This window comes from Impatiens glandulifera, chromosome 1 (assembly GCF_907164915.1).
Source record: "Impatiens glandulifera chromosome 1, dImpGla2.1, whole genome shotgun sequence".
Classification (NCBI taxonomy): Eukaryota; Viridiplantae; Streptophyta; class Magnoliopsida; order Ericales; family Balsaminaceae; genus Impatiens; species Impatiens glandulifera.
The window spans coordinates 73,159,232-73,231,320 of record NC_061862.1 but is presented as its reverse complement, the minus strand read 5'-3'; the positions used below and the strand labels follow the sequence as shown (position 1 = coordinate 73,231,320).

The 72,089-nt window shown below is 28.9% G+C and overlaps 3 protein-coding genes and 1 pseudogene across 3 annotated transcripts; 2 read left to right on the top strand and 2 right to left on the bottom strand.

Moving 5' to 3' along the window:
• Nucleotides 1-21,948: 21,948 nt before the first annotated feature.
• LOC124918893 (transmembrane 9 superfamily member 3-like) lies at nucleotides 21,949-26,563 on the bottom strand. Its single transcript, XM_047458968.1, has 8 exons — nucleotides 26,274-26,563; nucleotides 25,955-25,995; nucleotides 25,291-25,876; nucleotides 25,085-25,222; nucleotides 24,807-24,963; nucleotides 23,369-23,853; nucleotides 22,269-22,535; nucleotides 21,949-22,189 (listed from the first exon to the last, which is right to left on the bottom strand). The coding sequence occupies exons 1-7, from the start codon at nucleotides 26,546-26,548 to the stop codon at nucleotides 22,316-22,318; spliced, it is 1,902 nt and encodes a 633-aa protein (XP_047314924.1). The 5' UTR covers nucleotides 26,549-26,563; the 3' UTR covers nucleotides 21,949-22,189; nucleotides 22,269-22,315.
• Nucleotides 26,564-28,912: 2,349 nt separating this feature from the next.
• LOC124918895 (isocitrate dehydrogenase [NADP]-like) lies at nucleotides 28,913-32,712 on the bottom strand. The gene is made up of 14 exons (XM_047458969.1): nucleotides 32,624-32,712; nucleotides 32,416-32,525; nucleotides 32,251-32,288; nucleotides 32,062-32,139; nucleotides 31,931-31,984; nucleotides 31,763-31,864; nucleotides 31,597-31,688; nucleotides 31,181-31,284; nucleotides 30,919-30,987; nucleotides 30,723-30,838; nucleotides 30,405-30,439; nucleotides 30,167-30,309; nucleotides 29,076-29,198; nucleotides 28,913-29,005 (listed from the first exon to the last, which is right to left on the bottom strand). Exons 1-14 carry the CDS (start codon nucleotides 32,657-32,659, stop codon nucleotides 28,915-28,917), a joined length of 1,191 nt encoding a protein of 396 aa, XP_047314925.1. The 5' UTR covers nucleotides 32,660-32,712; the 3' UTR covers nucleotides 28,913-28,914.
• Nucleotides 32,713-33,178: 466 nt separating this feature from the next.
• Nucleotides 33,179-35,754, top strand: LOC124932253 (annotated as a pseudogene).
• A 29,476-nt stretch (nucleotides 35,755-65,230) lies between these two features.
• LOC124921576 (homeobox-leucine zipper protein ROC8-like) lies at nucleotides 65,231-69,702 on the top strand. The gene is made up of 8 exons (XM_047462251.1): nucleotides 65,231-65,391; nucleotides 65,890-66,007; nucleotides 66,106-66,297; nucleotides 66,427-66,879; nucleotides 66,954-67,055; nucleotides 67,663-67,878; nucleotides 68,633-68,801; nucleotides 68,895-69,702. The coding sequence occupies exons 1-8, from the start codon at nucleotides 65,270-65,272 to the stop codon at nucleotides 69,680-69,682; spliced, it is 2,160 nt and encodes a 719-aa protein (XP_047318207.1). The 5' UTR covers nucleotides 65,231-65,269; the 3' UTR covers nucleotides 69,683-69,702.
• Nucleotides 69,703-72,089: the final 2,387 nt, after the last annotated feature.

Here is a 72,089-nt window from a genome sequence, read left to right as displayed (position 1 = left end):
ATGGAATACGGACTCTCGTTCTTTTGTTATTGGGGAAATGCACATATGCCCGACGATAGAGGACTTTGCTTCAATCCTTAGGTGTGGTAGTCTTGCACTCATGATTTTGCCTGTCAATCAAGATCCTCATATGGTCGTCCACATTTGCGACAGCTTCTATGGATGTACAATGTTTGATGCTCTTTTGTTTACCCTCCAACATGGATTTCTCAATATGACAAACATGGACGAGTACATTTGGCGTGTCCAGGGAGCTGAGAGGACCATCAACCACACACAAAGCAAACTGATCATACTTATGGTTTTGGCTCATTTTTTTATGTCCGGCTGTAGGACGACGGCCTTCGGAAAGGATCCTGCAGGTAGTTCCTGCACTGATGGGAAACGCCCCAAACCTGGCTAGCCTGGTACTTGCTGAGACATTACTTGGTCTTAACGAATTTGTTCCAGAGGAAAACAACTATTCTCGCCGTGGATCACCTTTGGTTCTCTACCTCTGGTTGTTAGACAAGTTGCATTGATTGCCCCGTCCTTCAATTCCCTACACTTCCTTTGCCAATCTACAAGTGCAAAGGGTCAATGGACTCGTGCATCCGAATTTTATTTCGGATATTCACCCAATTAGGTTCATTGTTCCGTGGTATCTCTTTACTGTAATGATGTACGAGATGAGGGGTTCTCCATTCATCATTTTGTTGGGCCTTTAGGGAACTACCTCCTACTGCACAACTGTCATATACAGACAATTTGGCCTACGGAATCCCCTACCTTCGAATGGACTCAATCCACCGGAGGACTTCATGCTTACTCCTCACCATCTTTACCTAGAGTACGCATCAATAATTGAAAATTCTTTGACGGTTTTAATCCCCAACCGATGGATCAATGCTGTGAACGAAGCCATTCAGCTATACATTCCACCCGTCATTGAACATGAGGTCGTGTCGCTGACAGGACCGATTGACGAGTCATCCTCTCATGAATCAGACTAGAGCTTCATTTGTATTTTTGAACAGCTATTTTGTTGGTTAATCTGTGCAGTACTTATGTAAACGGATTATGGAATGTTTTTCTGTATTCAACAATATTATGAAGTTATGTTTGATTATAGTCTGAAGTTATATTTTACATTATGTAGTTAGTTTATTCTGGAGTGATATAAATCGAATCATTGTCGTTATGTTTGATTGTTTGATTGCAATTTGGATTTCATGATCAATTCAAAGTATAATGTAAAACAACTGATGTGTTCATGTAAAACCCTTAAATTTATCCATCGATTGGTTGTTCGCTTCATTACACAGTATCTAATCAGTAAATCGAACGGACATTTCTTCGTTTGTTTGTTAGTGTATTACTTTTTACCATGTGATTGAAAACGAAGATGAAGTCGCATCCAATCTTTGAAGTTACATATTATTGTATTTGTGCCACTTTCATGTCATACTCTAATGAATTTGAAAATGAAGAATCATTCGCCTGTAAGTTTCTATATTAAACACAACATTGTTACGAAACGAAATACTATTCGCTTGATATTCATATTTGAGGTCGCCAAAATTGAACGAAAATGTATTCGCTTGTATATTAAATCCAATGAATGGTTGAATGATTGAAGAAGCGCCAAAACATTTTACATTACATGTCACGTCAGATTACAATTATGGCAATGATTTCACTTATGGGAAACGTATAATTAGCCAGAAGAGTTGATATTATAATACTTTATTATTTATAATAAATTCGTTATTTTATAAATGTTTAATGACATGTGCATGAAAATATAAATAACAAATAATTATTCTAATTCGACGTACAAAATTTCATTACAAGTTTCATAAACATTTCTGCGTTTCATAAACATTTGTGCATTTTAACAATATTCATCTGCATCTCCAGCTTCAAGGCATCTCCATTGAAGCGACCACAGCGGATCTCTCACGCATAACTGGGGTCATACACCTGTTGAGTTATCTTTTGAGATGTTTTCCATCCCAGGGAATCTCCCAAAGCTGGCGCTTCCCACCAGCAGTGGACACGAATGATCTTCATTTGATCGGTAGTTTCTACTTGAGGTATCAAGCATTCGTGGTAACTGAATATGTTTTCCACCAGTTGATCTTCATTGTACAAGTTTTCCATCACAGAGAATCTCCCAAATGATACATCCCAACAAACTATCTGAAAAAAACACACACTCTCAACAACAACGCTCACGAAATATTTCATGCTGCCGACGAAGATTGTTTATGTAATCCCTACATTTATAGCAAACAGAAAATCTGTTTATCTTCATAAAATATTTAGATCTATTGATTTAGAAAAAATAAATTTCCCGTGATCAAATATCAAATCGGAACAGTTTGCAGTCCTTTGGTCACATCATGAAAAAGTAATTTCATTAACAAAAAAGTAATAACACTTATATTAAATGAAACAAATAATTCAATATTGTCATTAACATTATATTAAATAATAAATTATTTCTACATTAATAAAAATATTTTCATAAATAATTATAAAATTATATTCAATATAATATTATTGCTATATGAAGGAAATTATGTTCAATATAAATAAGAATTAAAATATATTTTATTGAAAATATTAAGCGTGAAAACATTTTAATATCCCACAAATTACCAAAATTAACATGAATTTTGAAGTTCCGTGTATCATATAAAAAAAAATTCGAACAGCGAAGAGATTATAGCTAAAATAACTCCATAGGCGAAGAAATCTTCGCCACAATTGTTTTCCACCTGTCCCCCGTGTACACCCCCCAACACAACCATGAGAAGCCCGCTTCTCTATCATGGAAAGACACGAACCCGTGTATGTGAAGACCAAAATTAAATGAGATTTAAATTTCCGTTTAGTAAATATTATATTAAATTATTAAAAATGACATGAAGCGAACAAATATTCGCTCAAATGACTTGGTGGAACAGTAGGCAGTCCTTTGTTTTGTCACATCATTATTAAATTATATTTCATCATTGAAAAAGTAGTGTGTTTTTGTATAAAACCCTATAAAGAAATCATTTCATATCTATGGATTCAGGAAAAGTATTAAGCCCGTCATCATAGGTCAAATCGGAACAGTGTGCATTCTTTTTGTCACATCACATAAATTAATAAATATTATATTTTAATAAAGTATTTATATTATATTAAATATTTCATTATTGATAAGGTATTGTTACAATAGTGTAATTAACATTATATTTTATTAAATATTATTTCTATATATATAAAATTATGTTAGGAAATAAGTATAAATTTTTATTATACATACTATTATTTCTATATGAGCAAAATCATATCGAATATAATTTAGATTTAAAATAATATTAATTAAAGAAATTCATATAATTCAATTATAGCGTCAGAACAATTTAATCAAAGACTTGGAAATGACATGCAGCGAATAAATCTTCGTGAACATATTAACATTTTGATTTTTTGAAACTTGCTTTATGTACGGGGTGTGGGTCGTAAGCGAATAAATGTTCGCTTCATTAATTTCATGGAAACACACTAACCCTTGTATGTAAATGCAAAAATTAACAATAATTTTTTGTTCACTTTTTTAACACATGAATTCATCTAATTAAAGATGAAAAACAGCGAACATATATCCGTGTTCAGTGAAAATTGTAATTTATGAAAAATGTATATGAAGCGAATAAATCTTCGCTTCAATGAATTCTAAACTGACGTACATGTGAAATACTCAACCCTTACATGAGAAGACCCTTTACCCCTGATGTAAGTACACCAACGCTTGTATGTGAAGACGAAAATTATTAAGGAGTGTGGGAGGAAAATACACGCAGCGAAGATTTCTTCGCTAAAAACAATTTTTCAATTTGTATCCCGTAAATCACATTTCATTTTTATTTATAATTCATTACTGAAATTTTTTCGTACGGTATATCATATCTTAAAGTAATCATTACATATCGAATCGGACCAGTCTTCAGTATTTTAGACAGGAAACATCATTCATAATTTATATATTGTTAATTAAAAAGTAGAAACAAAAATTAGGTGCTGTTTGATCTTGGTACACTTATTATCGAAACCAAAAAGTTATAGAAATAAAGGCTCAATCCTCCGGTCATAAATCAAAAAATTACATTTAATATAATTAACAATATATGAAATATTAAATTATTCATACATAACAAACATTATATTTATTACATCAGTGTAAAAGTAAAATATATATATTGTTATTTATATTTGAGGAAAAAGAAATTAAATTTAATTCACAGCTCAATTAAAAATGAAATAAATAAAATGAAGCGCCAAAAAATTTTTGACATGTCAATTCAACTGTCACAAAGTCTCAGGTTTTGTGACCACGGCAAGTCATTTCCACCGCTACCATCCAATCAAATGTCAATCCTTTAGATTGGATTCGATCTGTTAGATTTGCTGATCGAAGATTTGTTCGCTTCTTCCGCATTGAGAAGCAAATAGTTGTTCACATTGTGGGATTTTTTTTCAAATAATGTGAAACGATAAATACATGTCCTAAGCGAAGATATATTCGTACAATGCGAAATTCTCCACGAATACATCCTCGCCTATTCTAGTATGTTTCTTTTCATAATGCAGGATTACATGTCACATTCCATGAGCGAATATCGCTTCTACTCATACGAAGTTCATGAGAAACTCCTGATTCATGTTTGTGAAAACCGATACGGCCTCATGAAAATACATTCACACTAACAGAGCACTTTACAAAGTAAAACATCTCAAGCCCGACTCCGGCCGTCATACACACAGGTTATTCTACAATCTGACCTAGCGCTATCGTCTCCGGCCTTTCGACTACGAATCCATTTCTCTTCCGGTTAGTATCTTCTACTCCTGCGAAAATGGTAAGAAGTGTTTACGGTTGCATGCTTGGGTCTATTTCGTTTTCTTAGTTTAGTTCGTTCGAATCTAAATGTGACTCTATCATCTCAGAATCAGGATTCCGATATGCAAATAGTTCCATATACTGAATCCACGACGGAAGTTAACACACTAAGGTAATTACGCTAATGTTAGAAAATGTACAAATTTGCCTATATTTGGATTAGGGATGTAATCCAATTTGCTAATGATAATGTAGTGTTCAACAAAGGAAAAGAAAACCCGAGGCATCAGGCACGCCCACGACACCACTGGATATTCTGGCCAACGCGGCTAATGAAGCACTTAGTGAGAACCAGGTTAAGAAGAAAAGAAGAAGGACTCGTGACCCTGATGTTGATTTCAAGAGCAGAACCTCTCCATCGTCACTTCATCACCTGATTAATAGGTTATCGGAAGAACAGAAGCAGGCTGTGAGGGACATAGGATTTGGTTCCCTTCTGTCACTTGGCATATCAAAATGTCCACTTCAATTCTCACGGTGCATTGTGAGTCTATTCAATCCCAGAAGGAGGAGCATCGTCCTACACAGTGGAGAGGAGATGCAGATTGATGAAGAGGATGTTCAATGTGTATTGAACATACCCAGAGGGGAATTAGTAGTGGCAGAGTGTTTAGGAAATCACACGGACGACAAGGTGTACAAGGACCATCTCACGGCGTGGAGAAGGAGATGGGGATACGAGAACAGTGGAGGTCCTTCAACCTACCAAATGTCTGAGAAAATTCTACAGAACACAGAAGGAGACAGTAACTTCAAGATGGACTTCGTGGTGTTTGTTGTATCCAGTTTTTTGTGGACATCCCAAAATCCACAGTGCAGGTATACCCAAAGAACCTAGTATTAATTCTGTGATTTCATTTAGAACTTCAATATCATTTTAAATGGCTTGAGTCACTCTTGTTTTATGTACAGATTCAAAGTACTAAAATCCCTCCAGGATGTATCTAAAATCAAAGACTACAACTGGTGCAAGTTCACGTTAGACGGGCTAGACGACAGTGTTTATAAGTGGAAAGAAAAGAAGACATCCTATTTCCATGGACCGTTAACGTTTCTTTTGGTGAGTGTAGAAATCTATTTGCTGTAGGTTGTACCTTCATAATTTTTCATGAGTTTGAACGTAACATGTATTTGTTTATGCTAATGTATCAGTTGTGCTACTTGGACCGTGTGGTTGAGTTCAAGGTAAACAGTAAGATCTCAAGGAGTTTTCCTATTTTAGGATGTTGGGACGAGAAGAAGATGTACGAAAGGGTTGAGTATGAGGCTGCACAGGGGGGGTTTGGACATGGTAGGGTAGTTGCTCGCATAGCCATTCCGAATGAACAACCACCGATTCAACAAAATGTGGAGCCAACACAACCACAATCTGGAGATGACAATCAAACTGAGCAGGCTCCAATTCCACAGAACCTGGCATCATGTTTGAGGAAGGTTGCGGCCGCTGCAGACGAATTGGCACAAGGGGCTAAATATCTGAATGAGATGCACCAGATAAACGCAATGGAACTTGTACAGTCTGCATTTGAGCCATTGGCCACTATATTAAACTCCCATTCAATCCTGAGGGAAGGGTTACAACGGAGCTTGGACAAAACTAAACATCAGCAGCCTAGAGGAAGTGGCACTAACCCCAACATAGAAACCACCACCCACGCGAAAGCAGACATCCTTCCTCCCAAAATCCATGCCAACACCACTCCAACGGCCCCAGCAAACAAGAACACATTAACCCCCACCACCGAAACAAAGACAAAAGCCATCCCCCCACCAACGGCCCCATCCAACAAGAGCACCATGTCTCCCAACATCCAAAAAAATATCAATGCCAACAACCAAGCCAAATCCAACACCCTTCCTCTAAACACCCAAGACAACACACAAACCACCCTCACAGCAACGGCCCAATCCCACAAGAACCCCATTCCACTCAAAACAGAAACCAAAACCACAGCCCTAACCCCTCCAATGGCAAAAGCCTTAGCCAACCCAATTCCTCCACTCAAAACCCCAACCCCTCCAATGGAAAAAGCCTTAGCCAACCCCATTCCTCCACTCAAAACCCCAACCCCTCCAATGGCACTAGCCAAAGCCAACCCAATTCCTCCACTCAAAACCCCAACCCCTCCAATGGCACTAGCCAAAGCCAACCCAATTCCTCCACTCAAAACCCCAACCCCTCCAATGGCACAAGACAAAGCCAACCCCATTCCTCCACTCAAAACCCCAACCCCTCCAATGGAACAAGCCAAAGCCAACCCCATTCCTCCACTCAAAACCCCAGCCCCTCCAATGGCACAAGCCAAAGCCAACCCCATTCCTCCACTCAAAACCCTAGCCCCTCCAATGGCACAAGCCAAACCCAAAGCCAACCCCATTACTCCCAAAACAGAAACCAACACGAACACCAGCACTCCAACCACCCCAGCCTTGCCTCCTACCCAAATTATCCCAAAAAAAGAGGAAGCATGACCGTCAAAGGCCTTAAATGTCTGCAGAAAAGCCCCCCGAAATTTGAAAACGGATTGGTTAACCGATGTCATCAAAACCGAAACCAACAACAACTCCCCTTCTTTGGTGATAGTAAAAAATGAACCGGAAGAATGCATCTCCAGTCTACCACCGCCACTTCAAACTGTCTCTTCTTTGGAGATAGTAAAGAATGAACCGGAAGTAGGCATCTCCAGTCTACTACCGCCACTTCAAACTGCCTCTTCTCGTCCAAACATGCAAATGAAAGAATGGCTTAAAGCATTGGAATTGCCTCCAGCTTTGAAAACCCCATATTTCAATAAAATGTTTAGGGATGTAAAATAAATGACAAATATTCAGAAGATTTTTGTGGGTTTCATATTTGCTACAGGACTTGATCCAAGGTAATGTTTCCTGCAAATGCTTAATTATTCATAAAAAATATGATTTGTACACCATTCTGAAACATGTTTTGCTGTTTTCATGCAGTGAAATGTTATTTATTGCGGAGAACCTATGTCTACACTGACTCGGGGGGACATGCTTACAATGGCTGATCAAACCTGGGTAGACAGTATGATTATTGACGTTTGGTCATACATGTTGCACGACCTTTCTAGGAAAAATATAAAACGTCGTTACAATAAGATTTTCTACACAACCGTGCTCACCGTAAGTTGTACTAGCACTGTTATTTATCAATTATGTTATTCTTGTGAGACTAAAGACTGCTGTAAACAGATTTTTCGTGAAGGTGGGATAACTACCCGAGACAAATTCAATGAAAGGTTCTGTCGAGAAGGTTGGGCTTTCCAAATTTCGAAAAGGGACCTCTTCGAAGTGGACCTCGTAAGTACATCTCTGGCTGTGGTACCTTATAATACCATTTACAACTCAGTTCAAATCTAATTTTTTTTAATTCTATCCACAGTTGTTTTTCCCAATCATTGATGACAGACATTTCTACTTGGTTTGCTATAACTTCATACAAAAGCAATTTCAAGTAATTGACAACCGGCAGTCACCTATGCAATCGCCCTTCGAAAGAAGATATAAGAATGCACAAATCTTGGTATGACACTACAATTAAAATTTAAAATAGTTCAATTTTGGAATTCTAGTAGCATTAAAATACAGTACATCATGTTGTTTGTAATGATGTATCAGGATGACTACATTCAACAATATATGAACGACGTAGACCCCGTTTTGCTGAAAAGTATGGCGGTTTGGAAAAGATATGTTTGAAATTGCCATGGCAGGATTCCAAGAATTACACTAACTACGGCATTTTTTGCATGAGACACATGGAGACGTATGAAGGTGAAGTGAAGGGTTGGAAAACTGGCTTTGGCGTTAAAAGAAATATAAGGAACCAAATAAAGACATTGAGGATGGAATATTGTTGGCGTGTCATTGGCTCGGAGCTCAACAATGCCAGGAGCAAGGTCTACAATTCCTGCCGTAAATGGATAAGTCCATGAATTATGAACTGTATACATATTGTGTAATTAAATTTTACAAAGAATTTTAGTTGACATGAGTACAATAATATAGATGCAGACAGATTGGGTAATTAAACTATTCATATAATTTTAATGATTTATTGTTACAATAAAGAATATGTTGTGTAATTTCAAATCTCAAAAAATGTTACTTCACATCTTGACAATAATGAACATGTATACATGCAGATTGTTTTTTATGAAATTTGATTTTCAAATACTTGTTCATTTATGTGTTAAATGAATAAATTAAGTGAAAGAAACATGAGGCGCATAAATACTCGCTTCAAATTCTTTTTCTTCATTTAATAAACCCTTATAAAATTTATATGTGAAGACTCGAATTTCATGAAAGAAATATGAAGAGAATAAATATTCGCCTCAAATACTTATTTTCTATGAAGCGAATACATATTCGCTTCAAATGATTGTTCATGTAAAACCCCACCCCATCCATGAGAAGCGGGATGACTTGTCATGTCATTACACTTACCCTGACATGTAAATACCAAATTCCACATAAATATCAATTTCATCAAAAAAATATGAGGAGAATAAATATTCGCCCCAGATACTTGGTGAGGTTGAAGCGAATACATATTCGCCTCAGTTTTATGTTTCATATTCTCAATTTGTAACTAAAAGGATACTTAATATTAGTTGACTGGGGGCGAATAAATATTCGATTGATTTAGGTGTTTTTATTTTTTTAGAAATGAATTAGTGTGGTCATTCATTTGGTATTGCATAAAACTTCGCATGCATACATTCGACCTTCTTCTTGGTTTTAAATCCAACATACATACAATACTATATACATATCAGATTTCACATGAAACTGGAATTCGATAGTTTAGATGACAAAAGAACAGTGAACGGAGTATTGGCGTCCATGCTGAAACTTTCGTCCCATTGTTGAGGAGTTGAGAACTGTGGAGTGGTCGTTGGCATTGCATTTGATGGCTGGAAAGGTATATGAAATTATTTAAAAGTATGTTAATAAATTAATAATAATAACCCAATTATTAGTAAAGAAGTTAAGTCAGCAAATTCATACCGGAATCTGTGATTGGCTAGTTATTCTTGTTGTTTTTCTTTTTTTGGAGTTCTTCTCTAGTCCACCTTTCCTTCTCTTACCAGACCTTGCTGGCTTCTTAGTTTTCATTCCTTTCTCTTGAACAGGGGCACCCTCGGCAGAACGTGATACACCGGTTGGTGGAGTTTGCATATTTATACTCTCCTGTAATTTTTTATCCACAAACGTGCACTGGCTCAGCATGATTTCTTTGACATGCTTGTAAGTGTCATCTCTTTCGGCTGCCTTGGTAAATAAATGCATGGACAAGCCACACAAATCTCTGTATCTTATGTTATGAAGCTCACTCGGATCAACATTACTACTGTCCACGATTGGATCAGTTCCAAATATTCCATCTTTGGCTGTTCTTGTCCACCTCTTCAATATCAACGCCGGAGAAATCTTCAACACGTCAATCGTTGTGAAAATCTTTAGGATGTGAGCACACAAAATCCCTCCAAATTCAAATTTACAGCAGCTACACTCGATATTCTTATCATCATTCTTATGAACTGTAACTGTATGAGAGCATCTCCTAGTGTGGGGTGTTACCTTGTATTTTCTGTGTGTGTCGACATCCTCTAACATTTCTACACCACAATCATGCGACATAAACCATTGTTGTTCAAAGCACTTAAAGACCTATGGGGTGTAAACTTTGCAGGCATCCTTTAAGATCAAAACTGGATAGTTAAGACTTGGTTGGCTGGTAATTGATTTGAAATCAGCCTTCAACACATCATATCTTCTTTCATCGATTAGTCTTTCAAAGTGTTTGAAAAATTCTAAAAACTTGTGTTTGTAGGAGCAGTACTTTTTCAACAAACTGTTCATACTCTCACTTCTCTGTGTTGTCGTCATATCAGCACAAAACATTTGTCGTCCATAGACTAATGCCCACTTTCGCCTGATGCTAAACATGCGTTTCAACCAGTCGTTGTTTTCAAGCCCGTAGTTTGTCATCATTTGATTCCAAGCTTCAACAAACTCTATCTCTTCTTCAAAATCATATATACACGAAGAAAAATCCTTAGAAAAATCTCTGAAATTATGGAAAACCGAGCTAAGATGTATTGCTGCATTTTGAAATATGTGCCAAATATAGAGACGATGATTTGTTTCGGGCCATGTAGACGCCAAGGCCTTAGCCATGGCCGCATCTTGATCTGTAAGAATGGTTTTTGGTTTTTTCCCACGCATAGCTTTGGTGAAAGTCTCAAACAACCAATCAAAAGTCATCGCAGTTTCATCGTATAATAGAGCTGCTCCAAAAATAATTGATTGTTTGTGATGATTGACACCTACAAAAAGCGCAACTGGACGACCTTCATTATTCTTTTTGTATGTGGTGTCAAAACTGACCACGTCTCCGAAGTATGAATAATCGGACCGCATGTTGGAATCACACCAAAAAATATTCGTTATCAAATCGTCCGCATCAAGTTGAAAAGCATTATAAAAACCAGGATCATTGGATTGTTTTTTCTGCAAATACTCTAATACACCCCCTGTTTCCCCAAAATTACACTCTCTGGTTCTTTTCGTGCGCAGGTCATTTTTGTAATCCTCAGGAAGAAAACCTAGATTCTTCCTTCCACCGATTTGTTTAGACATTAGAGCATGTGATGACTTAGGAGGAATTCCCACGTTAGTGGCCATCTCGATATTTAAGCCTGCAACTGTAGAAATATTCCTATGGCATTTATACAGGTGAGTTTTCTTTGGACTTGCAAGAGGATGACTATGATCACTAATAAAATTTACCACTTGGAACTTTCCATTGTCTGCCCTCTTTATCCTCAATTTCGCTTCACAACAGAACCTCGTCACAGAACGTCTACGTTTCACATAGACATCACGTTTGTCCTTTCCCCGTTCACCCTGTGCACTACAACAAAAAACTCTATCCAGTATTTTACCCTCGTTGTCTACATGTTTTGAACTGTGCCTTATACCAAATCCTATTAGTTTAGCGTATGCTAAGTAGAATACGTAGCCTTCTTCTTCACTCTCAAATTCCCTACCTAAAAGTGGAATTAAGTTGGCTTCGATGTCCTCCAAAGGTTGGCCGTTTCCATCGAAATTCAATTGACGACGACAAGTAGCAGATTCGTTGTTCAATTTGAACACGTGGAAAATAAAGGTTCAACTAACCAGAACTTGTAGATTATTGTAAAATGAAAACAATATAAGCGACTAGAGCTTCACTTCAACATTAATAACATTGTAATATTAGGCGAATATAGTTTCGCTTTAAAACTTATTATCAAAAAAGCTATTAGTGAAGAGATCTTCGCTTACATATGAACGAAAAAAATTAGAGAAGTTAAACCATGTTACCTTAAATCATTAATATCATTCTCGTTCATATCATTCTCGCTCATATGTGTTCCTTCCTGATAATCAACCAGAACAGAACATTTCATGTCGAGTATTCGAAAAACATAAAAAAGGTTGGGATGAAAAGTAAAGAAGGTATAGATGACATTCAAAAACATACCATTTTCTAATTTAGGAAGATGGATTGATATTATAATGCAGTCTTCGGCGAAGGAGAGGTCGATGGTAGACAATGGAGTATCACTCCGGCGAAGAAATGGTCGTACAGGTGAGAGAGAGAACAGTACAAACTTTGTCTAGCTTAGCAGCATGGCTTGCTGCATGCAGCATTTAATGAAAAGGTGGCAGGTGTTAGGTGGCGGTGAGGTGACTTGTTAAAAAAATTATTTAATTTTCATAATTAAATGACTAAAATTATTATGAATTAATATTAATAAATCAATCAATCAATCAGTAAGCGAAGATTTCTTCACATTATTATTTTGACAATTGTTTTAGAAAGATTATTTTGACAGTTGTTTTAAAACATATTAATTATTTATCACATTAGGGGCGATTAACTTACATAGATGGCTATGTATTAATAAATGAATAAAAATTTATACTTCAAGTTATACATTATTTCTTCATGTTTCAAGATTTAGTTTAATATAAGGCTGGTGTTTTAAAAAAACACAATTCGAAGAACCAAAAAGAGAAATCTGAAATCAAATAAGACATTAACAAATTGAAGAATGCAAAATATTCAAATATTCGGTAACAAATTCAACCAACACATGTCTATTACAACAACAAAGGCTGCAAATCACAAGCAGCAATGGATTCTAGCAAGCTTGTGTGAGGAACACCAAACACATCCAAATATGTCTTCAAAGGATTCTCTGCCTCAAATACCCAAACAAGTTCATTAACATCGTGCCGAGACTTGTCGAATACAACTATAGTTTTGTCGTCCTCGGGCTCGACAAACGGATTCTCCATTTCTTTAGTTGTACCTCCTCCAGCAATTACAAACCCCATAAGATCCAGTTTGTAAGCTGGGATGAATTTCCCTGCAAATATGAAGGTGTAACTGTCGAACAGTTTCGGCAGCTGAAAGAAAATACAAAACATTTTTAGTAATCATGGAGAATTGAATATCATATGGAGGAGTAGTAGGAATAAGACAAAACTTACATTGTTCAAATACCGCATTCTACCAGCTCTTGGACCGCCCACAGTCCCATGATTATCTCGCTGCACCTCGTATGGTTCCTCGTCCACGTAACAGTTAAATCTGATTGATGATTTTATCCCTGTACAAAAGCAATAGGTGTTTTTAGTTTCATATATGTGAAAATGAATATTCAGTTAAGAGTAAAGGGTTAAGAATAACAGAGTCTCACAATCAATGGTAATGACCCAACTCCCGTTCAATATTGCCTTCAATACTTTGATAGTGCGACCGCATCCACCATTAGAATCGGTGGATGCTATGACGTGGGTCACATCGTCTCGCCACCTCATTGTCACCGTGGCACCACATGTGTTAGCATATTGTTGCATCAAGTGCTGTTTAAGAACAATCATAAATATTTCAGATAAACAGGATGAAAACTTAAACAATATGGAAAAAAAGGGATATATGTCAAGAATAGTACTATCTCTTCACTTGTTAATTGATTTGGGCATAAAATCCAGTCTTTGCCAAAGTTTTGGACGGATGCTGTGGCGGTTGCCTGCACGTGCATGAAAAAAAACGGTCTTTGTTAGTATGTACTAGGGTTTTATGGAAATAATATCCCAAAACCTAACACTAGGTAAGTTTTCCTAAATCCGATGGATTTACATTGAAGGTGACATTTGGAGAGTAGGGTTTCCTAAAGATTAACGAGACAACAACATCACATAACAGAATCTAGTTTAGTAGTTCCATAATCCTAAATATGAAAAGTTACTATTCAGGAATACGTACCATTGTGGAGTCGTGAAGATGTTGATTCTGGTTTGGTCGACGGGTAGCCGGTTGCGAATCGCCGTGAAAGGAGGCAGGAAGAGAGAGAGAGATGAATCGGGCAGAAATGATTATAAAATAATCATATTAGGGGGTATATATATTCATGTAACCGGGGCGAACATGTCTTCTTTCGAAAAGCGACTATTCATTCCATGTCACATGACACAGGGACCAGGGACGAATAAGTGTTCTCTCGAGATGCGACTATTCAATCCATTTTACATGGAACATGGTCTAGGCGAACAAATATTCTCTTCCAGCAAAAAAATTTAAATAAAAAAAAATATATTGTTGAATTAATTGAAGCGAATATTATATCGCTGCATGTCATTTTAAATTAATTGAATTAACATTTATTAATAAACGGAAATAAAAAAAACAAGAAAAAAACTAGCCAGTAATTGAGGCGAAGATTTGTTCGGTTGCTGCATGTCATCTTCAATTAATTGAATTAATATTTAATAAACGGAAATATAAAATCCATGTCATTTTTGTCTTTACATAGACGGGTAAGTGTCTTTACATGGTAGGCAAGCGGTCTTCTCATGGGTGGGTATGGGGGTTTTACATGAGGTTTTTATTAAAATTAATTTAAGCAAATATATCTTCGCTCATGAGGGTCTCCAGCCAAAAAAAATGAAATAAATAAAAAACAAAAAAAATAGCCAAGGAATTGAAGCGAAGATTTGTTCGGTTGCTGCATGTCATCTTCAATTAATTGAATTAATATTTAATAAATGGAAATATAAAATCCATGTCATTTTGGTCTTCACATAGACGGGTAAGTGTCTTTTCATGGCAGGCAGGCGCTCTTCTCATGGGTGGGTTGGGGGGTTTACATGATGTTTTTATTAAAATTAATTGAAGCAAATATATCTTCGCTCCAGAGGGTCTCGAGGCAAAAAAAATTAAATAACAAAATTAAATAAAATTAATTAAAAAAAATATGAATTAATTGAATTAATATTTAATAAACGGAAATATAATTATTAAAATTAATTGAAGCAAATATATCTTCGCTCCTGAGTGTCTCCAACCCAAAAAAATGAAATAAAAAATTAAATTAAATTCCTAGAAAAAGAATGAATGAATTAATTGAAGCGAATATTATATCGCTGCATGTGATTTGCAATAAATTAAATTAATATTAAATAAACGTAAATATAAAATCCCTGTCAATTTGGTCTTTACATAGACGGGTAATTGTATTTTCATGGAAGGCAAACGGTCTTCTCATGGGTGGGTATGGGGGGTTTACATGAGGGTCAGGGCAACGGACGTGTAGATCTTCGCTCCCATCGCATCTCACCCTTCCCTCTGACACGGTGCCCTGAGCGAAGATATGTTATCTGGGTATCATATGAATATTATATAATTTCCTGGCTAACGCTGCCGTTAACGGCGTCTGGTGTGAACCCGGGCCGAAACCCGGATTCCGGATTCTCCCTCCCTCCGTCTCCTACCCAGATTGATTTATTATTAAAATAATAATGCTGCAATCTGATTGGTCCGCCACAGGGGAACACGGCAATCGATAGCAGAAGATCTGAGTTGATATTAGGGAGCTTTGTCTCCCCATTTAAAATACAATGGTCGTGGTTTGGATTAGTCATTCAACCGGGAAGGATATCAACGGCCTCCGACAGAATGTGGCCGAGAAAACGAATCTTTTGTTTGGGACTTTCAATTTGAATTTTAATCATGTCACAAGTTTTCTTAAGTTTGTTAGAGTCAAAGCCAGATGGTTAAAGCCAATTAGGTTGGAGTTTGAATGGATATCAAATTTAAAATCTGAATTTTTTTTTTTATATAGAATTTTCATTTTTGGGTAAATATGTTTTTCAAGTCCTTCAAGATTAATTTGAAAATTTTCCTAACATCATTTAGGATGTGTTAAGAAGCTTTTTAAATAAACATTTTTAGTTAGAGATCAAGAATGGTCATTGTGTTTTTAGAAAATTTAAAATTAAATTTAAAGTTTTCATTTTTAGAATGAATTAATCCAATAAGATTGGATAGAAAGTTTACCAATTGTCTCATGATCAAATTCGAATCGAGAAATTAAGTAATAGTGCAGTATTTAAGAACACGTGAACTGAAATATAAAAAATTCAAACTTTATACATGACAAGAATTATAATGAAAATGACAACTTATAGTGAAGTGGAGAACACTCACTCTTGTTGAAAAGTTTTAGATTGATCAATGATCGAGCCGATAAAAAGCTTGAAATTTTTAATGATGGATGTCTTGTCATGCTTGATTAATGACTTAAGGTTGGGTTCATGTTGTTTGTCAAGACTCGGAGGTCCTTTTTATAGTAGCCTTAGGTCTTTAGGAGGTTCAATTTGATCAAAAACCATTATTTCATGTCAAATTGTTCGCCCGAGTTCTATCCTCATAGGTAATGGAGCGAGCTATGGGTATAAAGGAAATGATCACAATTTTCGAACTTTCCCGTTTGATCAAGAAATAGCAAAGATAAGGATTGATCGTTTTCAAATAAAATGGTCTTCCTTATCTGTCGTTGTGAGGAAGAACACGAACTAGAGGCGAAACATCGTCGTTTCAACTTTTGGTATGGACGCCTGGACGTGCGTGTGGTTCACGTTCCGTGTGTGGGCGTTGTATGTGGTTGTTCGTTAGCCTGACGTTAGCCTTTCTTAGCGTGCTCTGATTGGTCCAAGTTTTTTTGCCTATTTGGTTTAGGCCAAACGGCTTAGGTCCAGTTTGATATTTTCCTCTTAAATATTTTTTTCACAAACCTGCAAAATACAAAAAAAAAATAATAATAATAATTAACGGAAATTTTAAAAAAAAATACTATTTTATTTATTATTTTGTGTATTTTGGGGTTCACTTTTTAATTATTTTATAATTTAAATGGCTAAAATATTTTTTTCAAAATAATTATTTAATTTATGTATGCCCTTAATTTAATTATTTTGAGATAAATGAATACAATATTTCTCTAAATAATTATTTAATTTAATTTATTTTTTTGGAAAAAACGATTAAAACCATTTCATTAAAATCCCAAAAATGAGAGGGTCAGAAATCAAAGTTATACAAACCCTAACTATGATTAAGAATGACAATAAAAAAAATCCTAAAAAAACTGATTAAGCATTCATACATTCTAAAAAAAACAGAGATTACAAACAAAAAAAGACTACATTCAAACATAATCATCTCAACCTAGGATTTTCGCATGCCAACTATCTTCATTGAGAGGTCTTTTTCCCCTTCCTCTTCCTCTTCCTCTTCCTCTTCCTCTTCCTCTTCCTCTAACAATAAAAAGAGATTGCATTGAATAAGATGATGAGTATTGTTGTTTCTCATTTTGAATTCTCTCTTTGTACAAGCCCGTTCTGATTAGATAAAAATAATTGTTTCTGAGAATTTTAGGGTTTCTACCTTTGTTATCTTCAACTTGAATTTCTGTATTCTTGTCTTCCTTATCTTCAGCTTGAGCTTCAGACTCCACATCGATTTTGTAAACTTCTCTATCGGCTTTAGAATTCTCTATTTCAGCTTTGAAATCCTGGATGTTTTCATCTTGAGTTTCCACAACAACAACTTAAGGTTCATTTTCCATTTTAGGCATAATCCTTTGCATTACAAAAAAAAAAATCTTTTCCTCTTCACCTTAATTCTCTTTACTTTCTTTCTTTCGTTGCTTTCTTTTTTCTCAAAATCCTTATTGTTTTCTTCAAATGTTTGATCTTTGAGTTTAGCCTTCTCTGTTTCCTTCTTTTTCTTTTCTGTTTCCTGACTTTTTCGCTTTTCTTCTTTAGCTATATCACATTTATTGTGTAGAAAAGTGTTATAGAAAGCACACCTTTTTGGTTTCCATTCATAAGAGATCTCCATGACATTGCGCTTTCCTTTTCTGTTAACAACTATCATTTTCATTGACAGGACACTCCTAGGATGCACTTCAATGATAATTCTAGCAAAGGACAAGTGCTCTCCTCTTTCAGCTATTGGGTCCATATATAATGGTATCCCAATTATACCTGCAAAGTGACTAATCGCTTCAGCATTATACATGTGGGCTGAAATGTTCCAGAGTTTGAACCAAATTTGGGCAGTTTCCTTTGGTTTGTTTTGTAGATTCATCTCTTCTGGCCACTTTTCCAACTTCATGCAATTTGATCCTATGTAAGTATGCTCATTCTCTAAGATTTTTTTCAGATTTGAGCCCCTTTTGAACTGCAGGAAGTAGAGGTCATGTATGTTTGCAGAAAATATTTTAAGCCTCTTTTCTTCCCACTATTTAATTAGAGCCTCTTTGGTAGTTGGGAATGATACTTTGTTTTTTCCAATGAAGTTTCCAACCACCACAAACTATCAGTCTTCAATTCATTTCTCCTCTACTTTAGAATGCAGTTTAAATTCAAAAGGAGAGTTGAGTACCTCTACCTTTGTTTGGATATCTTCCAAGTAGATTTTTCCTTTGTATGCATGATTTTCAGATTTCTTTTCTCTTTTATTCTTCCATATCTCGTTGACTTTTCATGTTGAATTACTCTTGATAGTGTAGGTCTTGGTTTTGGGGCCTTCATCAACTCCTTCATTGCATCAACTGAACATTTAACTATTTTCTCATATTCTGTTTTATTCAGTAAATTCAAGTCCTAGAGATAATGAATATTGAGTTTGACTTTTATTTGTTGAGCTTTCTCTTTACTGATTGTGATTTCTTCCTTCTTAGCATGCATTAAGAATTTGGTAATTTGGTTTTTAAGACCAAATAGTTTGACTCTTTCATTATAATCAACCTTCCAAATTCCTTATTTCTTCCCCTATTTTCTTACAGCATTTTCTTCCGAATTTTTAACAACAATTGGTTCCTTACCTTTACTACATTCTTGTTTTTCCTGGATTATTTCTTCAATAATCCTATTAATTTTCTTTTCAGCTACCTCCCTTAAACCTTTCATCATAATTTTTTTGACTTCCTCATACTTATTGTTTTTCTTTCTTCCCATTTTAATGAAATACAGAATAATGCAACAAAACAACAAAGAAGGGCAATTACAGAATATGATACACCAGAAATCCTAGCTATACAAAACAGGATAAACCAGAAACCCTAACCTTCCAACCAAGCTTAGTACATGAATGACCGACCTAACAATTAGAGTCGATATCGTGTCTAATTATTTAATTTATTTTTGGCCTTTAAATTAATTATTTTGGGATAAATGAATACGACATTTTCTCTAATAATTATTTAATTTATTTTTTACTTTTAAATTAATTATTTTGGTATAAATGAATAAAACATTTTCTTTAAATAATTATTTAATTTATTTTTGGTTTTTAAATTAATTATTTTGGGATAAATAAATATAATATTATTTTTAAATAATTATTTAATTTATTTTTTGCCTTTAAATTAATTATTTTGGCATGAATGCATTTTTATTAAGTAATTATTAATTTATTTTTGACTTTAAATTAATTATTTTGGGTTAAATGAATACAACATTTTCCCTAAATAATTATTTAATTTTTTTACCTTTAAATTAATTATTTTGGGACAAATGAATACATCATTTTCTCTAAAAAAAATAATTTAATTTATTTTTGGGCCTTTAAATTAATTATTTTGAGATAAATGAATACAACATTTTCTCTAAATAATTATTTAATTTATTTTAAATTCCTTTATTAGTTTTATAATTCTGGAAAATTATTTTAACGACTCGGGATTACTCGGGATTATTTGACAATTTTCTATAACTTGGGTAAGTCAAATTTTAGTGTCTACAAAATATCCATTTGAATAAAGTTCATACTAGTTTAGGAGAATGTGGATTTGAGTTTGAAGTTAATGCACTATATTTTTCTTGTCCAATTTTTACTTTTTATAAGCTTATTATGAGAGCGGTTTAGAAACAGAAAGATAAAACCTAAAGATGATCGTTGTTGGCGTAGTCTCTATATTGTATTGTTGTGTGTTGCAATTTTTGAAGAATTCAAAACATTCATCTATGGTTGATAATGTTCTATGGGACTTATCCTAAGGAGGGTTAGTCTTCACCTAGAGTCACTCTTCATTTTTTAAGTATGTTTATGTGAATTAATTATAATTCTCTTGATACAATTAACCTATGACATTTGGTTGATATGAATATATTTGTGTGAGCTTTTAATAAATAGTGTTAGCTTGATTTTTATTATTTTTAACCGGTATAATATCATCAAATTTAGTATGTTTGGGTTCAATATTTTCATGTGTTTAGGTAAAACTATAGGCTGATAGTAGTAATTTTATTATAAAACGATCATATACAAATGGCCGTGGATACTATCAAAAATATAGATTTTTGATTGACACGAATATTAATAAATTATTTATGTATTTTATTAATAAATAGCGTTTTAGAACGATCATATATAAATAATTGTGGATATTATCAATATATATGTTTTTATTTGTTGTGCATATTAACAAATTATTCACCTATCCTATTAACAAATAACGTTTTTATGACGATCATATATAAACGATTGTGTATACTATCAACAAATAGATTTTGGATTGACGTGAATATTAACAAATTATTCACGTATGCTATTAACCAATAATATTTTTAGGATGATAATATATAAATGAACGGTGTGTTTTCAACAAATATGTTTTGATTTGGGGTGAATATTAACAAATTATTCACGTATGATTGGTATTAACGTATAACGTTTTTAAGATATTCATTCATATACAAAAGATCGTGTGTACTATCAAGATAGGTTTTGATTTGACGTGAATATTAACAAATTTCAATGGTTAGGTTTTGGTTTGACGTGAATATTAACAAATGACTGTGTTTCAATCGACTTTTTGTCCTGACCAAGACTTGGGTTTAGCAGAGCAACGAGAGGATAAGATACGGTGCTTTGTTGTCTTAATCGAGGATTATTTTAACAGAAAATTTTCTCTTAATGTGATTTAAAATTTTGTTTGCAAAGGTGCACAACACTTTGTAAACTATTTTAGTAAAAAAATGTTGAGTATTATTCTAGAGGTCTTTCATTTTATTTTCTTCAAATGATTCTTCACAAATGTTTGAAAAGCCACATAAGTGGATTTTTTTGTTTGGAGAATGTTTTTATTAGAGGGAGTACATTTTTTTTTAATTCAAGAGGACCTTCAGTAGAACCCCAAATGGCAGCTGGAGGAACCTTGCCCTCACAACAAGAGTGGTCAAATATTACAAGAGATGTTATAACAAATTGCGAGCCAACGAGGGAGGTGAGCTCAGGGGATCTTGTGACTTGTAAGTGCAATGAGGAGTGAGCTTCTGATCCAAGGATTCAAATGCGAAAAGTACCATTCCTTCACTTACAATAAGAGGTTCTTGGACGATTACAAGACATTTGGATGGCACAGTGTCCCTGATGGAGGTATTATACGGAATTTTAAAGGAGACCGTTGATCATATTAATCCCATACATTCAATTACATGTACCCAAATTCGGTATCAGTTTCATAAAATCTCGCTTACACCAGCTTATCATCAATCATTTTGAGACATAACTTAATTAGATATCTCCAGAAAACCCAGATGTCAAAAATGTGTTTCCAAAATAGAACATAAATCATTAGAGATTGACAAGAAATTGAAAACATAGTATTGAGTTAATGCATGTTTTCTGAGTCATCTACAAGAAAGAAAGAAAGAAATAGTAGTAAAAAATATGGTCTATTCCCCAACTGTCTATTATATAGCACCAAAACAGAAAAGAAAAATAAAAGTTTTCCTACCAAATGCAAGGTCTTACACATTGTCTTCGCAACTAATAGAAAGTATTTGACCAAGGAAAGAAGTTGTATACAGTTCTCGATAATCCTGCAAGTAGGTGAGATTCAGGTAGCACCATATTTATCTCTTGAAAACATAAATGAAATTGAATAAGAATATGCATTACCAGTCGGAAAATGGTCAAGAGCAACCCCCACCCCCTCTAGGTTGTTGTTACTCGCACTTAATGGAGCGGTATATGTGACGAACAAAGAACAATGAAGCGCGAAAACCGACAGTTCCAAGCATCAGAAAGAAACCGTAGCATATACAAGCCATGTATCCAAAGAAAAATGATGTCTGCATGAATCCAGACATGTCTGATCGTGCGTAATAGTAGTACAAGCAATAACCGTAGATGAAAAGCCCAGTTGATCCGCCACAAAGGAATGCCCTGTTCAATTTTAGCAGGAAAATATGCTTCTTGTAAGAAATTTCTCAAAGCCAAATTAGTTCTTTACCAGAAAGATACTTGTTTTTGTTGACTATTAAGCACGATAAGCTTGTTTGACGAGGGTGAGATCATTTTCAAATAACACGCTATCTAAACAACAATCTACTTGTATTGTATACACTTAATAACTCACTATCCGAACAACAATCTATTCATAATACTAAAATACCTTTAATTTAAAATATATATGTATTCAACATTATATTGTATACTCTTAATATCTTTTTACACAAATAACCTACAATCAAGCAAGGTTATTCAAAAATAACCACTTGGTTGGTTATTCAAATAACCCCATATCAAACAAGATCATGGTTTATTTGGATTTAGTTTAAATAAACCACTATCACGTGAGCAATCACTTTTTTCATCAAAACATTAATCAAAATATAAAATATCTACTCATTCTTTATAAACATTTTTTTAAATAAATAATAAGGATATTTTGGTCATTTGGCCAATTGTTGACCAAGAGCTTGTTTGATTTGTGTTTTTAAATAAATAATAAGGATATTTTGGTCATTTGGCCCAAATAAACCACTTTTTAAATCAAACAATACTAAAAAACACAAATCAAACAAGCTCTTGGTCAACAATTGGGATTAAGGGGCTGCAATAGATTTATTAAGAAGTAAATCGAGCCATTTTTAAAAAGTTAATGAAGCAAAACGAGCCTGGTGCAAGCTCAGAAAAAAACGAGCCTTCAAACATACTTTTTTCCTTCTTAAAATCCTATATTTGACAGCAACAAAAAAAAAGAAGAGAAAGAGTACCTCCACCACCATTCATGATCTTCAGCAGCAAGTTGGAAGTAAGTGAGAGCCACAGTAATAAATGCAGTAACAATCAGAAGGATAATAAACACTATGAACAATATGCTATATATGGTGTAGATTCGGTGACCCCATACACTTGCAAATATGTAATAAAGCTCGATGTAGATAGCACTGAAGGGAAGAAACCCAGCCATTGCCATTTGAGGAAGAGATCCACGATACCAAGGCAACTGAGGAATTTCTCGAGGATACTTTGTTGTGCGAACAGGAGCTTGGAATTCTGCCTTGCTATTTTTTCCAGCAATCCCACCCAGAACCAGTAATGGAGATGTTACTAAAGCCCATATCAGAAGTATCACCACAATTGTACCAAATGGCAATGCTGCAGTTGCACTATAGGCTATTGCAACAGTGTTGAGGAAGCAGAATGTAAGGAACAATGGCCCACAGAACAAGCTTCCAGTCAATAACAAGTTTCTGACCTGCATGCAGTTTTAAACATCATGGGAAGTTAGAATTAAGGTCCAATTCCAAATCTTTAGATTTTGTTTGATTGATGACTTGAAATCATGAGCTGGAATTGAATATAAATGAATTTTTGAAGTTTTAAGTTCGGAATAGCAATAATTCGATTTCTCCAAACATAGAATTGAATTCCAATTATACACGTCCAAACATAGAATTCAAATTATACACGTCCAAACATAGCCCAATGGATCTTTCATAAAAACTATGTTTGGCAGAATCAGAATTGGAATTAGGGTTCAATTCCTCATTTGTTTGATGACTTAAAATGAGGAATTGGAATTATAATTTCAATGGAATTTAATATATATAATTTTTAAGTTTAAATTTCATCCTTCCTACTTCGGAACTGCAACTCTATGATTTGTCCAAACAAACAATTCCAATTCTTATAAAATTGGAATTATGATTTTAATTTCAATTCTAATTCCAATTATACACATCCAAATAGAGCCCAAATGATTTCTTGTTGGGTAGCTTGCTTCATTTGGAGACGGGGTTGTATGTGGATCTGGGTCTCAATAGGGAACCTCCAATGTTTTTTTAGATAAAGATACATTTGGTATAAGGGTGTGGTTGGTTTGGGATACGTTGAAAATCATGTCAACCTTCAAACTCATTCCACCTAAAAATCCAATAATCGGATTACCCTAAAATTTGAACTTGGTCTTTTGAGCCCTCACTGAGAACAATCAGAGACGCCTCTAACCAGAAGAACAATCCTACAGCCAGAACATTTTTTTTAAGTGTTATCGAATATTCTCATCCAGATCAGATACACAGTATCTCACCCACATTAATGATCCATGTGAGATACCATATGCCAAAGTGCATCCAAATATTCCCAAGGGTGTCACACTCACAACAACAAATGTTGACAAGATTATAAAATATGCATTTAAAAACATACCCAGTTTGTTCCTTCCAGTTGGCAATATAAAGAAGTTGCAGCATATCCCGCAATTCCTGAAGTGAGTGCATATATAACAACCAATGCAGTGAACAGAGCTCCTCGGTTGTATGGATAGAAGAAGCCAACGAGAGAAAGAATAAAAATGAAGATCGTACTGCAAGAGAAGAAATCCCAAATAATTATTACAAAAATCATCCTTAAACTCCATTAAAGAGTAAGTTTATTACCGAGGAACCATCTACTGAAGGGAATTTCACCTTAAAGGTCCTACTTACAGAGTAAATAGCTGAGTTCCAGACCCTAGGGCCGCTGCAAACAAAGACTTGTATTTCGGGAACCTGAATACATCCCCATGTATGTATTTCCACCCGGTTTCTTCTTGATCATCGGGTATTTCATCATCATGAGCATACCTTAAAAAAAACATAAACGACATTAGAATTATGAAGGGACAAAGAAATAAAAATAAAATATGTCTTACTTCACAAAGTCGTTCTTTAGTACTCGCATGAGAATCGTGGCAAGGAAACCAGTTAACAGTAGAACCGTTACACATGAATTGATAATCGAAAACCAGTGAATCTCCAAGTGATGTGGCAGAGAAGAGGACTGTGAATATTTGTCCATCCGTTTTTCAAAAGGAGTGTGTGTCTCCTTCCATTTGACAGTATACAAGAATTCCACATCAACTTCTTTGTCCTCAGTCAGATCGACCATGGTGTTGGTATCGGTTCGAACGTTGATCTCAATGACACGGTCCTTGTTGTAAAATATCTCGAAATGAAGGTGCTTAAATAGGTAATATTTGTATTCAGTTATGTCAGATTTTCCTTCCTTATCAATCTTCCCCAAGAAACCCCAAATAGGCAAATCATCAAAGTACATCTGAAAGTAGTAATCCTTGATGACAGCAGTTCGAAACTGAATGACTTCATCCACCGAGAGCTTCTTCTGGCAGACATTCTCAGAATCTTTCTCAACTAAGAATTCAATAGTGTAAGGTGCAGTTACAAGACGATCTCCATTAAGAACTTCTCCAAGAGCTTCTTTTTTATCTTTCACATTCCCTGCAGTTGATTTCCACTCAATAAAATGCCCCATTTTTATACAACAATTAAGATATTAAATGACACGAAAAACCAAACCTGGGGAACAAAACGGCAGATCAAAATATCTGTATGTTTCACTGTAAGTAAAAAGGAACAACAAATCAGATATCATCATTGTATAAATCAATTGAAGATGTATAGGTCAAATTAAAGATAATCACAATTCACAGGACAGACGATGAACGTCAAACTCGTAGAAAATGTTCCAGATCTAGCAAAAGAGACATAACTAGCATAATCTACCTCCTACTTTTCTCACACTAAAGCATAATTCAGAGTCATACAAAACAAACTACACCGCATTTTAGGATCCGAACTCAGTAGAAACAGATCAGAAGAGAAATAGATCTATTACCTGGGGTTATGGAAAGGACCGACCTTGTTAGCGTAAAGAGGTACTGTATCACCGCGTTGAAACTTGTGATCGTTAGAATCCGATCTTACCAGCTCTGCGCTGCTTAGAACGAGCAGAGCAAAGATAAACCCTAGCTTCATCTTCTCCCTTGCAATCAAGCACCAGCTGATAGAACTCAGAGAGAAATAGAGAGAGAGAGAGAGAGAGAGTTGAGTTCCTACAGGCTTAACAGGATCGCTTGATGATTTAGGAAAGGTTAGAAGAAGAGATTGCATCTGAACCGCACGCGCTTTTCCGGCGAGCGTGGACCCTATCGACGTGACCGACGAACTGTAATTTGACAAAAATATAATAATAAAGTATTATGACATGAACTCCTTGAACTTTATCAATTCTTACTATTTACTCCTCATATTTTTACTTTCTCCAATTAATTCCTCTATAGATGTTACAACTTTTTTCATGTTGATTGTATGAAAATATATTGTAAGTATCTAACAAATAATGATTTGATCATGATGAAAAACAATTATTTTTATGTTAATGAAGTAAAAATAATTTATATATAAAATAAAATAACCAAAATTACACTTATTTTAATTTTGACTGTTTTTAAATAAACTCACAATTGAGACAAAAATTTTATTATAGAAAAATTGTAGAAAATATATAGCAGCTCTAATTTTAGCTTTAAAAAAATGGTTAAAAACTTGTTTTTTTTATGAGATTAGAACCACAACTAAATAAAATAATTTATTTTTAACTGAATCATTAAGTTACACACTTTTCTATTAAAAAATAGTAAATTTAATTTTCAAAACTTATTTGTTTTATTAAACTGGTTGTCGTTGCTTTCTGGGTTTACCCTAAGCGCGACCTCTGATGATCGTTTGTCTTGGGATCCCCATTAGGAAAGTAACAACGACCCTTCTTCATTTTTCATATTGACACGAAGCATTTATTATTGTGTTATGTTGAAGGAACCTTATAAAAATATATCGAGTAAAACTTCATTCAATAGAAAATGAAAAGAGGTTGAATAATTGAGATGATATATGAGATAATTAGGGTGGATAAATGAATTTGAAATATAGATTTGTTTAGCATACTTACATGACTAAAACATCCAAAACTAAAGACATGGTTAGTAGTTATTCTAACAATTTTAAATTTGAAAGATAATCCATCTTAAATTTCATCAATTTTTAATTTAAAATTAAGTTTTCAAATCTTACTAAGAATTAACTCAAAATTAAAAATTAAAACAAAAAATAGTTTGTAAATCAATTATTTGTGATCCACTTTAAAATATAAACTACGATTATACCTAATAAAAGCAAACAAAAATATAGATAAAAATCAAGACTTGTGAATGAATAGAGTCACACTTATTTAGGAAAAGAACTACAAAGTTTTACATAATAAATTAACGAAGTTTAAACCACACAAAAAATGAATAAAATCTTCTTTTTCAAATAAGCTGTATATAATAGTCTTCAAGCTTTTGTTTGAAGAGGTTATTAAATAAGTTTGCATTTTATTTAGGTTTATATATAAGTGAGACTTCATTTCAATTTTAATATAGAATAATTTTGTTAATATAATTTTAAGTATAATATGTAAAGTCACAACACTCTGTATCTATTGAAATTGTTTTTTGTTTAGTGAAAAATGAATTCGAAATCTTCAATTTCATAAACAAAATTCACAACATTTAAACTATATAGTACCCTTCCAATTATTCAAATACTGTTTTCTACATTAAATAAATTAAAAAATATATATATATGAAAAGAAGGGAGAAAAAGAAGTAGAAAGAATGATACATATTTAATTTGAAATGATGATAGGATGATGTATAAATCATATTTAGTACGGATTGAAACTTATTGCGAGCAATAATTCTATATGCTTTCTTTTAATCATTTTTCCTTGTAAGTGAGACTTTTTTCTTCCTCATTCTTTTTACTTGAATAAGAAAACTAATAATAATGTGTGGGACAATCTACATAAGTAACATATGTAACACAATTATTGAATATTTAGGTCAATCCTTGTTTTCTCCTATAATAATGAGTGATTTAATCCTTTATTTTTTTTATTATAGAAATTATATTTTAAAACTTCTAATGAAATATATACAAATTATTTTTAAATGTAAAATATTACATTTATTATAAATTTATTTAAAAACAATATTTTTTCAAATATTTCATTCCAACATTAATTTAAATAAAATATTCATCCAAGTATTATAACCTTTTAAGTTCATTCTCTATTTCTTTAATTTTCTTAAATGACTTATTATGATTCTTTATGTAAATCTCAAAATAATAATAATACAAACATAGTCTGAGAATGAGAAATTGGGAACCTATTTCAACAAAGAAAATCATTAATTAAAAATGTTCTTAGTTATTACCAAAATAAATTTATTCTTAGTTCCAAATCATCCTCACCATCCCTGATGAAAAAAGAGTTTTTTTTTTTTTAAATTCTGAATGTTGCTTCAATAATTCTCAGCATTTCCCTCCTTGTTCATCACTACCTAGCATCAGAAATCAGCAGAATGATTATGATTATGATCAAATAATTATTAATGTATTATTATTATTATTCTTGAAGTAAAATGTGCTTACAGTTATGCTTCTTCATAAGAAAGCCTGGCCTTCAACTCAGAAGCAACAGCATCAATGAATTCTTCAGTGTTTAGATACTGGTCCCTTGTCACCCTATATATAGCAACCAGAAAATGAATACACTAATTGATATAAAACATTCATTAGAACCCTAAATATTTACTTGGAGCCATGAATGAGGAGTGCAAGATCCTTGGTCATCTTCCCAGATTCCACAGCTCCAACACAAGCTGCTTCAAGCTTCTCAGTGAAATCCAACAGTCTGGCATCATCATCCAACTTTGCCCTGTTTTATCCAAGTAATAACAATAATCTGGTTAAGGAATGGTAATTTCAATCCCATCTAATTGTCTCCCAGTCCAATCAAACTGTTTTACAATCTCACCAATATATTTATACTTTATAAGCTTATTTGAAAAAAAAACTCATCATTTGTCTGACACAACCAAAGTCCAATTAGAAAATCAATAAAGTTAAAGTTCAAAGTGATAAGAGTTTTACCTAACAAAGGGGCTAAGAACACTCTAGTTTAAAGGGGGTCATGCTAGCCACACGAGGGAATAAACCCGGGTCGCAAAAAAATAAGTTGATTTTTTTTTTTATTTAGTTACAAGATTGTTTGATGGATATAATGATCTAAATTAACTTATGAATAATATTTGCTTCATTTGGTATAATAATTGTTTTTAGATCATACATAATCTAAATTATTTTTTAGATCAATGTGATTTTTTGAACTGCTTAACTACTGATTGACTCATGAGGACATACAAAAATGTAGAATTTTGGGGATCCTAATAATAAAATGTGATAACAAAAAGGCATGTATATTAAAATATTCTTCTTAATGTTAATAGAATAGCTATTTATATGTTATTTTTGTTAGAATAATAAATGTAACTATTAAAAGATTATTTTTGTTTCTTTCTAATAATACAAATTTTCTATTTATTAGACTATTTATATTATAAACAATTTTAGTTAAAACAATTTTTTAGTAGTTTAAAAATGTTAGTTGTAAATTATAATACAAACAATACCCCGGGATTCACTGAAACCAATTTGTCCCATTGTGAATATTTGTGTCAAATAAACAAAATACCTTAGTATTTGATATTTTAAAATGGTTATAAAGAATAAGAAAATCAAGGATATAGTATTTTAATTAATGATTTCAAAATTTTCCAAAAATATTAAGGGTATAGTTTTTGATAATTAATGAGATGTTGGAATATCAAACAAGCCATAAGTTACCTGTGTGCAAGACCCTGGGACCATGCAAAGATTGATGCTATACTGTTTGTGCTAGTTTCACCTCCTTTTTGATGAACTCTATAATGGCGAGTAACTGTACCATGGGCAGCCTCAGCTTCAATGGTCTTACCGTCAGGGCAGATCTGAATTATATATAATCATGTGTAAAGATTAAGAAATATGTTTGAAGCAAATAATAAGATATAACCAAAAGAGAGCAAATGGATTTGGTACATACCAAGACAGAAGTCATCAGACCAAGAGACCCAAATCCTGCATAAACAAGTTCAACCAATTTGAGATCAAACCTTATTCAGGTAATCTTTTCTAGAAGCAAGTCACAAAGATTGCAACCACCAAAAGAAAATAGTAGATAAAACACATCAATCAAATCCTACTTGAAAACACAATTGTTTTTTAATCTAGATCCGACAGATAAACAACCAATTAATTTATGAATGGTTAGACTAAATTTAAAAAAGGACAGGTGACTTGAGCAACTTATAATGTAGATGGTAAGGTAATGTTTACATTAAAGAACTAAGTATAATGTAACCTTGTGCTAAGCAATCACTCTGCACATCACCATCATAGTTCTTGCATGCCCAGACATAACCTCCATCACTTTTAAGAGCATAAGCCACCATATCATCGATAAGGCGGTGTTCATACCTGGCAAGAGATCATTCATGTTCAAGATCAGGATCATTATCGGACAACCAGAAAAAAATCAGAATATGTTAATTTCTTACCATAAGCCAGCAGACTCAAACTTTGACTTCCACTTGGCTTCATAAACCTCCTGAAATATGTCCTTGAATCTAATACATAAAGAAGAGAAGACAAAAAAAATCTAGATTAAATCGAGATGATAGTTATCAATGAGCAGAGGAGACTATATAAACAGTAACATGGCAACAAATATAAAACAAATCGGCCAAATAGATTTATGACCCCAACCTAATTGAAAAACAGCAGTTCAAAACAAGTGCATATTGAGGAAAAACTGTATACCTTCCATCATATTTCTTAAGGATAGTATTCTTTGTGCTGAGATAAAGTGGCCACTTTTTCTGATGAGCCATGTTCATTGAAGCCTCAGCAAATGAATAAATAGACTGCACCCCATGATAAATAATTTAAACAAAACACAGATCAGAGCCTTGTTTGATCAACAATAATCCATTCAAATCAGCAATTAAAATACAATTACTTTATTTTTTATAGCATTTTATAAAGGATGCTTTAACCCAAATAACCTCAGATGTCCACTTTATTATCAAACAATATAATGTTTTCTTCTAAAATAACAGTTTTGAAGGAAAAAAAAAAATAACTACATCAAACAAGCTCTAGTTTTTTGAAGCAATGAAACATGGAGATATATTTTTGAATATGAACTGTCACCAAGACAAATGCAATGCCCAAACCTCATCAGTGTTGTACATTGACAAAGCTACTCCTCCAGCACCAGTGAATTTGTAAACTTCCAGCTCAATTTTCTCATCTTTCCCCTCAGGCACTATATGTAAATAAACATAATTAAACACTATCAATGGTAAGTGAAAACGCTGAAGCAATTGGAGAGAACTGTACCGAACACCATCGTAAGCTTTCCTGCTCCTTTAATGACTGCATCAGTTGCCTTATATTGATCTCCAAAAGCATGTCTTCCAATGCATATTGGTTTTGTCCATCCTAATAAAAACGGTTATTAAACATACAGAACATTGCAAGAAGTTCAACCACCTATGAACTTTCTACCTGGGATCAGCCTGGGGATGTTTTTGCAGATAATTGGTTCTCTGAATACCGTTCCTGAAGCAAAAGCATGTTATAGACAGCCAAGATACATGCGTAGAAATTGATAGTTAAATACTTGGATGTTTGCTAACCATTCAGAATGTTTCTAATTGTCCCATTTGGACTCTTCCACATCTGCTTCAAACTAAACTCTTTTACACGATCTTCATCTGAAAAATTAGCCAGCTTTTATTTTAGCATTGACAAATACCTCATTGGTTATCATCAAAAGTTGTGAATATATTCAAAAGATTTCATTCATGCTGTTAGTTAAAACATACCAGGTGTGATCGTAGCACACTTGATAGCCACATTATATCTGCAATGCAACTTAATTAGATTATAAATGAATATCATAGTTTATAAATAGATCAAGCTACACTGAAGAAATATCATTGGCAGAAGACTAAAATGAGGATCTTCTAAAGATAATATATATTTCTTACTTGAGAGTAGCTTCTGCAGCTTCAACAGTTACTTTGTCATCAGTTTCATCACGGTAGGGAAGGCCAAGGTCAAAGTACTTAATGTCCAAATCAAGAAATGGGAAGATGAGCTGCAGTATAGAGATCAATTAAAAATTAGTTAACATGTCAAAACTATGCAATGACATTAGTAAAAGAAGATCTTGATGAAGAACTAAGAAAAGAACACCTTATCCTTAATTGATTTCCAGAAAATTCGAGTCATTTCATCTCCTGCAGCATTGAAAGAAGAACAATGTTACTAGGAGGAGAACAAGATCTAATGAAAATAAGTGTTAAATGCTCTAGTAGATTAAATGATGCTGCTCTGTAGGATACTAACTAACCACAATCATTTGAAGATTATACATACATACAATAAGATTGCTTATATTATTGATCCAATAAACCAGATCAATGAGGTTCACTAAACAGGAGGTATAAAGAATGATTATTTAATACAAGATAACACGATTCCAATGTAAAACAACAAACATAGCAAAAATCGATAACCAGATCCATGTTTTAGTAAACAAAACTAGAGAGATCAAAGTTTCAGAATCAATCAGTAAAGACTTCATATAGAGACGGCGAGAAATACAAATCTGAAAGAAGATCGTATGATGAAGAGAGTAAAGACTTCTCACCGTCCATCTCAACGATGGGATTGGCGACCTTGATCTTCTCGAATCCCATTTTTCTCTGATCAGCGGATTCGATCAACAATGTGTATCAGAAGTAGTAGATGAAGAGAGAAGATTTGTTGAAAAATCTCTGCCGGCGAAGAAAGAGAAGGGTGGTGGGAATCAGAGTTTATTGGTGCGATTACTGTAGTAGGCTTACCTACCCTGATACACCAAATGTGACCAAAATGCCACCGCTTTTTGTCTGTTTTGTTTTAGTCAATTTTTTTAAGTGTCTTTTTCGTAATTATTGATATAATTATCTTGAAATTTTTAAATATATATATATATATATATATATATATATATATATATATATATATATATATATATATATATTTGAAGTGGATAATTTTATTTGTAGTTGGTATAAAGCTAAAATAATAATTTAGAACTCAAATTTAGGTCACTTGAGTGATTTAGAGCATGAATTTCTAAACTCTCCATATAATGAATGAATTTTGTGATTTTTTTTTTTTCTGAAATTGGACCACGTTAAGTATCAACCTTTTGTCATTTATTTTTGTGAACGTTGGGTTATGTGTAAATACATCAGACTAATTTAACCATCACACAAACTTAAACCCAAAATCTAAGAAAATTAAGGATATTTATCTTTTTATATTTAAAATTTAAATTATATATATATATTTTTAGTGAAGGAGAATTTAAATTTTATATTTTATGTTTTATGAAAGTAAAATAAATACATCATAATATTTTAATGAATAAAATAAATAATTTGATAAATATATGATAGTAATACTAGAAAGAAAATTTATAAAATAAAATATTTATAAACTTATTTTAAACAAACTCCAAACAATAATAAAAAAATGTCACAACTATTGGGCTTACTAATAAAAATCCAAACATTAATTTATGATGAATTTGTACGGATAAAAATAAAAATAAAATATTATTTATATATAATTATTTTAAATAAAAATAATATTATTTAAATCTAAATTAATTTATAAAAATTTTAAATTCATCGAGTATATATAATTTGAAAAATCATAGTTTTAAAATATGCGATTCGACCTATCCGACCGCGAAACCAAGTACAAGCCGGCTCGGGCGGTAGCCCGGGTAGCCCTAAATATCTTGTATGTATTCATCAATAACGACGGTAAATTACCGATTATTTCCTGTCGCTGAAAGACACTAATGAGTAAACTTAGTTTATTTTGTTTGTTTATTTGATATTATTATAAGAAAAATGATATAGAGCCCGACTTGGATTTGGGACAGCGAATGATCCAACGATGTCAACTTGGGTAGACAGGTAGAATATTCTCTCTCCTCTTATTAATTATTTTCTGGCCTAGCGATTGGTATACTCGGTATACGTGTAGGGAACGAGATGAAATTAAAAAAAAAAATTAATCGTGAAAAAATATTAATAAGTCAATAGAAAAAAATAATAAAAATAAAGAAAGAAGAGGTCATAAAGAATAAATAAAAAAATATTTGATAAATAAAGAAATCTAAAAGTCATAAAAATAAAAGAGATAAATTCATAATTCAACTAATCAGTGATATTAATTAAGGTTTAAGGTTTATAATTTAGAACTTATGATTTATGATTTTGAGTTTAGAGTTTAGAATTTAGAATTTAGGATTTAAGATTTAGGGTTTAAGGTTTAGAGTTTAGGATTTAAGATTTAAGATTTAAGGTTTAGAGTTTATTTAAACATATTATTAAAATATTTAATATGAGAGTTTGTTGTAATTATTGAGTTATTTTAACCGGATAATAAATATTAAAGAAATGAGTAAAATAATAATCGTGAGAATAGAGATAAATGGGATAAATTAATTTGTAGAGATAGAGAGAGAAATTATTTAATAAGAGAAAAAATATTAATTAATAAGAGGAGAGAATATTATATATGTCTTAATTTTTATTATATTTATATTTATTTATTAATTATAGATTTTTTTTGATAAAAAAATTACCCATCCTGGCTCCGCCTCTGAGCGGCACACGGATTTCGTGACACGACAGCTCTTGCATCTGCTCCGCTGTACGGTCTGAGCATTCTAGCAGATGGGATCCAGGATGATTTAGGGAATGTGACTCGATTCGTGATGCTGGCTAGGGAGCCGATAATTCCGAGAACAGATCGCCCGTTCAAGACAAGCATAGTGTTCGCCCACGATAACAAGGGAACGTCTGTTCTGTTCAAGGTTTTACTAGCTTTCGCATTTCGTAACATAAACTTGACTAAAATCTAGAGCCGGCCTCATAGGAACCGTCCAATCTGGCTGGTGGATGACGCTAACGTTGGGACGGCTAAGCATTTCGAGTATCTGTTCTATGTGGATTTCAAGGCAGGCAACAATGGCGGAAGTTCGCGCACAGAACGCACTTGCAGTGGTTCAGGAATTCACATCCCTCTTACGAGTTCTTGAAAGTTATCCCATGGACATGACCTCTTGGAGCCCTTCCCGAGAGTTCTTTAAAAAATTGAATTTGATAATTTTTGGTTCACGGGATTCTTAATTAATGACTGATGCAAATGAGTAGGGGCAGTAAAGATATCAATTGTTGGTTTGTGGGTTTGATTGTTGTACTTTTAAAGAAGAAGAAGAAAAAGAGTTGGGGCGTAAATATTATGTAGTTGTTCTTGGATGGCCAAAAGAAGAGATGTTCAGAAAGATAATTGGGAAGAATCCTAATTTTATTTATAAAGTAAGTTGGAGTGAAGTGTTAAATTTATCTATAAAGTTGTAAAATTTTATTTTTGTATATGAAGTTGTCAAAAAGTATTAAAAATATTTAAGATAACGGAAATCATCTAACGGGGTTAGATTTGTATCCACTTGGCATCCACGTATAATCCACCTATTATTTATATATTTTTTAAACTATTTTTTTTTTCATTTCAAACAATCCTTTTGTTTTTTTACAGACCTGACCTCCTCCTCAGTTCACAAGCAATCGCCGGTCCCCTCTCCGCCCAATATTGCAAACACATTCCATTTCACTTGGAAAAATATCCAGATGATGCAATCGTAGCAGCAATACTGAACCCATTACGCAAATCCAAACTTATCGTTCTAATCATCTTCAATCTAATCATCATCTCTCTTACTACTCATCATACGTTTCGTCCATCCCCAAAAATTACAGTTCATCATTCAAGATGCCAATGTCTTCACCTTCAACCTCTTGTCTACGGGAATGACTCCATGAACGAGGATCCCTATCAATATAGAAAAAAATATCTTTTTTTCTCACTCAATGGATCTATCTAGTGTCGTCGCCGCCCCCGTTCAATCTTCTATCCTCCACTCAATAAATCACCATCGCCTCCAAAATTCCAAACGAGTATTCGGGTATCTATACGAGGATCTGAGTATCTACGCAGAATACACACTTCCTAGAGGAGTATATCAGGGCCATAAGGAGACTAATGTTTGGTATTTGTTTATTAACGGAGCAATTTACCTTTATTTAATCTTACAATTAAGCTTGACGGTCATCTCTATTGGAAGATCATCGGGGCGTTAAATTCCCGTAAGTACCATATTCATATACTGTTCTGCTACGACGGCGGCTGCTGGTGAAGAAGGAGAAGAGGGCGGCGACGGCGACGGCGACTGCGACTGCTGGTGAAGAGGGAGAAGAGGGTGGTTGCTGGTGAAGAGGTGGGTCACGGCGGCTGCTGGTGGAGGGATGTTACTCTGTAAAAAAGAAAAAGGGTTTGTTTGAAATAGAAAAAGAATAATAATTAAGAAAAATATATATAAAATGTGTGGATAATTACGTGGATGCCATGTAGATAAAAATTAACACTGTTAGATGATTTCCGTTATCTTACATATTTTTGATACTTTTTGACAACTTCATATACAAAAATAGAATTTTACAACTTTATAAATAAATTTGACACCATGTTTCAACTTTATAAATAAAATTGACATTCTTCCCAAAGATAATTGGTTTATTTTCTCCCTAGTATTTTCACTTTCAACTCAACCTTTGTTTACTGTTTAATTTAGTCCTTCAACTCTCTCCTCCTCTTAGTGATTCCAAATACCTTTGTTTACTGTTTAATTTAGTCCTTCAACTCTCTCCTCCTCTTAGTGATTCCAGATGTATTTATTTGGCACATTAAAAAAAGCTTGCACACCATATTTTTTTACATTGAAATATATAAATTTAAAAATATGGTGCAACATATAAACACATAGTTCAACTGGTTGGATCGAAGTTTGCTCGTAAAACCGAGTTGATAATCGAAATGGTTTTTCAAAACAATATAAAAAACATTTAAAAAAAAGATATAACGCATACAACCAATCATAAATGATAATTTTTTTTTTTATCAAATATTGAAATTTAGATCAAATTAGTACTCAAATTAAAGTTTTACATAAGTTTAATATTCTTTATTATTATATACTTATTTAAAAAATAAAATTATTAAAAAACTATTTAACTAATTTACTTAACTTTTTTTATATTTATAATAATTTTAATTATTTAATAACTAAATTTAATAATAATTATATTTATAAAAAAAATAAAAATAAAAAAATTAAATATAGTAAATTATTTAAAAATAAATAAATCAATATAATAGTTAATTGGACAAATATAAAAAATTAATATATATATATATATATATATATATATATATATAAATAATTACAAAAATATACATAGTAATAAAATTGTTGTATATAGACTATAGTATCTTAATTTATTTTTTATAATAATAAATTATTATAATAGATAATTAGACAAATATTAAAAAATAATTAAATTAATATAATAATTAAATAAATATTAAAATAATATAATAATAAAATAAAATATTATTTAATCTAATAAAAAAATATTCATAGAAAATTATAATAAAAGAATTTTTATAATTATTTTATACAATAAGTAATTCAAACTATTCATAAAATTTATTATATATTATTAAATATAATATTTTATAAGTTTTATATAATATATGATACAAATAAATTAAATATTTTTAATATTTATTTAATAAAAAAACTAATAAAATATATTATTATTATTAATATATATTTATTTTATTTATTATTATATATTATTATTAAATATCATTTTTTTGTAAGGTTTATATAATATTTTGTACAAATAAATTATTTTTAATATTTATTTAATAAATTAACTAATAAAATTTTATTATTTATTATTATTAATTTATATTGATTTTTATATTTCTATTAATTTTATTTTATTTATTATTATTAATATATATTGATTTTAATATTTCTATAAAATTTTATTTTATTTATTATTAAATATCATATTTAATAATTTAAAAATCATATATAAAAATTAATTATAATATAGATTTATATATATTAAAAATAAAATTTTCAATTAACTTAAATTTTAAATACTAAATTTTAATACTATTATAATATTTATTTATGCTTATTAATTATAATTTTATTAATTAAAATAATATTAAATTTTAAAAAATATTAATTATTTTATTTTATAATAATATTATGAATAATAATATATATTCATATATTAATTTAAATAAATATAATTAAATAATTATACTGTAACTAAATAATAAAATATAAAAATAATGTTTAATTAGAAAATAAGTTTGAAATTATTATTTTTAATGTATATAAAACTAAAAATATATGTTAAATATATATATATATATATATATATATATATATATAATGGATATATATTAATAAAAATAATTATAATTTTATTAATTTATTAATATTAATATTAATATATTAACCTCATTTATAATAAATTTATTAATAATTTTTTAATATTCTTTTTTTAAGAATGATAAATTTTAATTAAAATTGTTGTAATATTAAATATTTATTTATCAATTTTATTTTATTTTCATTTTAAATATTTCTAATTAATACTTGTTTTACAAAATATAAAATAATTTTATTTATTATATTATATTAAAAATAAATTTATATATATATATATATATATATATATATAAATATTAAACAATATTTTATATATTTTGAATATATATCTTATTCATTTATATTTTAAAACTTTTAAACAAAATATACATTTTTTTTAAAAAATAAATACTTTTTATTAGATTATATAATATATTGTTTATTTAATTTGTATTTTAAATAAAACTATTCTAAATTACTGAATTTTAAAATTGTAAATGTTATTATTATTTTTATTATTATTATTTCAATTTTAAAATAATAATAATAACATATAATTAGATATGAATTTAAATTAATATAAAATGAATTTTAAATTATTATTTTTATTAAATATAAAACTAAAATATATATTAAGTAAAATAATTATTAGAGTATTATATAATAAAATAATATAATAGAGAGATTTGTGTTCACTACATTTTTTATGTTTCAAATAACTTACATAAAAAAAATTTTATCTTTCAAATAACTTGCATAAAAAAATTATAATGCTTATTTATTAATTTTTATTTTTATTATATTTTGATTTTAAAATATTAAAAAAAAATTATTTATACATTAAAAAAATTCTAATAAAGTTTTAATTTATTAATATTATTATATTAACTTTATTTTAGTTTTAATGAATATATCCTATCCTAATTTTATATATTATTTTTTTTAATGATAAATATTAAATAAAATTACTAAATATTTTTTTTTTCAATTAATAATATTTTTACTAAATATAAATATTTTATAGTTTTATTTATTATATTAAAAAAATTAAAATTAGTTATAAAACATTTATTTATATATATATATATATATATATATATATAATCTTAAATAATTTTTTTTTTATATTTTCATAGTGTATATTTAACTTTTGTAACAAATATATTTCTTTAATCATACAAAATTTAATTTTTGTCATTTAAATATTTTCAATTAATAATTTGTTTTACTAAATATTTTTTTATTACATTAAAAAATATTATTGTTTTTTTATAAAACATTTATATATATATATATATATATATATATATATCTTAAACAATATTTCTATATATTTTTCAAATATATATCTTACTTAGTAATATTTTAAAATTTTAAAACAATATACTTTTTCAAAATTTGAAAATAACTTTTTTTAAATATCAATGTTTATAAGTTGTATATATTATATTATACAAATAAATTAATTTTTTAATATTATTATTATTATATATTAATTTAAATATTATATTAATTTTATTTATTATATATTATAATTAAATATTATTTTTATAAGTTTTAAATAATATTTTATACAAATAAATTAAATTTATTTTAAAATTTATTTAATAAAAAAACTCATACAATTTTATTATTTATTATTATTATTAATATATATTGATTTTTATATTTATATTAATTTTATTTTATTTATTATTATTAATATATATTGATTTTAATATTTCTATTATATTATTTATTATTATTATTATTTTATTTTATTTATTATTAAATATCATATTTAATAAGTTTTAAATATAGACTTAGCTTGGGAAATTTAAACAAATGACCTTAAAAAGTTTTAAATGTAGTCACCACATAATTTTATTTGATGACCACTTTATATTTTGTTTGACGAAAATACCCTACGCGATGGGCCTTCTCGTAACGCGATGGGAATAGTTTTTTTTTTATATAAACTAATATGTATCATGTGCATTTTTACGAGTAATAATATAAAAAATTGTGAAAAAAATATTAAGGTAAAATTTGTATGGGCGGGTAAATCCATAATCCGACCCAAGTATTCATTTACTCTCACATATATCCAAATTAACCACGACCCAAGTATCCATTTACTCTCACATATATCCAAATTAACCACAACTCTCCACCCTCGATAATATAATCCGGACACTTTAAAAATTAAGCATCATTATATATTTTTTTTTATATTTTCTTAGTGTATATTTAAATTTTGTAACAAATAAATTTCTTTAATCATACAAAATTTAATTTTTGTCATTTAAATATTTTCAATTAATAATTTGTTTTACTAAATATTTTTTATTACATTAAAAAATATTATTGTTTTTTTAAAAAACATTTATATATATATATATCCTAAACAATATTTCTATATATTTTTCAGATATATATCTTACTTAGTTATATTTTAAAATTTTAAAACAATATACTTTTTCAAAATTTGAAAATAACTTTTTTTAAATATCAATTTTTATAAGTTGTATATATTATATTATACAAATAAATTATTTTTTTTAATATTATTATTATTATTATTATATATTAATTTAAATATTATATTAATTTTATTTATTATATATTATAATTAAATATTATTTTTATAAGTTTTAAATAATATTTTATACAAATAAATTAAATTTATTTAATAAAAAAACTCATACAATTTTATTATTATTTATTATTATTATTAATATATATTGATTTTTATATTTATATTTATATTAATTTTATTTTATTTATTATTATTAATATATATTGATTTTAATATTTCTATTATATTATTTTATATTTATTATTATTTTATTTTATTTATTATTAAATATCATGTTTAATAAGTTTTAAATATAGACTTAACTTGGGAAATTTAAGCAAATGACCCTTTGCTTTAAATGCGTCGGTGGTCACCACATAATTTTATTTGATGACCACTTTATATTTTGTTTGACGAAAATACCCTATGCGATGGGCCTTCTCGTAACGCGATGGGAATAAGTTTTTTTTATATAAACTAGTATGTATCATGTGCATTTGTACGAGTAATAATATAAAAAATTGTGAAAAAAATATTACGGTAAAATTTGTATGGGCGGGTCAATCCACAATCCGACCCAAGTATCCATTTACTCTCACATATATTCAAATTAACCACAACCCAATAATATAATCCGGACACATTAAAAATTAAGCATCATTATATATATTTTTTTATATTTTCATATTGTATATTTAATTTTGTAACAAATATATTTCTTTAATCATACAAAATTTAATTTTTATCATTTAAATATTTTCAATTAATAATTTATTTTACTAAATATTTTTGTATTACATTAAAAAATATTATTGTTTTTTTATAAAACATTTATATATATATATCCTAAACAATATTTCTATATATATTTCAAATATATATTTTACTTAGTTATATTTTAAAATTTTAAAACAATATACTTTTTCAAAATTTGAAAAATATATTTTTCAAATATATATTTTACTTAGTTATATTTTAAAATTTTAAAACAATATACTTTTTCAAAATTTGAAAATAACTTTTTTTAAATATCAATTTTTATAAGTTGTATATATTATATTATACAAATAAATTAATTTTTTTAATATTATTATTATTATTATTATATATTAATTTAAATATTATATTAATTTTATTTATTATATATTATAATTAAATATTATTTTTATAAGTTTTAAATAATATTTTATACAAATAAATTAAATTTATTATAAAATTTATTTAATAAAAAAACTCATACAATTTTATTATTATTTATTATTATTATTAATATATATTGATTTTTATATTTATATTAATTTTATTTTATTTATTATTATTAATATATATTGATTTTAATATTTCTATTATATTATTTTATATTTATTATTATTTTATTTTATTTATTATTAAATATCATGTTTAATAAGTTTTAAATATAGAGGGGAAATTTGAGCAAATGACCCTTAAAAGGCTTTAAATGCGTCGGTGGTCACCACATAATTTTATTTGATGACCACTTTATATTTTGTTTGACGAAAATACCCTACGCGATGGGCCTTCTCGTAACGCGATGGGAATAGGTTTTTTATATAAACTAGTATGTATCATGTGCATTTGTACTAGTAATAATATAAAAAAATTGTGAAAAAAAAAATTGTGAAAAAAATATTACGGTAAAATTTGTATGGGCGGGTCAATCCACAATCCGACCCAAGTATCCATTTACTCTCATATATATCCAAATTAACCACAACTCTCGACCCGATAATATAATCCGGACACTTTAAAAATCAAGCATCATTATATATTTTTTTTAATATTTTCATAGTGTATATTTAACTTTTGTAACAAATATATTTCTTTAATCATACAAAATTTAATTTTTGTCGTTTAAATATTTTCAATTAATAATTTGTTTTACTAAATATTTTTTATTACATTAAAAAATATTATTGTTTTTTTTATAAAACATTTATATATATATATATATCCTAAACAATATTTCTATATATATTTCAAAAAATATCTTACTTAGTTATATTTTAAAATTTTAAAACAATATACTTTTTCAAAATTTGAAAATAACTTTTTTTAAATATCAATTTTATAAGTTGTATATATTATATTATACAAATAAATTAATTTTTTTAATATTATTATTATTATTATTATATATTAATTTAAATATTATATTAATTTTATTTATTATATATTATAATTAAATATTATTTTTATAGGTTTTAAATAATATTTTATACAAATAAATTAAATTTATTTAATAAAAAAACTCATATAATTTTATTATTTATTATTATTATTAATATATATTGATTTTTATATTTATATTAATTTTATTTTATTTATTATTATTAATATATATTGATTTTAATATTTCTATTATATTATTTTATATTTATTATTATATTATTTTATTTATGATTAAATATCATGTTTAATAAGTTTTAAATATAGACTTAACTTGGGAAATTTAAGCAAATGACCCTTAAAAAGCTTTAAATGCGTCGGTGGTCACCACATAATTTTATTTGATGACCACTTTATATTTTGTTTGACGAAAATACCCTACGCGATGGGCCTTCTCGTAACGCGATGGGAATAAGTTTTTTTTATATAAACTAGTATGTATCATGTGCATTTGTACGAGTAATAATATAAAAAATTGTGAAAAAAATATTACGGTAAAATTTGTATGGGCGGGTCAATCCACAATCCGACCCAAGTATCCATTTACTCTCATATATATCCAAATTAACCACAACCCAATAATATAATCCGGACACATTAAAAATTAAGCATCATTATATATATTTTTTTATATTTTCATAGTGTATATTTAACTTTTGTAACAAATATATTTCTTTAATCATACCAAATTTAATTTTTGTCATTTAAATATTTTCAATTAATAATTTGTTTTACTAAATATTTTTTTATTACATTAAAAAATATTATTGTTTTTTTATAAAACATTTATATATATATATCCTAAACAATATTTCTATATATTTTTCAAATATATATATTACTTAGTTATATTTTAAAATTTTAAAACAATATACTTTTTCAAAATTTGAAAATAACTTTTTTTAACCAATTTTTATAAGTTGTATATATTATATTATACAAATAAATTAATTTTTTTAATATTATTATTATTATTATATATTAATTTAAATATTATATTATTTTATTTAGACAATATTTTTATATATTTTTAGAAAATATATTTAATTTTCTAAAACAATTTTTTTATAAATTATATTTAATCTTAAACAATATTTTTATATATTTTTAGAAAATATATTTAATTTTTTTAACGAATATAGTTCTTTAAATTTGAAAATATTTTTTTAAAATTATATAATATATTTTTTAATATTTTTAAAAATAAATTTTAATACATAATTGTTAGGAACGGTGTCAATTATAGAAAGGGGGTCTGAATATAGTTAACAACTTAAGATACTTTCAATTCGATTTTAATCATGATAGAGATTAAGAATATGTTTCTATTCTTCATAAATCTTCGCAAGCTCTTGAACGGATTCAAGTACGGAAATGCTTGCTCGATTTGAAGCAGTAGATAAACAATTGAACGATGCGGAAAATAAATAACACACGGAGTTTTATGAATGTTCGGAGATAAAACTCTTACGTCACTCATTCTTCTTTTTCCAGAAGGTTTTCACATGAATGCTTTGATTTGTATAGACACTACACAAATCAGTCAGATATACATGACTTAACAACTTTATTGAACAGATACCATATTCAACTTATAATACTGAAATTTCACATATAAAGAACAATAGGTGAATTACATAATAGACTTAGAGCTCACAACACATAGCAATTCATAATTCGTAATTGTGTAGATGGATCGAGAGTTGGAAGACATTCGTCGTTGTATCTGATTGCCTTTTATACATGAAGTCTCAACAACGGTCAAATTCTTCACTTGGATACGTGTCAGCTATCCGTTGGATGTACGCCAGGTGTACGGGAACGTACATAAGAATATAATCGTTGAATCGTGGCGTACCAAATTGTACTAGAAAATATTTGCTGAAACGTACAACACATGCTTAAGGAATAACTTGAGTTAGACGTTTGCTCGCGCACTTCTTCAGACTACACGTCTGATGAAGTTAGACGTCTGCTCGCGCACTTCTTTAGACTACACGTCTGATAAAATTAGACAGCTGTTCGTGCACTTCTTCAAACTACACGTCTGATGAAGTGAGACGTCTGCTCGTGCACTTCTTCAGACTACACGTTTGATGAAGTTAAACGCATGCTCGCGCACTTCTTCAGACTACACGTCTGATGAAGTTAGACGTTTGTTCGCATATTTTTCAAACTACACCACTGATGAAGTTAGATGTATGTTCGTGCACTTCTTTAGACTACACATCTGATGAAGTTAGACGTCTACTCGCGCACTTCTTCAAACTACATGTCTGATGAAGTTAGATGTCTGCTCGCGCTTCTTTAGATAACATCTGAAGATGTCTCTTGAGCTGTACCTATGCAAAGACAATTTACACAACTTAGTTTTGTTCTGACCACATTATTAAAACTATGTCGTATTGAATTAAACTTATTCACCTAAGTTTATTAAGACGTTTTTTCCTTAACTAATTATTTCTCTTTTAATTAGTTTACATTTTTCTTTATTTAACTTAATCTAACAATAATACTAAACTGTCTAAAATAACATGTTTTGCACAATGTAGTTATAAAATAAAGATAATAAGATATAAATAAAAAAATAAATTTTATAAAATTATTTCAATCTTAAATAGTTATAAAAAAATGAAACAATTAAAAATACATAAAAATATTCCATGTACCTTAAAATTTATCTTTCACATATTTATTTTTTAAAACTTAAAATGTTAACACAATCTTTATAATCATAATATACTTAAATTTAAGACATTTTTAGTGGGAATAAGTAATTGATGCATTAACCCGACTCTTAACATTTGAAATGCAATCAATATTAGAGAGTCAAACAATTAAAAAAACTTAGTGTATAAAATTTAATCTAAATTTCATAAAACTGTATAAAGAAATGACCAAAATGACTTGAATCTCATTTTGGTCTAAAAAAGAAATGCTGACCTAAAATAGAGATCCAACTATAAACCAAACAATATCAAAACATGAATATTCATCAATAAAAAAAATTTACAATGTAAAAATGTATTCAAGATAATTATCGCCGTGTCGTTGTGGTGCTGGAACATATTGCTCCATCTGCAAATCATAATTTTTCGTTCTAAAATGGACTTAAAGTGGATGTCGGCTTATTTGGCAGCCATGGTTGCTTCTCTCTCTCAGCTTGGATAATAGTTGCTTCTCTCTCAGCTTGGATAATAGTAAACACCTAATCAAACCCTAGTCTTCATCTAAAAAACAAATCACTTTAACATGTACCGTTCCATCTAGAAAATCACACTTTTTTCGTTCAAATATGAACTTCAGCTGTCAACATCACATATATATGTTGACTTGTTTGGTTGTCAATATTCTAGTACTGTTAGCTTTCATGGTTGTTTCTCCCGAAACCACTAATACACTATCTGTATCTAAGAAACAACTAATCAAAGTTTTAAATTTATAATGAAATATAAATGTACTACATAGATTAATCATACCTGGATCAATATGGACAACGCGTGAATGACGTGATGACCACATCCAAATAATTTGAATTCAATAACAAATTAAACAAAACTACTTTATAAATAAATTGAAGAGAAATATAATATAAAGATAATTTGATTAAAAAAATTATTAAATGATTTTTCTAAGCAACAGTCGCATTTTTATCAAATTCTCATATATAACCCCTATAATCATTTAAGTCTTATATCTCTCTTTTAATTTCTTCATCCTCATATATATAAACAACAAATTTTATCAAATTCTCATATACAACCACTATTATAATTTACTTTAATTTCTTCATCCCCACATATATACCATCAGAAATACTACCACCATTACTGTTGTATCCATTTTCAAATTCGCATTTAGTAGAGATTCCAAACTATGGTCTCATATATATATAAAAGATAAGTTTTTGACCATTTATTTTAAATAAGTGGTTATATATATATTATAAAATAATTAATATAAATGTATATAATTATTTATTAATATATATTATTATATAAATTACAAAATAATTAATATAAATATAATCAATATGTATAGATTTAATTATTTATTAATATATAATTATATAGATATAAAATAATTAACAAAAATATAAAAATAAATAATATTAATAATAATAAACAATCTAATAAATATGAAAAAAATAATTAAATATAATAATAAAAATACAAATATAGGAGATAATATAAAAAGAGGGAAAATGTATATAAATATATATAATAATACGAAAATATTATAAATATATATATTTATATAAAATTAATTATATATGATGAGAGATAAAATGTATTGATATATAAAAGATATAACTCATACATTATAAAATAATTAATATAAATATAATTAATATGTATATAGAGGAGTGATAAGGGAGGGAAATTGAGGGAGAGAATGATGTGGTTGGAAAAAGGATAAAATGTGAGGAGAGAGAAGAGAGAAAAATTTTGTTATTTTTTTGCCTAATTAAATTGTCCCATATCATTTCCTCTCTCAAATTCTCTCTCTCAATCATTTTTCATGTATATATATTTAATTATTGATTAATATATAATTATATATTATAAAATAATTAATAAAAATATAAAAAATAAATAATAATAATAATAAACAACCTAATAAATATGAAAAGAATTAAAAAAATATATTAATAAAAATAAAATATAGGCGATAATATATAAAGAGAGAAAATATATATAAATATATATATATTAATGTGAAAATATTAAATAAATATATATGCATAAAAAATTAAATATAAAATGTATTATATATATATATATATATATATATATATATAAAAAGATGTGAGAAAATAAAATAAAATAATAATTAGAAAGAAAAATTAATATATATATATATATTTATTTTAGGAGAGAGAAATGTTTAATGTTAATTTTTAAAATATTTATTTTTTAAATAAATTAAAAATATATATAATCTTTTAATTTATTAAAATAATATAAAATTTATTTATTATTGTTCTGAAAACTTTTCAGTCATCAACTCTGTTTTTTTGGGCGAACTTCGGTCCAACCATTTCGATCATCAATTCGGTATTTTGGGCGAACTTCGGTCCAACCATTTTGATCATCAATTCTGTGTTTTGGGCGAATTTCGGTCCGACCAGTCCAACCAATGAATGGTTGAACCGATTTTTTTTTTAAAATTTAAATTTAAATATATTAGTACATAAATTATATATTATATAGATTTTAATTATGTAGACATACGAAAAATAATCAACATGTAAATTAAACTCAATCATTTACCAATTAAATTAATAATATACAAAATAATTACAATTATAGACCTTATTATTATATATGACTTCAAATTGCTTAACATATAATCGTGGCAAATATTTTCTTATCCCTGCACAATTGCACAGTTAATATAAAAAAAGGAAAGTACAACTAATATTATTTTATCCCTCCACAACAGCTAATAATGAAAAAAAAAAAAGTGAAATCCAGATTCAGTAAACGAAGGGAAAGAAATGCAGGCGGATGATCTAGTGGCTGCCAGGTTGTTTGAACGGGAATGAATATCTAAAAATTGCATAAAGAAGGTGAGAAAGACGATCGAGGATCGGAGGCTAGAACGGATTGCATGGTAGAAAGAAGACGATTGACAAGTACCGGAAATTTCCGGTTTGCTTTTCCTATCGAACCGTTCGGTCAGATCAGATTTTGAACCCGGACTGATTTTAAATTGACCGTAGATTTTTTTCACACATAATTCATTTTGAATCATGTAATGTCAATTTTTGTCACATATAATTCATTTTGAATCATGTAATATCATTTTAGTTGAATTTGTTGTTAGTTCAATTCTTAATTTTACCGTTTTCTGGAGAATTATAAAGACTCAATTTAATATAATTTATTTTTTAATTTATAATATAAAGAGATTGTGTTTATCTCTTCTCCATTTGAATTAAAAATAGGGATAGAAGCCTCAATTTCATTTTAGGAAAGGATTTGTCTACAACATCCCTATGCATATTAGAGACGGAGATTGAAGAGAGAAAAGTTAGAAAGTAATGTCAATATAAAAATAAATAAAAAATAGGTGGATATTACATGTAGCAAAATTTTTGACAGTATTTAACATTTCCGTTATTTCAAACAAATTTGACACTTTTTTACAAGTTAATAGGTATACATAAAATTTTGATACTTAATAAGTAATTTGACACATTTTTACAACTTAGTGGGTAAAATTGACATTCTTCCCAATATATTATATATATATATATATATATATATATATATATATAATATATATATATATATAATATATATATATATATATTATATATATATATAATATTATAAAATAATTAATATAAATATAATCAATAGGTATATATTTAATTTTTTATTAATATATAATTATATAGATTATAAAATAATAAATAAAAATATAAAAATTATTAGATATACAAAATATATATATATATACAAAATAAAAAATAAATTAATTATTAGATATACAAAATGTTAGATTAAGTTAAATAAAAAAAAAATAATTAAAAGAGAAATAATTAATTAAGGAAAAATATTTTAATTGATTAAAATGAACTTAGATGAATAAGTTTAATCAATACGACATTGTTTTAATAATGTGGTCATGAACAAAACTAAGTTGTGTAAATTATTTATGCGCAGGTACAACTCAAGAGACGCATGTCTTTAGACTGCTTCAACAGACTTGCTAGTCTGAAGAGCACAAGCAGACGTCTCACTTCAACAGACTTGTTAGTTTAATGAAGCACGAGCAAACGTCTCACTTCAATAGACTTGTTAGTCTGAAGAAGCCCGATCAGACGTCTCACTTCAACAGACTTGTTAGTTTGAAGAAGTGCGAGTAGACGTCTCACTTCAACAGACGTGACAGTATGAAGAAGCGCGAGCAGACCTCTCACTTCAACAGACGTGTTAGTCTGAAGAAGTGTGCTCAAATGTCTTACTTGAGATGCAGCTTAAGAAGCGCGCTCAGACGCATTGCTTCAGCAACAGTCTGAAGAAGTGCGCTTAGACGCCTTACTTCAGATGCAGTCTGAAAAAGTGCGCTCAGACTACTGGTCAGACCAATGAATCAACACCTGTTCAGATAGTTGTTGGTCCTGCTAAAACTACCCCTACTACTGCTATCCCTAAGGCAACAGTTTCTATTATTGGTGCCTCTCCAACCGCTATTCTAAGACAGGTCCGAGCTGCCCAGGCATCGTTTTCAAAGAACTTATTCTAGCTGTCAAACCTACCGAAGTTATAGGGAAGGGTAAAGAAAATTTTGATTACATTCCCGAATTTTCGTCTGAAGTGAATCAAACTATCGACCTCATCCTTAAGGAGGTAGAGTTTGCTGCCTCAGCAAGAATCGAACTTTTCGATAAGTGGTGCAGCATAAGGCTCCACACAAGGTTTGAAGAGGTTCTCAAAAGTTCAAACTACTCTAAGCACTATGAGGAGTTGCTGAAGATGGAGAAACATGTCCTAGCTTGGAGTTACACTAGAGACGTCAACAAAACTCTTAAGAGAAGAGAGCTCGTTGCATCAACCGCCAGAGGGGGCTCCCTCTACCCTATCTTCTGCCAAAGGGAAGAAAATTATAACCCTTTTGATAGAACGACAAAAACATATGGGAAAGTCATCAAATGTTTGCAATTAATCCTAGAGTCCTACAGCTCCACGGTTCTCTATTTATTCATGGCATAGAGTCATCCAAGATTGATGAACTTCAGAACAAGGCGTCTCTAGCACTGATGAACTTCTCAAACGATGCTAAGCAGATGTCGTTTATAGATGAGATGTCGACGCATTCTCTATCTACTACTGAGCAACTTCTCTAATTGGTTGAAGAGTAGGCGGCTCTTCACATCATCGAGCAGCAACAGTCGTCTGTTGAAGAAAGACAACTTCTTACTCTTCACATCATCGAGCAGCAACAGTCGTCTGTTGAAGAAAGACAACTTCTTACTCTTCACTCGACTGAGCAATAACAACTCCCTTCCTTTGAGAAGGAGCTTTCTCCAACTGCTGAGCAACAACCTCTGCCTACTGATGAGCAGCCATCTACTCATAACACTGAAGAGCAGCTCACTTTGGTTGAAGAGCATGAGACTCTTCAGACCAATGAGCAAGAGCAACTACTTCCTTATACTCAGAAAGAACCATTTAAAGTTGCTCCCCCTACTGCTGAGCAGCAGTAGTCCCCGTTTGTTGAGAAGGAGCCTTCCACGGCTGTTGAGCAGCGGAATCCTTTTGTTCATTCTATCTCTTTAGACGAGAAAAAGAGGACGTCTAAAGAAAGACGTTATTCCCTTAAATCCAAACTCTCCTCTCCTTCTTCATCCAAGAAATCCCGTCCTGCAAAATCTCTCGAACCTGAAGAAGTGTCGAGATTTATAAAGGATCTGTATGATGAAATTAAAGGAGTAGGCGACGAGTCTCGGGCAATGATCAATCTGCCTCGAGCCTCATTTCAAGCTAAAGAACTAGAGCCGTCTGCTATTGAAGTAAGTTATCGTCCACCCCCTCTTCGCTCCATCCCTGTTAGTTCCCACATTGTCTCTTCGTCCCCCGATTCCCCTGAGGAGTCCTCTCAGGGAACTATGGATCTCCACAACTTCACTATTGAAGCTCTTGCGCCTATGCAATAGAGCATGAATACAATTTTTAATAAGTTGGATATTTTGGAAGAGCGGTCTTCTTTGAACGCAAATGCCACAGCCAATATTGTCGCGGTGCAAACAAACCCTGTCAAAGAGTTATCGAGGACTTCAGGTGAAGTATCGATGATTATAAATCAGATGACCATGATGAAGACCACTATACTCAGGAACAACTTCGACCTCCACAACGAAACAAAGGTTATAATGGATATGTTCGGCCATCAACTGCTCAAAATATCTAAATCCCTCAAGATAGCAAAAGCTGAGCGAATTGAAGATGCTGATGTAGTCGCTAAACGCTTCCAAGCTAAAGAAGATGTTGTTGAAGATGCCGCCCTCGTTGCTGATAATGTTAAAAAGGGGGAAGGTACCAATCGAGAGGGAACTTGCACTCGGGGCACTCATTCCAAAAGAAATCCAGACCAAGGAGGACGAGGAGGTGGCTGTGGTGCTGACCGTGGAGGTGGTCCAGGAAGGAAAAGTAAATTGCAAAGTATTTTCTTCGGCGAATTCCAAGGCGATCAAAACGAAGGCTGAAGACTCAAGAACTAAAAGGGGGATCTCAAACCTTGTAGCCTTGTATATTTTATATGTTTCATACTTTTTATAAATATATTGATTATCTTTTAATTTCTTGTTCTTAACTCAATTTTAATGTCATCAAAAAAGGGGAAATTATTAGATTAAGTTAAATAAAGAAAAAAGAAAATTAATTAAAACAAAAATAATTAATTAAGGAAAAATGTTTTAATTGATTAATATGAACTTAGATGAATAAGTTTAATCAATACGATATAGTTTTAATGATGTGGTCATTAACAAAACTAAGTTGTGTAAATTTTTTATGCGCATGCACAACTCAAGAGACGCATGTCTTCAAACTACTTCAACAGACTTGTTAGTCTGAAGAAGCGCGAGCAGACGTCTCACTTCAACAGACTTGTTAGTCTGAAGAAGCGCGAGCTGACGTCTCACTTCAACAGACTTGTTAGCCTGAAGAAGCGCGAGCAGACGTCTCACTTCAACAGACTTGTTAGTTTGAATAAGCGCGAGCAGATGTCTCACTTCAATATACTTATTAGTCTGAAGAAACGCGAGCAACCGTCTCACTTCAACATACGTGATAGTCTGAAGAAGCGCGTGTAGACGTCTCACTTCAACATACCTATTTGTGTGAAGAAGCACGAGCACACGTATCACTTTAACAGACGTGATAGTTTGAAAAAGCGCGAGTAAACGTCTCACTTCAACATAATTTTTAGTCTGAAGAAGCGCGAGCAGACATCTCACTTCAACAGACTTGTTAGTCTGAAGAAGCGCGAGCAGACGTCTCACTTCAACAGACTTGTTAGTCTGAAGAAGCGTGAGCAGACGTCTCACTTCAACAGACGTGACAATCTGAAGAAGCGCGAGCATACATCTTACTTAAATAGACTTATTAGTCTGAAGAAGTGTTCTTTTACGCCTTACTTCAGATGTAGCTTGAAGAGCACGCTCAGACGCCTTGCTTCAGCAACAGTCTGAAGAAGTGCGCTTAGACGCCTTACACTAGTAAAAAATGCACTATTACCGAGAATTATTTACGAGAGCAGAAAAACGCTTTCGGTGATATTAATATCTCCGAGGGAAAAGAGTTATTTTCGGTAATAATTATAATTATAACCGAAAGTAAATGGTTGCCCTCGGCAAAAGATTATGTTTTGCCCTAATCAATAGGACCGCCCAACTTCGTACCCCTCATTATTCTCTCTTCCCTTTCTCTCTCTTTCTCTTCCTCTCTCTTAGCCGTGCGCCCTCTTCCTTCCCTTCATCTTTCTTCCAACTCTTTATTCTCTTATTCTCTCTTCTTCCTTTCTCTCTCCACACAATATATTGTAGATCTACTCATTCCACAATATTGTCACAACTTTCTTCGTCTTCATCGTCCACGTTTAGAATATTCTCCATTAATACTGGTAAGTCATTCTCCATTAATGCCTTAAATCTCCCATCTCTTTTCCTTTAGTCAGATCTAGTAACTTCAAATACTTTTGTCGCTTTGATCTCACCAGATCTGAAAAAGAAAAAGAAGAACTTATTGGACGCCATTACAGATCTGAAGAAGTAGAATTTATTGTGAAACTTTGATCTCGCTAGAGCCATCCGCATAGATCTGAAGAAGAAACGAGGAAACGAACTACAGATCTGAAGCTTGTTATACCGGAAAATTCTCATTCTATTTATTATTTTGTATCGAAAAATTTCAACCGTTCTTCTTCATCCTTTTCTAATTTGTTGCTGTAATAAATATACACATTGGTTGTATTTCATATTTGGTTGTATTTCATATTTGGTTGTATTTCATAAATATTGGCTGTAATCAAATATTTGTTTGAGTTTTGATCTAATTTGTTGGAAGTATTTATTTAAAGGATTTTTTGTTTGAGGTGATTGAGTCTGAGGGATCAGATACAGATTCAGATTATAATTTTTTTTAGAAAAGTTAATTATCATGGAGTGCATTGATGCTCTCGGTAAAAGAATTTCATTATCTCCGAGAGCTACAAATGCTCTCGCAGATACTCTTTTTTCCTTTCACCGACAATCATATTACCGAGACACTGCGAGGGCATTTATCGCCCTCGGTGAATAATATCACCGAAGGCTTTTTCTCTTTCTCCGAGGGTTTTTGCTTTCCTTAAAAATGATTTTTTTTACTAGTGTTACTTCAGATGTAGTCTAAAGAAGTGCGCTCAGATGCTTTGCTTTAGTAGCTGTCTGAAGAAGTGAGCGAGTAGACACTTTACTTTAGCAACCGTCTGAAGAAGCGTCTGTCTATCTACTCAGCTCATCAGCATAGTAAACATCAGTGTTCGTTTTTAGCCGTCTCACCATGTCAGCTCAGTACGCCTAACCGCTCAACTACCACATATTCATTTATTCCACTAGCCCGCGTTGTACCTATCTAGTACACCACGTTCTACCGAATATTCCATAGTACAATACAGTACGCCACGATCTAACGAATATATTCCTATGTACAATCTCGTACTCCTGGCGTGCGTCCAATGGAAAGCTGACACATATCCAAAAGAAAGATTTCTGACTGTTTCTACACTTCAATATAAATAGTGATCAGAGTACAAAGACGAATCTTTAGATCATTCTCACTTCCTGAATTATCAATCGCACGACTTACGAATTATTTTAGCAATGTGATCATACTGTAATTCACTAAGTTAAGTTGAGTCATTGTTTACTACTTTTACCTAAGTGTATTTTCAATATTGTAAGTTGAAAAGAAGTTGCATGTTCAATAGGGTGTTAGCTAAAAGTTTAGTAACAGACAACTATTAAGTCCTGTGATTCTGAATGAGTTTGTGTAATTGTTATACGAATCAAAGCTTTTTAATGAAAAAACCTTCTAAAAAAGAAAAAGGGTGACGTATGAGTTTTATCTCCAAACATTCATAAAACTTCTTGTGTTATTTCATTTCTGCATCTAACAGTCGTTTATTTGACGCTTCAAATTTAGCAAGCAATTCCATACTTGAATCCGTTCAAGAGCTTACGACGATTTGTGGAAAATAGAAACAGATCTTAATCTCTAACATGATTAAAATCGAATTGAAAGTGATATTTAAGACAACAATATTCTATCCCTCTTTATTGTTGTCACCAATCCTAACACAAAAATTATATATATATAAATATATAATGACGGTGAAAATAAAATGGTAAATTAATTAAGAATAATATAGTTTAGATAAGAGAGATGTTGTGTTATAATTTATATATATATATATAATTTATATATATATATATATAATTAATTATTATTTATGAAATAAAATTAGTAACTTTGTGATTTTAATAAATTATATTAAATATATATTATTATTATTATTATTATTATGTATATTAAAATATTTATATATAAAAATAAATATATATTTAATATTAAATATATAAATTATTAATAAGTTTATATAAAATTAATGAAGAAAAAGATTATATATATAAGATAAAAAATAATAAAAATATTAATTACAAAAAAAAAATTAATAATTATAAAGGCGTGAAAATTAATAATTATTATAAAGAATTTGAGAATAATTACAGTGTATATTATAAATATTTATAAAAGATAAGTTAATATTATATTATATTATATTATTAAAAAAAAAATAATTAAAATTTTAGGAAATAGAAATTGATTATTGTGGTGAGACTATATTTTAATCATCATTATTATTATATATATATATATATATATTATTAAATTTGAAATATTTTATTATTATTTTTAAATATATATAAATATTTTAATAAAAAATAAAATTTTATTTATTAACTTAATTATATTTTTTTTATCTTTTATTACATATTATTTGTTATTAATAGTAAAATTTCAAATTATTTTACTCTATCAAAAATTATTATAATTGATATACATATTAATAAAAATAATTATAATTTTTTTAATTTATTAATATTAATATATTAACCTTATTTATTTATAATAAATGTATTGAAAATTTTGTAATTTCAATTTATTAGTAATAATGATAAATATTAATTTAGTTTTTTACATAAAAAAAACTAATAAAATTTATTATTAATATATTTATATGCTTGTAATTATAATTTTTTAATTAATAAATTTGATTAAATTTATTATTTTTACTGTATATAATTCTAAAATATATTATTAAAATAATCATTTCAAATATTTAAATTTTTAGATTTTAATATATATTAAATTTATTAATATTTATATATATATATATAATTAAATATATTTGAAATATTATTTAATAGAATATTTATAGAAAACTATAATAGAAAAATGTTTAAATTATCTTATAAATAAGTAATTCAATTTTTCCTTAATTAATTTTCATAATACTCAACTATCATTTTTTATCAGTTTTATACAATATATTATACAAATAAATTAAATATTAAATTTGTTAAATAGATTTTTTCAATAAATTTTTAAATCATTAAATTACTTAAATATTTGAAAATAAATATTTTTTATTAAATAATATAATATATTTTTAAATAAATATTAATAACATAATTCTAAATTACTAAATTTAAAATATTATTATTATTTTTAAATAAATTTAAATATTTTTAAAAAAAATTAAAACTTTATTTATTAATTTAACTATATTTTTATCTTTTATAAAATATTATTTGGTGTTAATTTTAAAATTTCAAATTATTTTACTTAAAAAATTAAATTATTTAAAATAAATAAATAAAATTTTAATATAAAATATTATATATATAATTTAAAATATTTTAATAATTATAATTTATTAATATTAACCTCATTTATTTATAATAAATTTATTGAAAATTTTGTAATTTTATTTTTGAAGAATAATAAATTTTAATTAAAATTGATGTAATTTGTAAAAATATTTTATTTATTTTTTCAAATTATTTTTTTATTTTAAATATTTTCAATTGATAATTGTTGTACAAAATATAAATATTTTTATATATTTTTAATATATATATATCTTATTCATTTATATTATATATATGCATTTTAAATAATATAATTTTTTTGAAAATAAATATTTTTTATTAAATTATATAATATATTTTTTATTTAATTTATTTTTAAAATAAAATAAAATTTTAATTTAATTATTTTAAATTACTGAGTTATTATTATTATTATTATAATTTCAATTAGATAAAAAGAGAGGTTAATTTTGAATTAGACCTGGTTTTATCATAATTATCTTCCAACACCAACTTCGAATGTTGTAAAGCAAATATGTGAGTTTTTTTTACAATATTTTTACTAAAAAAAAAAAGTCTAATAAAGTTTTAATTTATTAATTAATATTATAATATTAACTTCATTATATATCTCATAATTATTTGATTTTTTAATAATTATAAATATTAAATAAAATTATTAAATATTTTTTTAAAATTAATAATATTTTACTAAATATAAATATTTTATATTTTATTTATTATATTAAAAAATATTTATAATATATATATATAATATTAAATAATATTTTTATATTTTCAGAACATATATTTTTTTAGATTTGAAAATATTTTTATTTATTAAATTATGTAATAAATTTTTATAATTGTATATTTTAAATAAATTTTAATAACATAATAATAAATTACTAAATTTGAAATGTTTTTAATATTATTTATTAACTTAACTATATTTTTTTTTATCTTTTATTAAATATTATTTTACCTTGATAAAGAATTATTATAATTGATATATATTAATAAAAATAATTATAAATTTTGTAATTTATTAATATTAATATATTAACCTTATTTATTTATTTATAATAAATGTATTTAATAATTTAATAATTTCAATTTATTTTTGTAATAATGATAAATATTAATTAAGATTACTGTAATTTGAAAATATATTATTTATTTACTAATTTTAATTTTGTCATTTGTATATTAAGCCAAACTTAATTCCATTAAAACATGTTTCTTACGGGATAAATAGTAAAAAAAAAATATTTTTTATTCTAAATATAATATAATTTTGGAGAGAGTGTAAACCCAAATTTTATTGTTATGGGTAATACAAACTTCCATCACTAAAAAATAAAATAAAAATTAAAAGTCAGTTATTTTTAGAATTATAGATTAGTTAAATATTCATATGATATATTATTTATTATAGAAAGGAGGAGAAAATTTGAAGAGTGTACATTGAAGAAGAAATAAGATAGGAATTTTTTTTATATATTTTTATATATATGGGTTGGGAGAGAAAAATAAATTAATTAAGAAAAAAAATTAAAGTAATATATATATATCGAAAATAATTAAGATAAATAAATTAGGAAGATAAATTAAATATAAATAAATATAATTTATGTATAAATATTTTGGAGTGAAATAATATTATTCTAATTTAATTAATTTTGAATTGGTTTATTTTTTATAAAATTAATTTTAATTAAATTAAATATTAATATATATTTTTAAATTTATTAAATATATATAATTAATTTTATGAATTTAAAATTTAATTTTGTTGAAATGTTTCACATATTAAATTTTGAATTAAACAATCAATTAAGTTATATAAAATTATATTTAGTTTAATATTACTTAGTGTTGATTTATTTATTTAAAAAATACATACTAAAAAATTACAAAATCAATTCATTTAAGTTTTTTTTTTTTTTTTATATTTACTGTTTTCATTTATATTTTTATAATAATAAATAAGTCTCAAATACTTTTCTCAATAAATTTATAAATGTTTGGAAAAGCTCTATTGCCTTGTCTGCTTCTACAGATGTGTTAGTGGTGGGAGCTTTTTTATTTTTCCTATGATTCTGCGGATTCAAATGCGTATGCTATGTATGATTCAGTGGATGAAAGTTCGGATTATCCATCCGGCTTCGCGAGACCATTTCGGCCTAAACATGGCTAAGGTTAACGTAGTCAAGCCTTTCTTTACTAGAGGAGAAAGAAGACACAACCATAAGTAATTAGAGAGGTTCACCAGGTTCTGTTCTGAGACAGAAAGACACTCTTGGTTTTTGTATGATTCGATTTTTCCATATCTAGGTGAACAAAATGGCTTTCACTTCAACACGTCTTCGCTCGTGATCGCTTAGAGCCCCTTTTCCATCAATTGGTACTCCCAACGCGTCGACCACACGCCCTAGCATAGCCTTTCCCGCAGGAACATCCACAATAGATCCAGTGCGCTTGACAAGATCTCCTTCTTTAATAGCAGTATCACTACCGAAAACAACAATCCCAACATGATCATTCTCAAGATTCAAGGCTATTCCTTTCACACCGCTGGCAAATGAAACCATTTCCCAGCTTTCATCTCGTTCAATCCTTAAATATATTTTCAAATATATACAATTTTAATTATTTTATTAATTTATCTTAAAGTTATTTTTGTTTATTTATTATTTATTTTTTGAAACATTTTTTCTTTTTATTTAAATATTTTTATATAATAATATATTAATATATATAATTATTAATTTTATATTAAATAATAACAGTTAATTTTTGTTTTTATGTAATAAAAACAATTTTTGTGTATAATATTTTGTGTAAAATTATACATGTGACCACTATAAATTAAAATATGTTAAAATATATATTTTTTTATTTTATTATTTAATAATATATATTACATATTTATTATATTTTATGGATATATATATATATAAATAATTAATAATTAAAAAATATAAATATTAAAAGAAAAACAAATTTAAGTTAAATGTATTTGACATAAAAATAATATTAATAATTTTTAAAAAGAAATTGTTTAATTTTTTATTTAAAAAATATTAATATTGGTTTTGACATATTACTACTCAACTTTTTCAAACACTTTACTTTTAAAATTTTAATATTTTTTAATTAACCAACTATTTTATTTCTCACTTGTTCATAAAATTAATGAATTTCTCTTCAACTAATTCATCAAATTTACATATTTTAACTACTAATATTTTTTTTTTGAAGTAACACTTCAAACATTTTTTAATAAAGTTGAATTTATGTGTAAACTGCCTAACACTTCGAACATTTAAAACAAAAATTAATTGATGTGTAAACTGTCATGGGAGACACACATGCTACAATGGATGGGACAATGAATCGCGATCCCAATGAACACAATGTTTAACTGAAATTAATCCTGAATAAATAGTCATAAATTTTAGACAACATATTAAATAAACATTCTCATAAATAAAATAAACAAATAACTATGACATTTAATACAAAATTAGGAAATAATGAGTATTATGATAATTATTAGACGATAATGAGTATAATTAAATTTAGATACAAAATGTTAAAAACTTTATTTGTTGAATTAAAAGATAATATAATTTAGCATATTAAAAATAAATAAGTGCATATTGTAAAACAAGTTTTAAAATGAATAAAGAATAATTTAATATATATATTAAAATGACAATATTTTATTAAATGACTCCACGTTTAGTTTTGATAATTCATCTTCACAATTACAGTTTAGGGTAATTCGTCGTGAAATCATAAAATGTGTAAATATTTGCATTGACACTAACGAATGTATAAAGATTTAAAAAATATGATGTTGAGGAATTAGTGAATGAGTTGTGACTTCAATCATTTGTTAGGTGTCTAACTATCTTTCTTCTCGTGGAAAGTGCGGCAATTAAGTATTTTTTCCCTCTAATTACTATTATTCTAGATACATTATGATACAACATTATTTGGACTACAAAATCAAACCAGACTCTAGAACAAGATTTTATCTCACCACATAAAATTATTTGATTATTGTCTTTCATTTGAAAGATATATCAGAACAATAATTTAAAAGGCTTGTATCAATAATTATGACTCGTTTATTCTTAACAAAATATTTTCTTTGTGGGTTTTTTTATTCTTACATTTCACATTCCTTTATGAATGAAGATGCTTAATTATAACTCACTTTAGTTATTACACAAATATTGGTGAGAATCCAATGCCCCCAAACCTAAGGGTTTCTTCGCAAGAAGATCAGATCATCGATGGTCGGAAAGTATGATGGTTTTAATGATTTTAAGTTTGGACAAAAAGGATTTTAAACTAAAGTTCCATTAAAGAGTGTTTTCACGCAGGGACGAATCTATGTAGGGGCTCAGGTGGTGACATTTTTTTTTATGGTTAAAATGTGACATTACCCCTTAATTATTAAAAAAATTCACTATTTTATTTATTTAATTATTAAAAAAATAGCAAAACTTACTTTTATTTACTCGTTTTATCTAAAAAAAAAATCATTTTTTACTTCAACCTATCCTAAATTTTTATTAAGCCCACTCTACCACTGAATCCTAGGTCTGTCCCTGTTTTTACGTGTTTTTACGGGGTAGAACCTCCTCAGGTAGTTAAAGTTTTTATAAATATATTCAAATATAAAATCGAATATATATATATATATATATATATATATATATATATATATATATATATATATATATATATATATATATATATATATATATACTCAAAAAAGTTGTAATAGAACATATATGTGAGAAAAATTATATAAAATTATCAACTCATAAAAGCAAAATTTTATTTAATATTTTTTTAAAGTTTTATGTTTTTTTTTTAAGAAAAATATGATAAAATATTATATATATATATATAAATAAATAATAAAAATGTAACATTATATAATTATTAAATATTAAAAAATTAATTATAAGAGAAATATTTTGAATTAGAATAAAAAAATTATATATATAAATATTATATATTAGAAAAAATAAAAAGATAAATCATGATGGATTAGAAAATAAAAAATACATTAGTTACAAAATCTAATTTAAAATATATATATATATATATATATATATATAATATTATAAAATAATTTTAAATGTATAATTTGGTCTAACAGTTGAAGTATTCGCGTTTCATACTTAAGAATATAGTTCAAATTCCTTTAAAAATAATTATTATACGTGGGTGTGAATTTGGTGGATAAAGCAGAAACGAGATTGTCGGCTTAAGTAAACAAACATTGGTGAGTTAATTTATGAGTTCGTCCATATAGGGTGAGTTAGGGGCCTATGATCATGTCGAAAGGTGTAATCGAATGAAATATTATGTTTTATATCGAAATATGTAATAAATATTTACTTAATTAGTTTAAAAAATATTTGTTATTAAATTTTACGATAACATTTTGTGATTATCTTTTGGAGTAAAAATATAATCAAGAATATTAGTTTTATCAAAATTTTATATACATAATTTAATGATTTGTAGGTGTTACTAAATTTTATAATAACATTTCATGATTATCTTTTTGGAGTATAAATATAATCAAGAATATTAGTTTTATCTAAATTTTATATACATAATTTAAATTGTCACTTTATTTATAACTCCTTATGAAAAACTTTTTCACAATTAACATATGTATATATATTATTTATTTTAAAATTAATGACAATAAACGTGTATGACTGACTTGTTATCAAATTCAATTTTAAGTTTAATATTAAGCTATATGACTAATAATTAAAAAAAGATGATTGTAATTATTTTTATTAATTATGAAGTTATTGTATTATTATGGTTAAGGTCTTGTAAAATTAATAAGTATTTGATTAATTATTTATAAAAATGATTAAGTGCATATTTATTATATTATATAGAATATTTATTTAATTGTATAAATATATATATATATATATATATATTAAAATATAAATGATTAAATTTATAAAAATACTAATTTAAATATATATAATTAAATTTATAAAAATAATAATTATATATATATATATAATATAAATTAATTAAGTTTAAGATGTATTTAATAATAAATTATAACTGTTAAAAAAAGCAAAATTAGTAGTAATAAAAAATGAGGTTAATAATAAATTATATTAGTTTGAGAATAATTAAAAAATAGAATTTGGTTTGAAAAATTGCCTATTGTTTATTCCCTCAATTTTGCTGGCATAATTATTTCAATCCTATAGTCATTCTATCTTTACTTTATGTCTCAAACTGGCTTTATATATGTATATATATTTAATTATTAAAGTTAGTCACAATTATAATAATCACATATTTAATTTGACATAATGACCATATTAACTATCATTTAAATATTATTTCATGCAATAAAAATGTAACTAAAATATTTAAATGATTCATTATTATCACATATGATTAATAATAATTAACTATCCCAACTAATAATGAATTAACACAATTAATTAACTCAATAAATTCCATTTTTATTAACATCTTAAATTAAAAATTACTAAACAAATATATGAATTAAAATTCAAAATAATAATAATATTTTTTACCAGCATCATCACAAATTGAAATATGTATAGTGTTTACGAGAGCATATGAATTGATTGATTGATGAATTTTTCAAATTAATGCTATTTTCATTTAAGCACCACAAATGTCAGCTAACTCCTTGTCTGGTTGCCCTAATTTATACTATATAAGAACTTGAAGGGAGCTCAAGGAACATATAATAATTAAGGGTTATACTAATATTCTAAGACAACAGGAAAACGGAAGTTATTTGGATTTGGTAATTATTTGCATGCTTTATTCTCGGATTGTCATCAAATCTTGCTTGTTTTTCTTCATTATGTTGCTTATTAGGAAGGGCGATTGCTATAGCTAATAACTTGTTCTTATTGCTCAAGTTAGGATGAGAAGACATTAGAAATTTCTTTGGTGAGTTGTTAGGTTAAAGCAAACAATATTTGATTTCAGTTTCTTACGTTAATACTATTCATGTCATGCTGAAGAGATCACAGACTAAGGTGGGTGCCAAGGTTAATATCTATAAGCAACATCAATGAAATTGATTAAAATTACCATATTGGAAAACATAATCAAATCTGTTCAATTGCTAAAAAAAGAAGAAGACAGATTACACAAAATCAATGTCGATTACAACTGAACATAGAAAAATATCATCAAAGATTGGAATAATAAATTCAGTATCTCTGATAATTATGAAGTAGGATACTGTAATCAAAATATCAAATACAGAAAAAAATATTATTTAGGTCTTGGTGTGTGAATACATACATTTTTACCTATTATACTTAAATCTCCATTCATTATGGAAATGGTTGAAAATATAATTTTTTTTTCTTTCTTTCTATGATTATATAACATTTTTGACTTGTTTTCACTAAATTGACTAGGATACAGTTGGCATTCTTTTGATTAGTGTATATCTTCCTTTCTTCAGTTACGGTGGCATAATTTGGAAGTGTTCTCATTAGTTTCATTTTTTTTAATTGGGTTATTATTGCTGTCAAAAACAGAAAAAATTAGAAATATTTATTGTGGAGTACAGAAAGGGTAAATAATCACTCTACAATATTGCTGGTCAGTATCTCTTAAATATCATTTCTTTCTTTCCTAAATTGTATGAGTACTCTCTTTTATTGATGTTTTGTGGGGAAAATTAGTGTTATATATTTAATCTTCTCCTGAAGCTGTTCAGAGACTCTCTGGTAGAAGAAGGAACAAATGGACTTTGGCTATGGAGGAAACAGCAATGATTCTAGTGAAGAACCAGAGCATTTCAATAATGGACGGAGGAAAAAGCTGTATCATCGCCACACTTCTCAACAGATACAACGGCTTGAAGTGTAAGAAAGTTCAGTTCTTTGAGATGCAATCTCATTATTTTATAACTTATTGTTTATTAATGCAGTTCTTGTTGTTTCTTAGCTCAACCTATAATCATGTCTTTACTCTTTACCTTCCATTCAATGAGATTCAATGTTATGGTTGCTTTCTTAAGATTGGATTATATTTTGGTTATGGTAATAAGTTATTTCTCATGAAAAAATGAATTAAGGCTTAAGTTTGGTTAGGGTCCTATTCCAAATCTATTGACACGTGTTTGATCATTGATGACTTAAATAAAGAATTGAAGTCAGAAATGAGATTTATATGATTTTGTCATTTTCATTTTCCCACCATTTTTATTTCAGAATTGCAATTATATGATTTTTCCAAACAAATTGTAATTCAATTCAAATTCTATTTCCAATTATCAATGCTTATAAAGTGATTAGTATTTTGTTGTGGTTACTTGCTCAAAGTTGGATTATGATAATAAGTTTTTTCTTACAAAAATAAAGGTTTTTCAAGGATTGTCCCCACCCAGATGAAAGCCAAAGGCGCCATCTAAGCAGGGAACTCGGACTGGAAACTAAACAGATCAAATTTTGGTTTCAGAACAAGAGGACCCAAACAAAGGTGCTCAAAACCTCCTCTTTGTGTAACTTTTTTTTTTTTTTTTTTTATGTTGAGAACACCATATTATAAATATTAATATGATTTGGGGAGTTTTTCAGACTCAGAATGATAGAGCTGATAACAGTGCCTTACGGGCAGAGAATGAAAAGATGCAATTAGAGAACCTTGCTATTAGGGAAGCACTGAAAAACGTAATATGCGTGACTTGTGGTGGTCCTCCTTTTGGGGAAGAAGAACCACAACTTAATCTTCAGAACTTAAAGAATGAAAATTTACAGTTAAGACAACAGGTCAGTCACTTATCTTTACAAAAATAAACATATTTATTAAGAGCTTGTTTGATGTGAATAACACGAGTTTAAAGCTCTTAAGTCAATCTATGATCATTTATACAGATGCTTGTGATAATGTGTTTGCAGTATGAAAAAATGACTCATTTTGTCTCCAACTTTCTGGGAAAGCCAGTGAGCCAAGTCCAGACCCTGTCTCGTCTCCTGGACTCACAGCCCGATGGTCCACCACCCGGTCAAGGAATACAGAAAGGCCTTTTACCTTCTCCTCTTGCTGTTGTAAATTCAAGCAATCCCATTATCACTAGCCAATTAAATGGGACAAGAGATGTGGAGAGACTAGCCATGATAGAAGCTGCTCATACTGCCATGGGTGAATTAATCAAGCTTTTGAGGGTGAATGAGCCACTTTGGATTAAGTCACATATTGATGGAAGATACATACTTCACAAGGACAGTTACGGAAAGCTTTTCCCTAGGTCCAATCATTTCCGAACCTCCACAACCAGAACCGAGTCGTCGAAAGACTTGGCCGTGGTTGCGATGAATGCGAGATACTTGGTTGACATGTTTCTTGATACGGTTTGTCCTTTGCATATCACTTTTAAATTTGATATCTCTGAATATTGAGATTCTTAATTTTTTTTTTCTTGCAGAATAAGTGGGAAAATATATTTCCTACTATAGTTACAAAGGCTAGGACCATTGAGAATATTGATCCCAGGGTGGCAGGAGATAAAATTATATCATTGCAGTTGGTAAGTATCATTTTGTTTCCACTAGTCTTTGTTTGATAACCAATGGCGCTTATTTTTTGAATTAAATGACTAAAATATCTTTTAGATTTAATATTTAAAATATTATAAGAAAATAAATAAGAATAATTTAATATTTTTGTTGATAATTTAATCGATGAAAATTGATGATGGAATAAAGGATTATTTTAATTAAATTCTAATAATCCTTTATTAAACTAGACCATAGGTTCTTGAGGGCTTATTCTAAATAAACTACTATTATTTCATTCATTATTTCATTAACTAAAATACTAAAACATTATTTTATAACATTTTGAAGTTTTAAATACACCAAATATTTTGGTCATTGTATCTAAATAATCCATTTTAACATAAAATTAGATTTTTTTGAAGAACAAAACTTTTGTTTTTTGAATGAATGAAAACTGAACAAACAAGATCCATGTTATATATAAAGAGGGTGTTTTAATGATTAGAATGATGTGATTAATGGATAGATTGTTATTGTATTAATCTCAAATAACCCATATCAAACAAGGCCACAATGTCAATAAAATAGCAAGCTATGGAAAGAAAGATGAAATAATGAATTATGAATTTGATGCAGATGTACGAGCAGATTCATATTCTATCTCCACTTGTAGCAGCAAGGGAATACTATTTCCTCAGAATTTGCAAGGAAATTGAGCAAGGTCTATGGATAATAACAGATGTTTCCTATGATTGTTTTAAGAACAAACATCAACATCAGTTACCATCTCTAAGATCTTGGAAACTCCCTTCAGGCTGCATGATTCGCGATATGTGCGATGGGAATTCAGAGGTGAGTTTGCTTCTCTATACCATTATTATAAAGGGAAAATCCCTACTTTTCTTTCTTCAAGCTTCCATTTTGGAAAAGAATAACCTAACTAGGTTCTTGTTCCATGTATACTAGTTTATTTGGATTTCCATGTTCAATTCTTTTGTCTCAACTAAAATATCATTTTTTTTTTGTAACATTTTAAAATACAAAATAAGACCCCACATGAGTTTATATAGAGAAGCTAAGTGGGTTATTTATGTTAAATGACTAAAATACCCTTATTATTTAATGTTTAAAAAAATAAAGGTAAAGGATAATTTGAATAATGTGATGATAAATTGGATAGTATTTTATTTTGAAATAAGTCTAAATAATCCTTACCTAACAATATAATCCAAATAAACTATATTTTTTTCATACAGAAAAAATCAGATTATTTCATAATAATCCTAAATCAAACAAGTTGGAGTATGTGTTACACTGTTGTGGTCAAATCTTGATATCATTAATGTTTGAAGATTCAAAGCTCAAAATTTGGCCACATCTTCTCATCTAATAAATTCTTTATTTTTTTTTTTACGACAAGTGATGCCCTCAAGGCAATGTAGTTGTACCTTAAATCTCAAATTAGAAATAGTCCAAATTGTAGATGTAACAATTAAATCAACAAGGCAGTGATCAAGGCCTTGTTTGATGAAGGGTTAAATCCAAATAACCTTTATTAAACCCATAACATTTGAAGTATTAATTAAATAGAAAGAATATTTTTCAGGTTACATGGATAGAACATGTGGAAGTAGACGATAGGACATCGACTCAGCGTGTGTTCAGAGATTTAGTCTGTGTGGCTGGTGCATATGGAGCTCCAAGATGGCTAAGTACCCTGGAGAGGATGATTGAAAGATTTGGATCTGAATCAGCATCAAACTCATCACCCGGGGGTAATTAATTAAGACTTAAAATAATGTTATTTTAAGGTGTGTTATTAATTGTGTAGCTAATTAATGTTATTTTTGTTTTGGTATGATGAAAAGTGATCCATGTTCCCGAAGGTAGGAGAAGTGTAATGGATCTTTCTCAAAGAATGGTGAAAAGTTTTTGTGAGATGTTAAGTATGTCTAGTACAGGTAAAATGGATTTACCCCACTTAGCTGAACTGAACAATAATGGTGTTCGAGTTTCCGTTAGGCATAGTGATGGACCTGGTCAACCCGGTGGCATAATTGTGAGTGCCACTACCTCTTTATGGCTCCCTTTACCCGGCCATATTCTCTTCAATTTTCTAAGGGATGAGAAAACGCGAACAGACTGGGACATGCTTTCTGATGGAAACCCAGTAAACGAAATTGCAAGGATTTCATGTGGGAACCATCCAGGGAATCGAATCTCTGTTCTTCAGCCTTTCAATCCCAAAGAAGGACAGATGATGATGCTTCAAGAAAGTTGTATAGATTCATCTGGGTCAGTTATAGTGTATGGACCAATTGATTTCCCTGCGATAAAGTCGGTTATAAATGGAGATGATTCTGGTCATATTCCCATATTACCTTCTGGTTTCACCATCTCTGGAGATGGCCGGCCTGACAAAACAAACAACAATGCCGCCGCCGCCGCCGCCGCAGCTGCTGCTTCAACCAGCAGCGACAGTAGTAGCCGGAGCTCCGGCGCTTCAATTCTGACGGTGGCTTTTCAGATTTTGGTATGTTCTAATCTTCCTAATGTTAAGGAACATAGTATGGAATCGGTGGCAACTGCAAACACTCTTGTCAGTTCTACAGTTCAGAAAATTAAAAATGCTTTGAACTGCCATGATGATCAATAATTATCTCAACACCCCCACCCGACCCGACCCACTTTCTTTTTGGCTTTGTTTGATTATTTTGATACAGATTGTTGTTTATTTATTTGTTAATCAACATTGTTTTTCTGGTGGGTGAAACTATTGTAGTATGTATACTGCCTATTTTGCAATTGTGATGTTTAATGTGAATCTTATTATGTACACAAATCTTATCATCACAATTTAAAATTTATTAGACCATCTAGTATTTTTTTTATAAATATTTTAAAGATGGTTCTATTGCACATATTTGTAACTGGATGTTAAAGAAAGAAGATAGAAAACCTTTTATTTATTTTAACTTTTTAAACATTTAGAAGTTTTCTAGATCCTATGTTATTTATATAATTTAAAATGTGATCATAAGGATTAAAGACATAATTAACTCATAAATACACTTAATCATTTAACTAGACGCATAATTTATCGCATGACGGGCTCAAACCCATAACCTCTCAAAAAAGCTGATAATATTCTCCTCTTATTTATATAAGTTTTTGAGATATTTGTACTTTCAAAACTTAAAAACCTTGGTAAGTTGTATGATTTAAAGTCACATTAATTTTTGTTATACATTTAAATGCTTATATAAAAAAAGGTATGTAACAAAATAGATAATGTGAAAGCTAGTTGGGACATTTTTTGAGTAAGTGATTGAAATAAACTGATACAACTCAAAATTATTTTATTTGCTGAGGGCTATCAGTTTCTATAAATAAATTACAAAATGAGGAAATTGTGACTGGAAACAATGAAAGAGAATAATTCCCCCCTAAAAGTTGTAGTCAACCAGAGAGAGTACAATTTTTATTTATGAAAATTAAGTTTGATGTTTAAGGTTGAAGAGACAAACATTAAAATTATTTATATATGAACTATTCTAAGTTGTTTTTTTAAACAAAAAAAAAAAAATATTATGTGCAGAGAACAAAATATTGATTAGAATTTTTGTTTTTTTAAATAATAATGAAATGTTATAAATGAGACTTTTAAGCACAACAAAATAATACATGACACAAAAAAAATTAAAATCATGAAAAACAGTAAAGGAGAAAAACAAAGTGTTCATGCTACCAAATATGTCTTCTTCAACTAGGGCCGGCCAAGTCCCGAGAATTTGGGGCCTAAATTTTGGAGCCCCTAAAATAGTAAAAAACAAATTAAAATTTTTAATTAATAAAATAAAATATAAATAATTAATATATTATAATACGAGACTAAAGATAAAAAAGTTATTTTTATAATATATATTTAATATTAAAGGAGAAAAAAGAGGAAAAAATAATATTAATAAAATAATATTATTAAATATAAAAAAATGGGCCCTATAAAAATGGGGACCCTATGCAACTGTATTGGTTGCCTTACCCTAGAGCCGTCTTCAACTATGATTTTGCAATACATTTATGACCAAGGTATACAAGTATAGAGAGATAGAACATTAAGAAGAGGAATGAATAAATGGATATATTTTGTACTTAATTGAAAAGGCAATGGTAAGAGAATTTACAAGATATGAAGATTAAACATGGATATGCCATCAAATTTGAATTTCAGAAGTATTTTTGTAATATTTTCTAAAAAATGAGTACAGAGTTTCAAAATCGCGGTGTATTTGAGATTTTCTGAGTTAATCGAGAAATCTACGATTCACCTCATAAACGAGTTTTTTTCAACTTTCAACTTGTTACTCCTAAGCTGACTTCAACTCCCAAATTTGACTGCCTTAAATTGAAATGAGATTAGTAAAGAAATATGATAAAATCAACACTGACTAATAAAAAACTAAATCTGCAATTAAAATAATGATTGAAAAGTTAGCTTATCCTCATGTGCTAACAAATTATCATAAAATTCTTGGTGTACACTATTGAAACAGAGATCTCTTTACTAACACCAAACAACAGGAAGTTATTACTACTGTTAAAAGAAGAGCTCTTAAAGTTCAACCTTATTTATTCTATATTCCAACAAAAATATTTTTGTTATGCATTTAGAAGGTAAATAAGAAGACTTTAAAAGTTGCACATTCAACTCTTTAAAGATCCTCAGGGCCATTGATCTCATATGGCTGTGAAAAAAATATAGTAAGACTAAACTATATTTTTTTTACCTAATTCCCAATCAAATCAAATCAAAACATCAAGAAAATACCTTGTCTGCAATCACAGTTTAGCAACAATTACAACTTTACACTAGAGAAATAATAAAAAAATGGTACCATGAATTAGAAGAAATTAAGGTTATGCTAATAAATATTATTAATGTTGTATAGATAGATAGACAGATTGTAGTTTAAGGCTAATTGGTGAAAGTTAGGAAATGAATGTAAGGAATTCTATGACTTATTCAGTATTGACATTTTGTAAAATAATTTATGAATTATTTA

Excerpts from the sequence above, each read along its gene's own strand:
- LOC124918893 (XM_047458968.1), bottom strand. The coding sequence starts at position 26,548 with ATGCAATCTCTTCTTCTAACCTTTCCTAAATCATCAAGCGATCCTGTT. Across the intron at positions 25,223-25,290 it reads CTAAAGAACGACTTTGTGAA|GTATGCTCATGATGATGAAA; the intron begins GTAAGACATATT and ends GTTTTTTTTAAG. Across the intron at positions 22,536-23,368 it reads GATCATGAATGGTGGTGGAG|GGCATTCCTTTGTGGCGGAT; the intron begins GTACTCTTTCTC and ends AAAATTGAACAG.
- LOC124921576 (XM_047462251.1), top strand. The coding sequence starts at position 65,270 with ATGGACTTTGGCTATGGAGGAAACAGCAATGATTCTAGTGAAGAACCA. Across the intron at positions 67,056-67,662 it reads AAATTATATCATTGCAGTTG|ATGTACGAGCAGATTCATAT; the intron begins GTAAGTATCATT and ends AATTTGATGCAG. Across the intron at positions 67,879-68,632 it reads TGTGCGATGGGAATTCAGAG|GTTACATGGATAGAACATGT; the intron begins GTGAGTTTGCTT and ends AATATTTTTCAG.
- LOC124918895 (XM_047458969.1), bottom strand. The coding sequence starts at position 32,659 with ATGACTCGAATTTTCTGGAAATCAATTAAGGATAAG. Across the intron at positions 30,310-30,404 it reads GTCTGATGACTTCTGTCTTG|ATCTGCCCTGACGGTAAGAC; the intron begins GTATGTACCAAA and ends TATATAATTCAG. Across the intron at positions 29,006-29,075 it reads CTCCTCATTCATGGCTCCAA|GGTGACAAGGGACCAGTATC; the intron begins GTAAATATTTAG and ends TGCTATATATAG.